This window comes from Protopterus annectens, chromosome 12.part0 (genome assembly GCF_019279795.1).
Source record: "Protopterus annectens isolate FY-2018-M chromosome 12.part0, PAN1.0, whole genome shotgun sequence".
Classification (NCBI taxonomy): Eukaryota; Metazoa; Chordata; order Ceratodontiformes; family Protopteridae; genus Protopterus; species Protopterus annectens.
The window spans coordinates 193,374,896-193,446,984 of record NC_056746.1 but is presented as its reverse complement, the minus strand read 5'-3'; the positions used below and the strand labels follow the sequence as shown (position 1 = coordinate 193,446,984).

The following is a 72,089-nucleotide window of genomic DNA, read 5'->3' as shown; positions in this document are numbered from 1 at the left end:
ACAATGTCTAGTACAGGAGAATATCTAAAGGCCTACGCTGAGGTAGGAGTAAGCAATACCAAAGCCTCTTTTTTGAATCAGAAAAATCCTGGCTTTCCCAGTGGGAATGCTCCCTTAGAGTATGCAAGGTTTCCCCAAAAGAAAAATCCTCTGGAGGGGAAGCAGAGGGAATAGAGTCCTCTGCATCAGAAGCCTCCTAAGTAGATAAGGGCAAATGCAAATCAGAAAAAAAACAGAATCATGGTCAGAAGATTCATAAACCACTTCAGCCCTAGGCCTCTTAAAGGGGGGGGGGGGTTGGCTACCTCTGATTAGAGTTATTAGATATTCAACCATTCTTATTTGTTTTTTGGGCATAGAGGCCTGAGCATGTGGCCCTGGCGTCGGATTTTTAGACATGGTTCGGGATTTAGGCCTAAGAGAAGGATGCGTTGGTTTAATAAGCAAGTCCGTAGGCCTGAATACACCCTTAGAAGCTGGTGCCTGCACAGCGGCTTTGGACCCATCCAAGGTAGAGACATCCGTGGGTTCCATAGTTGAAGTATCTCGCGGCATACCGGACTCCGAATGGGTCTCAGTAGAGGCCTGTGAATCAGAAGTATCGTGCATCAGGGCTGCAAAAGCACCAGAGTACCGACGAACTGGCTTAGGAGAAGCGTCGTCGGCAGTTTTGGACCTCGGCGGCCTGTCCCTGTCTATCTTTGCGGTTTTTTTTCGGAATCCCGGTAGTCGGATGGCTGACAACATTCCTGGATAATTAAACAGAGAACCGAAATCTTTAGAGGCGAAAATGTACCGATGAATAAAGCAGAAGACTGACAGCAAAATACGTCGTGGTCAGGGCCTAGGCAAGGAATACAGTACGAATGAAAATCTTTGAGGTATTTGCTTTCCACAAGTAATGCAATTATTAACTTTTACTGACATCGGTAAGGAGCAAGAAAAAGTTTCCCCAATGGGGTACTTAGCTTTTAGTTGAAGACTTCGGTTTTGAAACTCGAAAACGAAAATTTCAGGAGTCGGCCGTCCGACATTTGTGAACTGCTTCTACTTCGGGCACCGCACGGCAAGAAAGACTGATGTAATGGCGTTGGCTGCATGCTTTATACCCCTGACGACCTGACTTCATGGAAGAAGGGACAGTAACCGACGCAGGACCCAAGGGCTTTGTTAATCAGGTCGACTGTAGGCTATCTGCAAGCAGATAACCCAAATGTAATGACTGCAACAGTGAAACACAAAGAACATCCCCGTCTCATTTGGGAAGGGGGGCTGAATGATTACTTGGTTCAACAGGGACCCTAGAACCTCCAGTAAATGACGAAGTTGCTCTGGGGGGGGGGGGGGGGTTGAGGAATCTTAGAAAAAGGAAGAAATTTCCATACCATGAGGTAACCCGATGGATGTCAGCAAGAACCCAAGAAGTCTGAAATGATGAGACGCCCAAGATGGAAGATAAAGGGAGAGATGAAGGGACAAAGGAACCTAGTCTAAAGGTGGGGGGGGGGGGACTGTCAAAGAGAAGCAGACTTATCAGACAAAGGAGGCTTCTGGGCCACACAAATCTGAGAAGCCTTAGTAGAGGGGCCTGCCTCCCACCCTTCCTGCCTTTAGAGGCCTGGCGGGGTTACCTGAAAAAAGCAGCAGGAGATGAAGCCAAGAATAATGCCTTGATGGACCCAAAAGCCACAGCCCTAGAAGAGGCGTCAGCAGCATCATAACTAAAGAGTGGTGAGCCACCTGAGAAGCAGAACCTACAAAATACACAGCAGATAATTTGTCATCAGAATCAGGGAGGGCAAAGATAACCTGACAAGCCTGAGTAATCAATGCCACAGCATACCTGGTCATGTGGGTCTGATAATTAACAGCCCTAAAGGCCAAAGTACAGGCAGTGTAAACTTTCTCCATTGGCCTACTATGCTCATCAGAAGGCAAAAGTTTGAGACGGAGCAAAAATGTTAAAAGGTTTGTCAAAGAGACACCACAGCAAAATCAGCAGAAGGACATTTAAATAAAAATGGACTATCCTCAGGAACTATACAGAACCTATCAGGTTTGTTAGGAGCAGGAGGCTGAGAATCAGAGGACTTGGAAGCAGCAATAAAAGTATCTAACAAAGCAGCCAACATAGGAGAACTACCAATAGTTTTGGGAGTATTCACCTGAAGTAACTCGTAACATCTTCTCTGAATCTCTAACAGTTAAGAATCCCACTTAAAGAATTCCATTATCCTAGTAACTGTGCCCCCAAAGAAGAATTCCTCAAAAAGAAGACTCATGGTTATCATCAGAACCATAAGCCAAAGGCAACTGTGAAGAATAGGACCAAGAACCCTCACCAGACAGGGAATTCTCATCCGAGGAATCTGGCTCTCTAAATTATTTAGAAGGGGTAGAAGTCCAAGGAGAAGCAGGTACTGAAACCCACAAGAGGCGGCTTTAGGGCCATTAAGGCACAGAACAAGCCCCGAGTAAATTCCGGCCATTCCCTTTGAGGATCCATTGGACAGACGGAAACATGTTTCAGTTTTTGTCTTATATTACAAGGGACATCAGTTCTAAAACAGAAGACTTGTCAGGGAAAGAAGGCTTCTTGAGAAGGTTTGCCCAGGAAAAAAAAAAAAAAAAAATCCTAGAAGCCATCCTGCCCCTAGCCATGTATGCCGCCGACAGACAAAAGGCAGCTTAGATGGACAATTTCTCTGAAATGTAAGAACAGGAAGAGACAAAGATTTGTTTTAGATTCTGCATAGCTTTACCATTACCCTGAAGGGTCTTAGACAATTCAGCAGCAGCAGTGCATGAAATTCTGGTTGTCTAAGGGGGACTCGAATAATAATTTGGCCTTCATGTCTTCAGGCAGAACCTGGAAAGCACAACCAAGAAACATGCAGGAGCCCTAAAGGCAGCATCATAATTGCATTTAATGAATGATGAACCACCTGAGAAGCAGAGCCCAAAAGGGGAAATGGCAGAAGACTTGCACTCTGAATCAGACTCATCAGCCAGAATGTCCACATGGTTTGAAGAGAAGAACTAGGACATACCTAATCATTTAAGTCTGGTGATTAACTGCCCCAAAAGCTAAAGGTAGCATAATTATATACTTATACCTGTTCATGGCACATCTCTCCTCGTCAGAGGAAGGAAGCACAGAAGAGGACAGCAACTTGGATGCTTTATCAGTGGCCACAGAAACAGGACCAGACAAACTGCTTTTATACAGGTTCTGTGCTTCACAGAACCTGTCCAGCTTCTTAGGGGCAGGAGGCTGAGAAAAGTACAGTTTTGTACCTACCATAAATGTAGATGTTAGAGGATCTACATTGCTGCAGTCATAACCTGTGGGTAGTCCGCTGTCCTCGGTCGGCCCGAATACCAAAGAGCTAGGCTGGCGTCGGTCATTGTCGCCCAGAGCTGACGTCAGTACGTAGTGGTACTTAAGCGCATGACCGATGCCATATCCTCAGTCTTTCTTGCCCCAGATGTCAGAAGGCCTACAAAAGAAAGGCCAGAGCCAAAAAAGTAAACACCCAACAACCACCAGTGTGGAAATAAAGAGTATCCCAAAAAGAAACACAGCAACCACCACTATAGAGGGGGAAGGAGGGAGGGATAATAGGACTGCAGCAATGTAGATCCTCGAACATCTACATTTATGGTAGGTACAAAACTGTACTATGTTCTTCGTCTCACATTGCTGCAGTCATAACCTGTGGGTAGAATCCCAAAGCAAAGGAAAAGGGAGGCTGGCAAACTAAATAGCATTAGGAGCTGCTAACATGCCCTGTAAAACTGCAGTGGCAAACCCAGCCCTGGACTTGGAATAAAGCGGGAGATGGTAATGCTTAGTAAAAGTGTGTACTGAACTCCAAGTAGCTGCCTCCAAAATATCCTTAGTAGCTACACCCCTCAAAAAAGCAGTAGAAGTGGCAGTAGCCTTAGTAGAATGAGGTCTGATCCCAGCAGGAACATCCTTCCCATGATGAGAATAACAGAAAGCAATACAATGACCAATCCACTTTGAAATAGACTGCTTTGAAACAGCTTTCCCTTGTGAACTCAAAGCAAAAGAAACAACTGTTGAGTCTGTCTGAACTCCTTAGTTCTGCTCAAATAGTAACGTAACTGCCTGTGGATATCCAAAGAATGCAAGACTTTTTCCCCTTTATTTTGGGGATCAGCATAAAAAGTAGGCAAATGAATAGACTGGTTCAAGGCCACATTAGAAATCACTTTAGGCATAAAGGTAGGATTAGTTCGCAAAGAAACTCTATCCTTATGAAATATCAAAAAGGGTTCAACTGCCATGAGTGCCTGCAATTCAGATACCCTCCTAGCAGAAGTAACGGCCAACAAAAAAGCAGTCTTCCAAGACAAAAACTTCAGTTCAGACGTAGCTGCAGGTTCAAAAGGAGGTAAAGTAAGTTTCTCCAAAACAAAATTGAGATCCCAGGAAGGAGTAGGAGCTCTACGTGGGGGTCTTATATTCTTTGCCCCTCTAAGAAATTGTTTGAACAAAGGATGAGAAAATAAAGGAGGGTCACAATCATAGTGAGCAGAAATGGCTGCAGCATGAACCTTCACAGAAGAGAATGACAAACCCTTGTCCAGTAATTCAGTAAGATACTGTAGTGCAAAACTCAAATTAGGCACTGAAACATCAAAAACCCTTTGCAGTGCTCCAAAGAAAAAATCTCTTCCATTTATCAGCATAAACTTTTCTAGTGCTAGGCCGCCTGGCTTCCAAAATGACATCTAAAACCTGTTGAGGAAGCTGAGACCCCACCGGCTCCATCACAGAATACGCCAGGCTGTCAGATGGAGGGACTGCACCTGAACATTGAGAAAATGATTGTTTGACTGGGACAACAAATGAGGAACCTGAGGCAGAAGCCAAGGAGGCTCCTGGATTAAACTCCTCAGCAGAGGATACCAATGCTGACGTGGCCAATCTGGTGCTATTAGAATCATGCAAGGCTTGTCCCGCCTGACTTTCAAGAGTACCTTGGGGAGAAGGGGCAGAGGAGGAAAAGCATAAACGTGAAGGTTGTTCCAACTGAAAGATAGAGCATCCACTTTCCAAGCATCTGGGTGGAATATCTTTGTGCAAAATTTTGGTAGCTGAAAGTTCAGTGGAGAAGCGAACAGATCTATGTCTGGAGTTCCCCAAGCCACAGTCAATTGTTTGAAAACCTGAGGATCCAGTTTCCACTCGTGGGGATCCACAATTTGTCTGCTCAATACATCTGCTAGGGAGTTCTGTGCTCCTGGCAGAAACCGTGCTTGAAGATTGATTTGCAAACTCAGAGCAGTCTCCCACAAAATCATTGCTTGCCTGCAAAGAGGGTAGGAATGGGTTCCCCCCTGCTTGTTGATGTACCACATGACTGTTGTGTCTGTTTGAATCAACACCTGTCCCGGCTGAAGTAGGTCCTTGAAGGCCATCAAAGCAAATTGGACTGCTAACATCTCCTTCATGTTGATATGTAAATGTAGTAGTTTGGGAGGCCACACGTTCTGTATCCATTTCCCATTGAAGTGTGCTCCCCCAAGCCATGTCTGAGGCATCCGTCATTAGAATCTAACTCGCCTCTGGTCTGGTCACAGAGAGTCCCCTGTTTAGGTGACATTCCTGAGCCCACCACAAGAATTCCTTCTGGATGCAAGGTAAAATCCGAATGACTGTGTCCAAATCGTGGCAGTGTTGAGTCCACACACTTTTGAGATACCATTGTAGCTTCCTCATATGCAGTTTGGCATTGGGAAGTACTAGAATGCAAGATGCCATGAACCCCAAGGCTTGAAGGACTGTCCTTGCAGTCAGCCTGGACATTACGGATAACTGCTGGAAGTATAGATGGAGTTCTTTGTTTGTCCGGGGTCAGAAATGCCATCTGAGAAGCTGTATTCAGTCACACCCAGAAAGCACATGTCCTGAGAGGGCACTAGACTGGACTTTATCTCGTTCACAGAATACCCTAGGCATCTTAAAACTGCCATCACATACTGGAGATGTTGTAGTAACTTGTCTTTGTTTTGAGCAAGAATCAGGCAATCGTCCAGATAAGGATAAATTTGAATTCCTCTCTGTCTGAAGAAAGCAATTACAGGAGCCAGAACTTTTGTGAATACCCTGGGCGCAGTAGATAAACCAAAGGGCAAAGCAGAGAACTGATAATGAGAAGTACCAGTCCGAAATCTCAGGAATCTCCTGCAGCTGGGCCTGATAGGAATGTGAAGATAGGCCTCTGAGATCCAGGGTTACCATCCAGTGATCCTTGCCTAGCATGGGCAGAAGTTGTTGTAATGTTAACATCTTGAACTCTGGAATGTCTAGGTAGGTATTGAGAATGGACAAATCCAGAATTGGTCTCCAAGTGTTTCCTTTCTTTGGCACTAGGAATAGACGGGAATAAAATCCTAGGCCTACTTCTGACGGAGGGACCACCTGAATTGCTCTCATCTGCAAAAGTAAAGAAATTTGCTCCTGAGCCTCCAGCTTTTGCTGAGGAGGCACCTCCGGCATGCCTTTGAAAGGAGGAAAAGTGTGAAAATAAAACTTGTAACCTCGATTTATTATATCCAACACCCATTTGTCCTGTGTGACCAAATGCCAGTTTTGCTTGAAAAGTCCCAACTTTCCTCCTAGAGGAGCTGCCAGTAAAGAAGGGTCTGGCAGCGGAAGATACAGGCCATTGGGTCTGTTTACGAAAGGACTGACCCCTGCCCTCACCAGAAGACTGTGCAGGAGAACTCCAAGTCCTAGGTCTGAAAGAACCCTGAGCGTGAGCCCTGTCTCTACCACGCCTAGACCTGCCCTTAGACTGATAATCCGAAGAAGGATAAGACCATCCTCTAGTAGGCCAATTCCTGCTAAACTTAGGGGGCTGCACCTGCATAAAATCCTTGACCGCCTGCATAGACTTAGCCTTATCTTCCATCTTTTTCAAAACTGATTCCACAGGAGGACCAAAAAGAACTTCAGATTGTAGAGGAGCATCCAATATCAGAGCCTTAACATGCTCTGACAAATTTTGATCCTTAAGCCAGGCATGTCTACGAATAACTGAACTTGTAGCAGCCACCCTGGATGAAGCCTGAAGAGCATCGAAACCACACTGCAAAGAATGTTTGCCAACCTGATCTGATGCATGAACCAACTCCTGGAGCTCCTTACACTCTATACTCTCAGATAAAGCATCCACCTTAGATTTCAATTGGTCTAACAAAAAGTTCTGATACTTCAGCATATGAAATTGGCAATTCAAAGCCCTCATAGCTAACGTAGAGGTGGTGTAAACTTTTTTCCACCACCTATCCAACGCTCTAGAATCTTTATCCAAAGGAACTGGATTCTTAGCCACAGAAGCCCTAACACCCTTCGGACCTTGAATAATAGTTTCCGGATCAGCTCTGGGACTCTTGTACAAATACTTATGTGCTTCTGGAACTCTGTATTACCTGTCTGGCTTAACAGGGGCAGGAGGTAAAGAATCAGAAAAAACATCCTGAACAACATCTAAGACAGGAGGAATAGCCAAGGGCCTATGTTGTGGCAGAAACAAAAATTCCCTAAGCCTTTTCCGAGAGTCTGAAAAATCCTGACCGTCCCACTTGAAATGTTCCCTCGTGGAATGTAAAGTCTCAGAAAAAGAAAAATCCTCTGGAGGAGAAGCAGAAGGACAGGAGTCCTCTGCCTCCGAATCTGAATAGGAAGGGAAATCCTGAATTTCTTCAGCTGAGGATCAGAGTAGTCTGAAGAATGATCCATTCCCTCCAAATCTGGCTCCACCCTAGGCCTCTTCTCTGGGGGGGGGGGGCATAGAACCCCTGATCAAAGTAATCAAGTCCTCTGCCATTTTCAACATATGCTTTTTAGGAACAGGGGCTGGAGAACTAGAGCTATGACCAGGGCCCACAAGACAAGCTTTGGCCTTAGCATGGCCTTTAGCCACTGAAGTAGAAGGCCTAATCACCTTTTGTAAAGATGGAACTACAGATACCAGAGAAGCACCCTCAGCTGGGCCTAACTCCTGAGAGGCCAAACCCTGCAAAAGTAAAGGTTCCCCCTGGGATTCAGCCGAACCCTCGGCAGGATCCACAGATTCAACCGGAGGCTCCGAAGAACCGGCATCCGCAACGGACGACTCATCCGGTTTAGACCTCAAAGATTTATCTTTGCGCTTTTTAGCAGTAGCGGGCGGAGGATCCGACGGCATGATATAATTACACAGTTTACCGAAAACAATCCTGGCACAGTCTAATCTACGTTTAATGGTGCGCTTATTAAATCTAGCACAAAAGCGACAAGACCACGTCGTGCTCAGGCCCCAAGCAAGGAATACAGAAAGAATGATAATCCCTATGAGGTATCCGTTTCCCACAAGAAATGCAATTCTTGACTTTTTCTGACATCCGGATAACTGAGGCAAGAAAAGACAAAAATTTCCCCAACGGGGTACTTAGCTCAACTTGGTCTTCGGTTTGAAACTCGGTAAATGAAAATTTCAGAACGCCGAACGGCACTTGCAAACGCTGCTTCTGCTTCGGACCACGCGGCAAGAACATATGGCGTCGGTCATGCGCTTAAGTACCACTACGTACTGACGTCAGCTCTGGGTGACAATGACAGACGCCAGCCTAGCTCTTTGGTATTCGGGCCGACCGAGGACAGCGGACTACCCACAGGTTATGACTGCAGCAATGTGAGACTAAGAACATCCAGGGGCGTGTAAGCTGCAGTGAAGGTATCCAAAAGGACATCCAGGACTGCAGAAGGCAGAGGAAACTACTTGCAAGAGTTCACAACAGCTTTTTTTGAAGGTCAGAAACCTGGGAAAGTCCTACATAAATGTTCCATCATATAAACTACCATATCCCCTAAAAAAGGACAGTTCTTCCATAAGGGAGTCCTGAGAAAGTGAATCCTCCTCTTCAGACTTCAGGGCAAGAGGAGAGTGGCTCTGAGATGAGTAAGCCAATGACTTCTCAGAGGATGACTCTAGATGAATCAGAGTCGCTTGGACGTTTGAAAGGCATAGAAGACCAGGAACAGATAATCCTGAGGAGGTTTTAGAGCCACAAGACCCTTGAAAAGCACCCCTCCCAAGTAAAAGCCTGACATTTTAGCAAGGATCCTTGACTACAGGGGCCATTATGCCCAGCCTTCGGCTTAATTTTTTTAAGCTTAGCATCAGCTTTAGCTCATTCCAGCCAATGGAGCTCAGGAAGTTTGCGCTGTAACTTATAGCTGGCGGAGCCTAATAGCTTTTTGATGGAATCAAATTATCTTCACAATTCAAACAAATGTTCATATCTCTGGAACTGTAGAGTTTAAAAGTATAAATGGCAAACTCTCCAGAACAAGCTATTTTTACAAAATTATCATTCTTTAGGTTCTAAGTCTTAAACTGAATTTTATAAATAATGGTAAACATGGTAACTATTAAGATTGTAATATTTTGTAAACAATTAAAATATATCTCAGCAACACCCATATTGACAGCAGGGTGGTGTTTATCCAGCTGAGAGCTTCCATATGAGGCTAAGCAGTTTTATCTGCGTTACTTCATGAGATATTTAGAAACATGAAATTCATAAATACTGTATAAACATTTACTCTCTTTACCTGCACTAGAGAGGTCAAACTATCAATACAGTTGAGTTTGCCATTGTGTAAGCTTTAAGATGAAATATTAATACTTTGTATGTAAAATGTTTTGGAATTATTTTTTTATTTTCATTTGATTTTAATTTTACATTTATATATAAAGTCGTTGAAAGTGTGGAGTAAACGCTCCTCCAAACATACACACAAGTTAATCGAAAGGCAAAACGGTCAGGAGGAAAGCGAAACAAAGCAGGAGCTGTATATATCAGCAATACTGTTCAAAAGTTCAAAATGCACGTTAAAATCCAATAGCTAGAATAAATCACGATCCACAGAGGTATCAGACAGAATAGTTTATTTCACATTGAGTAAGCGCTTTCACCTAAATGGCTTCTTCACTCACAACTCTAGTTAATTGACTTAAATAGCATATTAGGCGGGAAATCTATCAATTAAAACACTTATCATATTAACATAATAAAAAACTCAACTGTGCAGTAATATGCTTAAAAATATATAAAAACATAACACATTTAATATGGTACTATAATAAACAATAAGTATGAAAAAATATATATAAAAATATCAACTAGCGTTGCCACCCCTCCGTTTTTTTTCCGGAGTGCCCGGAAATCAGTAGGGCACTCCGGTTCTTGCTGTCGGAGTCCGGAAATAGCGACGTCAGGCTCGTCAGCGCGTATTAAAAAAAAAAAAATTCCCGTCTTGGACTCTCGTTGATTGGCTGCTTGCTGCAGACGAGGCTCGTGCAGCAAGCAGCCAATCAACACGTAGAGTTACTAGTCAAAGCCCTGCAAAGCCCGCGAAAATTTATGCATAAAAAGCGGCGCTTCAGCTTCAGTTTTTACCTTTTACTTCTGTACTGTAAAAGGGTGCTTTAAGATCTGAAATTCTTGCTTGGACGTCTTCAGTGGATTGCCTGCTGCCTGGAAGGATTGCCTAGCCTTGCTGCCTGGAAGCACTGCTGCCTGGAAGGATTGCCTTAGCCCTGCTGCTTGCCTTGCTTGCTGGAGTCTTGCCCTGGCTGGAGGAGAAGTGCTGTGGACTGGGTGGTGGTGTGTTCCCCTGCTTGCTGGCCCTTTAGCTGCCTGTTCTCTTCTGCTGCTGAGAGCTTGTTTTAGTAGCCTTGCTGCTGATTTTTCTGGAGGTAAGTGGAATTTTTTTAATGGATTAATTCTTTGGAATTACGGTAGATTTTCAAAGATTAGTGTGACAAGGGGAATGAAATATTGCCAGCACAGCTACTAGTGAATTTTTAAATATTAAATTTATATTAATTCACTAGCTGTGATGGCACTATCTCATTCATTGATGGTGACAAGGTGTGTAACTATCTAGATGTTCAACATGTGGTGATTATTAACTAAAACAGTTTCTAATCTGGTTTTGGACTTGGTTGCAGTGAATATATAATGACTTCATGATTTGTATAAGATGCTTAGACTGTAGATCTGTCTTTCTAGTCTGTCATCACCGTGATGTTTACCTTGACCTGTTTTTCTTCCTAGGGTGTCTTTCTGGGGTGTACAGTCTTCGTAGTATAGTGAGGCTTAAATGTAGCTTTTTTGTCTAGTTTGTCATCACAACTGTTTACCTTTTATCTGTGTTTTCTAGGGTATACCGTCTATACCAAACCTTAGCTCATTTTTGATGTTGCAGTGAATATATGATTACATGATTTGTATAGGATGCTTGGACTGTAGAACTGTCTTTTCTAGTCTATCATCACCGTGATGTTTACCTTGACCAGTGTTTCTTCCTAGGTGTCTTGGGTATATAGCAAGGCTTAATGTAGTTGCTTTTCTTTGGGACTGTCAATGTGAAATATCTCATGTGGTTTTGAGCTTGTTACAGTGAATATACACAGGATATTTTCTAATGTTTTGTTGTGTAGATATTTAAGTTTTGAGACGACTTAAATATTTATTTAGTGACACTGGGCCACTACCTTGGCATTGGTCAAACTAGCAATGTTTATTACTATTGCACAGTAAGACTGAACACACTTTGTTAGGGCCTTAAAGTTGCTTATAAGGAGTAGCTGGCTGATTATGTTGTAGTCTGGGGAAAAGGGGGGCATAGTTAGTAAACTTGTGCCAGCCTTTCCCTTGTGTATATAAATTAGATCTCAAGTGTGTCTCAACTGCTTTAGCAGGGGCCCAAAGCACTGTTTGATAAATAAGGTGCTCGAGGTCTTCACTTGGCCACTATGCTCAACTCTAACTGTGCCAGTGGGAGGAGGTGGTGGTGAGGATCTGGAGTGGAAAAGGGGGAGAAACCAGCCCCAAGTTGACTGGTCTCTGTGCTTTGCACTTAATATGGGGTGTTGCATCTGGAATTGTGGGGCTACGGAATTCATCTTTGTCCGCCCATACGGTCTCTTATCATTATGCAAGTTATTACTGTTGCAGCCAGAGGGTATTATGATTGCAGAGTTGCATATTTCATGTTTATCATTGTGTCGGCCCACACTATGTCCTGTTTGTCTTTATGCAAGTTATTACAATTGTAGCCAGAGGGTATGATTGCTGAGCTGCCATGTATTTCATCTTTATCTTGTCAGTCCACAGTATGCCTGAACTTTCTTGCTGTGTTCAGACTCAGCTGGATAACGTTTGCACTGGGTTCTACATAAAAGTAGAGGGTCTTAATTTGGTGCATTGCTGTAGTGTCTGACCCATGTGTTTTACACACAGTTGAATGCCTTCTGTGCATATTCTGCTGTCACACCAGGTTCATGTGTAACAGCTGCAAGTCCCTCAGACAGGAGTTGCTTCTGCCTTTCATTGTTTTACCTTCACTGTAATTTTTCATGAGGAGTCTCATTTTTTTTTCCCTATACCAACTTGGTATTACTAGGGTGTGAAAGTCTGGAGATTCACATGTGAATGTGAACTCTGGCTAGTGGCTACTGACTGACACAGGCCCCACCAGGCACTGGTGTTGGTCACAAGTGTTTTGGTTTTCTATTAATAGCTGTTTTGGTTTATTGTAGTGTTTAGCAAGGATCCTACAGGAATCATGTTCAGGAAAAGGTCAATGGATCATCAAGAAGAGGCTGAAAGCGCGTCTCCTAAGAGATATTTCTGCAGTTATAATAAGGTGTGGGAGCAAAGCTACTCATGGGTGCGACCTGTTCCAAATGCATATGCCATGGCAAAGTGCACATCCTGTGGAACAACTTTCACTGTAAAATGGGATGGGGAAAAGGCATTGAAAAGCCATCAGAAGTCAGACAAACATCATCAAAGCCTTCAGCTCCAACGGCAGAACCTCGTAATGACCAAGTTTATTCAGCCACGTAGTGTAACCAGTGAAGCTTCCAAAGTCACTGCAGCTGAAGTGACAGCAGTCTATCATGGAGTGAAACATGGTCACTCATATGTATCCATAGATTGTGGAGGTAAGCTGGCACCGACAGTCTTCCCTGATTCTACTTTGGCTTCGAAATTCACCTGTGGGAAGACAAAATCTGAGAGTATTGTCATGAATGTTCGTGCACCTCATTCAGAGGAGCTCCTTCTGCAGGAACTTGGCAATTCCTATTTCTCAGTGGGATCAGATGCATCCAATAAAGGGAACAGAAAAATGTTCCCTTTAGTTATTCAGTACTTTACTCACACCCATGGCACACAACAGAAACTCCTTGATTTCTATGAGGATCATAACGAAAGTTCTGAATGTATCTTTTACTAGAATAAAGGACATCCTTGTGCATAAAGGACTCAAAGAACAAAACATTGCTAGCTATGCTGCAGACAATGCCTCAGTCAATTATGGAAAGCACAGGTCTGTTTTTAAAAGTTTGAAATCTGAGGTGCCTCACATCATTGCAGCAAACTGTTTATGCCATGTAATACATAACTGTGCCAAGCATGCAAGCAAGGCCCTTGCAAAGTTTGATGTGGAGACTCTGGTTTTGAAAGTACATAGTGAGTTTTCAGCATCTGCTAAAAAAAATGGCACTGTTGAAAGGCTTCTATTCTTTCCTAGACCAGGACTTTAAGGAAATAATGCAACATGTTGTAACAAGGTGGCTGTCTTTGTTCCCAGCTGTGGCAAGGCTGGTAAAATGTTGGCCTGCTATTAAAAGTTATTTTATTAGTCAAGGGCCTGAGGACTGTCACCCACTTATCTGGAAATTTGTGGAGGCCGATGAGGAGGGCATCAGTGGGGATGTGTCTGAGGCAGAGTGCTACATACATTTAATGTACTACATCCTGCAGGTATTCCACAAGTCTATAGCAAAACTTGAAAGTAACACTCTCTCTGCTCCAGAGTTGTACACCGTGATGAAAAATCTAAAAGACGAGTTGCAGAGAAGGCTACATGACCAGTTCTTTGGTACTAAAGTTTCATCTGCCTTACAGCACTTTACTCCAGCTGTCGCACAGCAGGTCTGTAGGACCTTCTGTGATTTTTACAGTAAAGCACTTTGTTACCTACAGAAGTGGTTTGACTATGATAATAGTCCCTTTAAAGCTATGCAGGTCCTCAGCCTCCAACATCCTGTAACTTGGCCAGAACTGCGTACAGTTGCAGACCTCTTCAAATTGGATGTGGACATTGAAGCACTTTACTCAGACTACTGTACTTTAACTGCTGCATTGCCAGCCCTGTTACAGATGACAGAGGCATCTGTAAGTGATCGCTGGGTGACTTTTTAGTAAAGCTCCAGACTGCAAGCCACTTTACAGACTGGTGCAGTTTGCTCTTTCAACCCCCCCCCCAGCAACAGCTTTGTGGAAAGGGTTTTTTCACTTATGGGGAATGTGTGGACTGATGTAAGAAATAGAATGCTTGTGTCACTTGTGAAGGCAGAGTTGCAGGTCAAGCTAAGCTTTAACATGAGTTGTTCGCAATTTTATTCATTTGTGAGAAATAACCAGCCATTACTTGAGGCTGCTAGATCAAATGCCAAATATAGCTTCAAGTATAAGCAATGATTTCTAGCAAAACTGAAGATACTTTAAACAGTTGCTTTTCTTTTACTATTGTGTGTGGTGAACCCTTAATGTACTGCTTTGAATGAACTGGTGTTTTTAATATTTAATTGTATTTCCATTTTAGTACTACCTGTGATATGAGACTTGGGCTTAGTTTTCCCATGCTTGTGTGTGATGTACTGTTGTATGTAGTGAACCTTTTGAAGTATTGCTAAATAAAGTTTTTTTTATTTACTTTTGACTCGTTGCACATTTTTCTACTTATTGGTAACTGTATGTGATATTAAAGACTTATGCTGAAGGGTGCTAGAGTAAAGGGGTGTGGCTATTAAAAGGAATGGGTGTGGCTTGATTGTGCATGGGGCGGGGCTTGTCAGGAAATGGCACAGTAGAAAGGTGGCAACCCTAATATCAGTTAAAATACACACACACACATATATATATATATATATATATACCACTCAAAATTCATCATATAAAATTCAACTTATGCTTAAAATTAAATACATAATGACATATATATATATATATATATATATATATATATATATATATATATATGTGTGTGTGTATTTTTTACTCAATGTGAAATAAACTATTCTGTCTGATACCTCTGTGGATCGTGATTTATGCTAGCTATTGGATTTTAACGTGCATTTTGAACTTTTGTTGAACAGTAGTGCTGATATATACAGCTCCTGCTTTGTTTCGCTTTTCTCCTGACCGTTTTGCCTTTCGATTAACTTGTGTGTATGTTTGGAGGAGAGTTTACTCCACACTTTCAACGACTTTATTTTCCCAGTTTCTAGTGGAGACATGGCAGAAGGAGCGTCTGATCAAATTGAATTGCCTTATACTATTAAGAATTCAACGGATAGCTCTGTGACAACTAAACCTATCACAGAGCGTTTTGCTGACTGCTTGCGTGAGCGCGTTAATCCGCTAGCACTCTACGAGGACAGTGGTGATGCTACGGATCATTCTGAGTCTATTTTCAACAGAGAAGAACTACGCACCTCTTTGGACAAAATCAAAATGGATTTACTGAAACTGAAACGCTTGCAGTCTCAGCGACTGCATTTCGACGTCTGTATACAAAGAAGAATAATTCCTAGAGGGTTACGCGTTTTGAAAATGCCGACAACTGGCACAACATATCCGGAGCTGCTGTACCAATGGCAGCAGCTAAACATCGAGGTTAGTCAAGTATATGGAATTGTTAAACAGCTTTTTTCTACCTGTTGAAGAATCACTAAGATCGCATGTTGTAGAGCAACAGAAGTTACTCTACGAGCGATTTCCTGAGAAACTTTTAGATGACAGTCTTGGTAACATTTTAGATAACATCAACCAATATGAGAGAAAGCTTCTCTCACAGAAGAAACACAAGCTACAAAGAGATATTTCAGATTTTAGATTGGGCCATATCTTTACTTGGCCGAGAGTTACAAGAACAGTCACTGGTTTCAATAGCTTGAATGTGACTAGTGATGTTGCACTAAAAACTGATGACATACTGCATTCTAAAACTCAGCCTATAGACAGTGCGCACTGCAAAGTGAACTGCAACCAGCGACCTGCTATAGCACTAGAAACCGAGTCTAATAAGGATGCAGTAACCGATTCATCTAAAAGTACTGTTAATAGCATTTTAAATGTTACACCTGCTTCTACTAACAGTAGTATTGATTGCACATCAGATGTTATAATAGTTTCACATGGTTCTAACAAGTCTATTGAGGTAAATCCTACTCCTGAACCTATTGTAAGGAGTAAAATTAATGCATCTTTGAGACAAATGCCTAATAGCAGTGTTAGTACGTCTAAGACGATTGATATTCCTGTATTTAATCTTTCACATCCTTTTCCCATCAGGGAAGATCACAGGGAAGGGCGGGGCAGATCATTGAGCAAGGGAAGACAGAAGCGAAAGCTGTCAATAGAACAACCTCTGAACAAGAATATAAAGAAGATGTGGGAAGGCAAAGGGAGGGGAAAAAAGAGTGTTTAATCTCTCCTCTCATATTCTGACATCAGATGAGATAACAGTGTTATCTAAAGGTCTATCTTTTATACCTACTACAGGTAGTGTCTTTGAAGAAACAATAAGAGATTTTAAACTATATGTACGCAATCTATCTAAGGTTATATTTTGGAGACTACGGATATCCTGCACCTAGTACACATTTCCAACGCCCCAGTGTTTTCACACCACAACTACACCCACTGTTGTCAGCATTTAGCAAACTTGTTGAGGATGATCTGTACAAGATAAGAGATAGCAACAGTAATCGGGCATGAAAGAAATATAACCTAACATTTAAAGAGAATAATGCTCTCAAGAATTTATGTAATGATACTACGTTATCAATTAGACCAGCAGATAAGGGTGGTGGTATAGTAGTAATGGATACTGATTATGTTGACAGGATGTTATCCATGCTTGGGAATAATCAGTTCTATACACCATTAGCAATTGATATGGTAGTGTTTTATTCTCATAAAGTACATTCATTTTTGCTGGGATTATTGAACAGCAACATGATTGATAGTAAACTTTTTTTGTTTCTAGATGTGCCTTCACCATTGATTCCTTTAATAAATGGACGTCCTAAAATACATAAAGATCTGCAAAATCCACCTCTAAGACCAATTGTAGCTGGAAGGGGGTGGATTAGAGAGCCAGCTTCGATATTTATAGAAAATAATTTGAGACCAATAGTAGATAATAATATGTATATCTTAAAGGATACTAGACAATTTTTGATAGATCTCTATGATTGTCTTAAAGATGTAATAGATACAACAGGATTGATTTTTGTGACTATGGATGTGCAGTCCCTTTTTACTGTTATTCCTAATCAGGTAGGCTTAGAAATGCTTGCCAGACACCTGAAGCGTGTCTCCATGTCAGAATTGCAAAATTAGTTTATTGACTTCCCTTTTGCAGTTAGTTTTAAATAATAATATTTTCTATTTTGAAGGGAAATGTTTTTTGCACAAAGATGGCGTAGCTATGGGCACACCATGTGCTAATAGCTACGCTAATCTATTTATGGCTGAATGGGAACATGAGTTTAGGAGTCAGTTACCAGCTTTTATAGAACATGTTTTATTCTATAGACGTTTTGTAGATGACCTTTTCTTGATATGGAAAGGCTCCACCATCGAGTTGTATGAATTTATTGGACAAATCAATTCTTCTACTAACTATTTAAAGTTTAGTCATGAGACATCAACCACAAAGATATCATTTTTAGATGTATTTGTAGAGAAATTACCCAGTGGATTAATTAACACTGGTGTGTTTAGGAAGCCTTGTCATATTAATACGATCTTACACCGCCATAGTACGCACCCACAATATATTTTTATTTAATATTATCAAGGGACAGGCGATGAGGATTTCGAGATATAATCAGAGTTCAACTGGGTTTGATTGTGACCTTGCAGAACTCAAAGGCTTTTGCAGAGAGGAAATGAGAAAGATGATATTTCTAAAGGTATTGATGGTTTTTGTGACATGCGGTTAGTTTGGCGGCACCCTATTTTTCAGATAAAAGAATAGTCACTAATTTAACAGATACAACTAGCTATAGTAGAACTCTCTCTAATAAAGAGGCGTTCTCAATTTTTTATACCCATCATGTTTGGATCATCAAAGATGTGGTTAAGGCACATTGGAATATTTTAATGGTGGACCCACATGTTAGAGAGAGGCTAGGTGATGTTCCACATTTCAGATACAAGAATAAGAAGAACCTTAAAAGATTATTATGTGACAAGCGGCCTAGGAATTATACTGTTTTTTCTCAATCTTTTAGTACTTCTAGTTGTGGCAGTTGTAATTTTTGTTCACATATTGATTCTAATGCAGTATTTATACATCCTGTTAGTAATCACAGATATTTTTTTAAAGTAAATGGGGACTGTACATCCACTATCTTGCTACTTGCCTTGCCTGCACATCATTCTATATAGGAAAAACAAATAGATGCTTGAAAGATCGTATACGTGAACATCTCTATAGTATTAGGATGATGCATAAAAGCAATGCATTAGCTAGGCATGTGCTTGAATTTGGTCCGAATCACATCTTTAACTTTAGAATAGTAGAGAAAATGGATGTTAGTATTAGAGGTGGAGACATAAGGACGCATACTGAAAGCAGAGAGAATATATGGATTATGAAGTTTAGATCTGATGTGTTTCCAGGGCTTAATGTTAAATTATCAGTCAAACCATTTTTAAAAATGAGAAGGTTGAAAGCCCATAAATAAATATTAACACTAAGAGATAGGTCCTTTTCTCTCTCTACATTTTTTATAGTATGTATGTGTATGTCATTATGTATTTCATTTTAAGCATAAGTGGAATTTTATATGATGAATTTTGAGTGGTATATATGTGTATTTTTTAATAATAAAGTTTTATAACTGCTGATATTTTTATATATATTTTTTCATATTGTTTATTATAGTACCATATTAAATGTTGATCTGTTTTTATATATTTTTAAGCATATTACTGCACAGTTGAGATTTTTATTATGTTAATATGATAACAAGTGTTTTAATTGATAGGTTTCCCTCCCGCCTAATGTGTGTGTCTTTCGGCTTTTCCCGGTTAGGGGTCGCCACAGCGGAACTCCGGTCCGCTAATGATTGGCAGTAGAGTTTTATATGCTGGCTTGCCGGGCCTAACGCACAACCTTCAACGAAGGAACGCCCATTCACGCATGTCGTCATACAGTAGACGCTTTAACTGAGAATCGAACGGGCAACGTCTAACTGTGAGGCGACAACGCTACCGCAGCACCAAATCAATTAAGAGTTGTGAGTTGTACGAGTCCGAAGAAGCCATTTAGGTGAAAGCGCTTACTCAATGTGAAATAAACTATTCTGTCTGATACCTCTGTGGATCGTGATTTATGCTAGCTATTGGATTTTAACGTGCATTTTGAACTTTTGTTGAACAGTATTGCTGATATTTACAGCTCCTGCTTTGTTTCTCTTTCCTCCTGACCGTTTTGCCTAATCGAAAGTCCGACTTGATACATATGCATTTTCAGCAGAGGCCCGGGGAGAAAAGCTCCACTTTACAAAAATTTAGTAACACTTAAAATGCAGGTTAGAGAAATCTAGAAAATTAACAATAAAACAGTGACAAATTCAAATTAAGGTTACATTTAGATAGGAAATAAAAAAACATCGTTTGTGATGGAATAAATATACAGGGAAAACAATGACATAAGAGAAGTGTCAAAGAAAAAGGATTTTCAGTTAGAAAGTAAGGATGATTAAGAGAAGGTAGGTTAGGTAAGGAGGGGTTTATTTAGTATGGGCAGAATAAGTTATTTTCCTGATATTGGAAATTAGAGAGAATAGAAGAGAGTAAAAAAATGTATAGTATGAAGGTGTGGGAAGAAAAAAAAAAAATCAGGGTAATCACATTTGCGAGCCAAGTTTGGTTTAATTGTGTCTTGGTATATTTTGGGTTAGTCAGGGTGGTTAGTCAGGGTTTAGATATGAGCATGACTTATTTTTTGTCTTACCTCAGTCTGATTATTGTATGGGTTTAGACATGGACATAGCCAGTCACTGTGCATGTGTGTCTTTAGAGATATTTTGAATTGAGGCAAGGAGCACTTAGCGGTTAGTTCAGTAGGAAGGGAGTTCCATTTTTTTCCAGCAGAGTTGGAGAATAAGGAATCTCCGGCTGAGTTGTTGACTTTCGTCATTTGTACTAGCATTCTGCTGGATGAGCGGAGGGATGCTAGGTTGCTATAGGGGGTAATATTAGTCAGAATAGGGGTACTGGTAGGTTGATAGAGGATTTTATGAATAACTACAAGTTGGTTATAGTATATTTGATTGGGTAGTTCTAGCCAGCCTAACTTGTGAAGATTATGACAGTGGTGGGTTCTGTATGCTGAGCCTGTGGCAAAACTTGCTATTTTGTTATAGCAGCTGGTGATTTTGTTGAGGTTTGATTTAGATAGATTTGTGAGGATGGGTGAGGCATAGGGAAGGGATGACAGAAGATGTGTGCGAGCTATGGCGGTTCTGGTATTTGGGGTTAGGAATTTCTTTAATCCTGTAAATGGATTATATTTTTTGTTTACTGTTTTTATGGTTTTGTCTACATGGGCATCGTAATTCAGATTATCAATGATTATACCTAGTAGTTTAGTGCAAGGTTTAGGAGCAATTATGGTGCCATTGTTAGAAGAGACTAATTATTGGTGGTGTTAGCTTACGGGTGGGGGAGAAAAGTAGTAGTTTGGTTTTGTTTGGGTTCAATAAGACACTATTATTAAGCCAGTTCTCTGCTTTGTTGAAAGTGGATAGGGATTGTAATTCTATGGGAGTGTAGGCAGAGCATATTAGCGTAGAGTTATCTGCGTACTGTATACAAGTTGCCTGTGGGATACCTTTGGGCAGGTCATTGATTAATATAGAGAAAAGGGGGGGGCCCAGAATACATGCAGACAAGGTTAATGTAGGCCACTGAACAAATATACTAAAATAGAACTAGGGTTTGAAACAAAGAAAAACTAAAAGACATGCAGAGCAGACAACTAGCTGAATTAGTATATTTTAACAACTGTTACAGAGTACCACTATGATGAAAACTTTAAAGTTACAAACTTTAGAAGGTAGTCTAGGCAACTTACGAGTCCATAATGCATGACTGATTAAGAGTAAATCTGTTTAAATGCAATTAAGAAACATTAAAAAGGAACAAATCTCATCATGTTCAAAAATACTGGGGAGTAAAGCTGTTTAACATGCACACACCATCCTACTGTGTTCACATATGGTTTTCCTTAAATGATCATGCTATGTTACAGCAGCTTGACAGCAGACAACTCCCACTAGATTTAAGCTTGCTATTTGTTCCTAAAATGCTGTCAATCCTGTACAAGTGTGATAATAAACCAGATCTGAAGATATTACTGAATCTAACAGCATGCATTTTTAAGTCAAGTGCATTAATTTAAGTGGTGGGTACAAAGACTGAAACATCCGGGAAGAAACACGTTGCCACAAGTATACCAGTCCAGGTGAGAAAATGGAAATTTAATTTGTAATGAAACAAAAAAGTGGTGAATGTTAACTATGACAAAATTATTTTCAAAAACCACAGTCGACATATGAAAGTCTACATTAACTGTAGCATGTGAAAAACATTACAGTTTGGAAAGTTGCACAAAATAGGTTAACATATAAATTTAACAGTCTCTTCTGTACAGATATCTCAGGACATTCAAGTGAGATGCAGTATTGCACAGTTTACTTGCACATCATTTAGAAGCTACTTTACAATACATGCATTCACAAAAACTGTCCACTTCTGCATTTCCTAATTTAAGCAGTTCAAGAAGAATATGCTGTACTAAGAGACATGCTTTCCAGTTTCACCAGAGGAAAGCACACCAATTCTTCGCTATTCTGCAAAAGCAGTTGACAAGAGGGTGTGGAATGCAACTCAAGTGACAAAACTAAGTACACAATGCAGCATAATAAATGCTGACCAGTGATGAGTCAGTACAAAAACATGTGCAACATTTACAGCACACTATCAGATAAATGTTGCTTGTCAATTATTTCAATTTCTAAATAAGCAAAAGGTTGTCACACACACAGATTAAGGACACAAACAATAGGGGGAAAGTATGTTAAACACCCACACAATTTACATTAAAACTGAGGGAAAAACAGAATGCTAAAAAGAAAATGCTACGGAGGAAGTCTAATAGACAAGTGCCTTCTTACCAAATTAACAGTCATATATTACTGCACATATTTAGCAGTACCAAAGCCATACTTAGTTTTAATTTTCCTTTTTACGTGACAGACTGGTAATCATCTCAATTGTATGACAAAAAGTTGGAACTTCCATGTTAAACCAGTGTCTTCATTTACTTGCATTTAACGGGAGAGTGCTTTTCACTTTTTCTATAATGAAGATTTGGGTAGTAAAATACAACTGCTTTACACTATTAAAACTTATTTATTGAGGTCGAACATTTTTACAACTTAAATACAATGGCCCCACTAAAATGGGCCAAATGATGGAGCAGACAGTCACAGTATAAACACGTGCTCAGACATCGATAGCTTTCACCCTGCCCGCTTCTGCCTGATCTTCAGCTACTGCAGGATAAAACAGAAATTCCTGTGCAAGTGGGGAAAAAAAAAACATTTACTTTAGTAATTGGGTCCATTTACATTACACATGCAGCATAAACAACTCCATAAAAACACCTGACTGTAATAAACAGCAGTGCAAAAAATGATGAAGAGGCACTCAAGTTAATGAGAAAGCTTATTCACACTGAGCTGCTGATTGCTTATTTTTACTACTTACTGCACTTTAGTCTGCTGCCTACTTTTTACTTTATTGCTATAAACTAATCTGCACTGTTGTACTGCAATTGTCTGCCTTACTGGGCCTGTTAAATCACTTTTGTTAACTTTCCCACCCTCGTTGCCTATTATTGCCTTGTTCTTAAACTTGATGGCTTTGCAGTTGCCCATACCTACCGTAAATTTGATCCGGGACATTCCTCCCAGTCCAGTCTCATTAGCTCATTCTACCTAATAGAGAGAGAACATTTAGGAAGGCCAACCCCCTTATTTTCTTGTTTCTTAACCTTGAATTTTCTTCCATTCCTCCCTTCTCTCTTTCCACAAAAATTTACTCAGCTGCTTTTTATAGTATTTGCATTTCCTCCTCCTAATCTTATTACTTCATCTTGTTTTTCTGATACTGGTTCTCTAAAGTGTTCAATTGCATCTTTTCTGCTGCATTTATTACTACTTGTTTTAGCCTGTTTAAACTGTGTTATTCCAAGCCTCCTAGTTTTGGTTTATGCACTTGGGCTTTAGACATACCCCCCTCCCTTAGATTGACAAATATGGATGGATGAACAAGTTCCTACAGTTTCTCCTGCCAACCTGGTTAATATGGGCATTCTAAGACAGTGCAGCAATTTAGCAACCGCCTCATGTACACAGACAACTACTACCACCACCTAGGAACACAATTTGAGAAAGATGCAATTACATTGAGAACCTAGAGTCTATGCTCTCTCCATCACAAGCCAGTATATCTGGCACTGAGAAGGGTTGTCAACGCAATCACTACATCTCAACCACCACCCACAACTTCACAACACACACCCACATATACGGAAGTTCAACAAAAAAAAAAAAAAAAAACAAAGGAGCCCTCAGAGGCAAAAACACATGCAAAATCCATAGCCCACCACACCACATACCACACACAGTCGCTACACCGGTGTCTTGCAACCACTAGGGCTCATTAATCCAACATATTAGTCACAGGAGACTATTATGAAACACACAAATGTGCCCCTCACCAGGCTTAATAAGGAGAAAGCCATGGTTAGTAGTTTGTCAGGTGCCAGAATCCACCATATCTCACACGCATTAAAGTCTCTCAACAACAGGTACCGATATCACTCTGGCATACTCTAGGTTGGCATGAACAACTTGAGATGTACCTCCCTGGAGTATATGAAGACAGAAATGATTCTCTAGGTTGGCATGAACTCGAGATGTACCTCCCTGGAGTATATGAAGACAGAAATGATTGAGCTCGCTGAGTACGTCTCCCAGGCAGGTATGTGCCTAGCCTTAAAGTAGCATTCTACCATCACCCAGAATGATGCCTCAGTACAAACAGAAAATGATCGACTAACGATTGGCTTAGTTTCTGGTGTCATTCCAGGGGGATCCAGTACCTGACAGCCTGGGAAGATATGATCAACAGACCATGATGCTTTGCTAGAGATGGCCTGCATCTGTCTCGCTTGAGCTTCAGGCTTCTGGCAAAGGCTTTTCCTCCCCATAGTGCCTTTCCCTTAAAAAGTTATAAGGTCAATACTACCAACATAAAAATTTCAACAAAACGCAAATTAAAGGTCATGCTGCTAAACGCTAGCAGTATAAACGTGAAACTGCACTCATTGCAAACATTCTTAAGCCTGGAAGATGTGGACACTTGTGCAGTCACAGAAACCTGGTTCAAAGCTGCAGAGAGCATCCCAGCCTTACCTGGTTACTCATCCTATTATATATTCAGACCCCAAACTGTGGGCAGCAAAGCCAAAGTAAGTGGAGTTTCAACACATTAAAGACAACACACCTCCAGGCTGGTCAAACAGTATGACACACAGAAGACACTCCAGGTGCATTTACCCATTGACAAGACCCCCTATTCAAATCATAGATAGCTATGGACTCCCAAATTTGACTCAAGATGCCCACCCCACCTATCCGGACATCTTGGAATCTATCACGATTCAACCCTTTACCCTGATCCTGGGTGACTAACCACCCAACCATAGAATGGAAAAACTACTCATGCCAACACAAATCCCCAGAGATTCCTTGATTTTATCGATGCATATGCCTTGGAACTGCTAGTTGAAACCCCCAAGAGGTCATAATATCTTGGACCTGGTATTAACCAACATAAGTAACCACTGCAGCACCCCTACAGCATCATCCTTCCTGGTAAGATCAGATCATAAAGCGATACCTTTCGAAGGTTACCATCTCCCCTGACCCCCCCCCCCCAAGCTAGGGTCAAACAAAAGAAACTTCTCCAAAGCCGATTATACCATCCCTCTGGAGGTTGTAAACAGCTTCACAGCCCCCTCCCCCTCTGTAGGAACTGGCACCAATGTCCAACTCTACACCAACGTACTATACAAGCATTTACATAGATGCATGGAATCAGGAATACTTGGTAGGATAAAATCATCCTCCGCAAGGAAGAGTAAACCTGTCTGGTGGGCATCTGCAATAAACTATATAACAAAAGGAAGAGACTGCGGTCCAGGACCAAGGAAGAGGAGGTGCCCAATTGGAAGCAATCTTTCCTTAGCCTGAACAAGCAAATAAGAGCACTAGTGAAATCCTCTAAAGCCAACTTCAAGTCCAAATGGGCCACATCTACTAGAGACAATCATAAGGCCTTCTTCACATATTTTCCCACCACCTAAACTAGCCTGATCTGCAAGGCAATGGAATAGAACATGGACCTCTAACAGGGACATTGACAACCTCCAAACTCTCAACCCCACACAGTTTGGCTTTGTCAAGGGGAGGTCATGTCCATTAAATCTGGTCGACTTCTTTGAGACAGTCAAAGCCATGGACGAGGGGAAGATGGGGAACACCACCTAACCTGACCTGGCCAAAGCCTTCAACACTATTCCCCACTCTGGCATAGTAGATAAACTCTCTCAACTAGGCATCAATCCATATGTTACCAGATGGGTAACAATCTGGCTCACTGATAGAGCCCACCTAATCAAAATAGGGGAAGCCACCTCAAGCAGTAGACCTGTAATGAGCAGCATACCCCAGGGATCGGTCTTGGGGCCTCTATTATTCAGGATATACTTCCGAGGTGCAGGCCAAAACCAGCGGGCTATGGCTGACCAAGTCTGCAACTCACTGCAAGCTGGGTGCAGTCATCAATTCCCCAAGTGATGTGGACATCCACCAAGTGGGTCTCACCCAAACAAATGACTGGTGACAGAAACATGGCCTCAAGCAGAATGTCAAAAATGCATCATCCCTTTGGGGACAGACACGTTCCCACATATTAATTACATTAATAACGTCCCAAGCATGCAATTAGTCATGAGGGATCAGGGCACTCAGGTTGATGGCAACCTGACGACCACCATGCTGCTTCCGTTGTATGGAAAGTTTTCTACAAGTCCCACCTCATAAGTAAGAGTATCTCATCCAGGGACAAGGAGGTCATAACATCCCTTACAAGGCCAGTTACTGAGTACAACGCCCCCTTCGTCATGTACCTCTCAAAGCACATGCAGCAGCTGGAGAGACCACAGAGGTTCCTCACTAGAAGAATGCAAGGCCTCAACATCTAACCTACGCAGACAAGCTAAAAGCCCTGTCCCTCTACTCAGTTTCAATCAGATTCCTCAGAGGTGAACTCTGTCTGGCATACAAAACAATTTCACACCCCACCTTGATGGGAAAGCTGGATATCCACAAGTCAAGCTCCACTCCAGTTACCTGCACGCGCAACATCAACCGGGTCTGTGACATCAATAGGACTTGTTGGCAGGACATATTTGTGTCGCAGAAACTCCCCTATTTGTGGAATAGATTCCCTCTCCACGCCAAGCAGAGGACCTCATTATCCATTTTTAAGCACAACCTGGATAACTGGATGGGAAACAGAAAATACACCCCTGGGATTCCACCTGTCTCTCTGCTGGACAGAGGCTTTGGGGTGCTAACTTGGCTAAACTCATGGCTAGGTTTATAAGGGCATCTGGGCCAAAAGCCTAGTAACTTCCGATGAAAGCTGAAAGATATAAAGCAAGACAACAAATCGGTATAAACATCAGGCTATGCAAAATAAAATCACAGCTTAGGAGACCAGAAAAGCAATGTTTTTAAAAGAAAACAGCAAACGAGGGCATACTAATAGCCCCAAAGTTAAACGTGCCAAGTTATCGTTGCATTAAGTTCCTAGATGTTGTGACAACTGTGCCCTGGCTCAGCAAATCAAGGAGCCTCAATACTCACCGCTAACACCAGTCTCATATACGAGGAAAGGATAACAAGGATAACTGTTATAGATCGCCCATGTCCCAAGATGCTCACTCTGCATTCCTTGAGACATTGGAAAATATAAAGGTCCTACCCAACACCATAATCTTGGGCGATTTCAACTACCCTGGTATAGACTGGGCGAACTACCCTGGTATAGACTGGGCGAACAACCAATGTTCCAACTCCTATGCTCAGCAATTTATAGAATTTATAAATTCAAATGCCCTTGAACGACTAGTATGTTCCCCCACTAGAGGGGACAACATATTGGATTTAATCATCACAAATATGGGCGCTCATTGTACCACACCAGTTATCACCCCCTCCTTGGTCAGATCCGACCACAAACTGATAACCCTGGACACCCTCACTCCACAAACTGAACCCTGGACATCCTCACTCCTCCACCTCCCCCAATCAAAGAAACCATAGTCAAAAACCTTTCCAAAGCAAACTTCAAACAACTTGCATTCGAAGTGGAAAGCTTCACTATTCCCTTGCAGAAGGGTAATGATATCTAGGATGCGGAATCCTACACCAAGGCACTCTATATGCATCTTCAGGATTGCATGGACCGTGCTATCCCAAATAAAACCAAGACTCCTTCCTCAAGCAAGAAGAAACCAGCAGATAGCCCAGTACCAACCTATGAACCTAAATACACACAGTAAAGTGCAATTTCCCTTAAGAGCACACAGAGATCAGAGTCAGTCCGGGGCTGGTCGCTCCCAAAGTCCCCAATAAGACTCCCCCACTGGCACAGCTATAGGGTCCACATCTCAGCCTAGCTGGGCAAGCTAAAATCTCCAGCATCCTCTGTCCAACCAGTGCTTTGTGTCCCTGCCCAAGTAGCTGAGACACACTGAAAAGTTTATACAACCACACAGACACTCCTGGGGAAGGCTGGCACAGGTTCTCCAGTTGTGCCCCTTTTACCCAGACTATATGGTAGCAATTACTGCCACCATCCAGCTAATATCAGCTACCCCAAAGGCCCTTAAAAGGGTGTCCCATTATTACTGTGCAATATTATCATCCAATTGGTGTGACTAATCAGTCAAGGCTTAATGGAGTAGCTTCGTACAATAAACTCTATAAATATGCAAGGTACTCTAGAGCTTAACTTATCTCTACACAATAAGCCACAGTTAAAAGGTTTTAAAATATTTAATAAATTAAAACCACAAGACAGTACTTTATACTACACAGTCAGTGCTAGTCAAGAGAGTTCAGAGATCACACAGAACTACTTATAAATCAGTAGTACAGTTCTGACATCACAGAAAAAAAACAGTCTAATATTTATAATTCCAGGCTACTTCTAGGAGAAAACACAGTTCTAAAGTACTACTTGCATAAAAAGAGAGCATAAGGCAGTGCTGAGTTGGATATCAAGACAAAAATGCTCAATCTCTGGTTCTCACTGTTTAAATTGCTATTGCAGTTCTGATAAACATTACATCATCTTTTACACTTTCCTGGTATTCCCAGGCTGAGAGAGAAATAAAGGACATTCCACAGGTATATTTGGGTCATTAACTTTAGCCTTAAAACAATAGGCAGGAAGCCTTCATCAAGCCGGACTGGAGCAGACTTGTAAACATGAAAGGCAGTGAAGAAATAATTTTAAAAGGACCAACAAGAAATCCTTGACTTAGCTTTATTTACAGCAGATGGCAATGCTGCCACAAATTCAACATTTCACATTTACAAATGATCTGCACAATTCTATCTGGCTAGGCTGGCAGCCTTCACCCATCCCTACCAGTCTTTACAGATGTATACTAGCCCAATGACCACAGGGCCTTTTTAAGTCTAACCATGCATCCCAAACCTGACGGGACCTTAAGACTATTCCAAGTGGTATACGTAGGCTAGGGCTTGTGTGGTCAAGCATTTATAGCTGCCTTTGTCCATTAGGGACAGGTACCAGAACAGGGATGAATTTCTGTTTCCCAATCCACTAAGCCAAACTACACTTTAGTTTAGGGAATAACTCTGCCTCACATGGATGGGAAGCCTGTTCCAGAGATTGGGTATTCTCAGAGACATATACTGATCCCATCAACATGAACCTTGTCCGCAACATAAACAGGACAAGTCCTTGAAGGTCCATCATTACACGATCCAAGGATGCCTTGCCCACCAGACACAGATCACCGCTCAGTCTGTAGAAGACAAAGAACAGGGATGGGGCTTTGAGTTGATCCACATAAACATGTCCTATGTCCTGCATCCTTTTTGTGAAGAACGTCTGTGGACATTCCAGTTGTTACAGAGTACAGTGCCCCCTTCAGTATGTATCCGACTAGGCACATGTGACTGAATACACTGAATAGTGACTTCCTTGGACCTAGATGCCTTAACCTTGCTTATAAGGTTGTGCAACACTGAATGACTACCACAGCCAGGTTACAGCCTGTGCACACCCCAATTCCTGACAACTGGACCTTCTCTTCTACTCTTGATTGGGGGGGGGGGGGGATCAAGGGTGGCTAACTTCCCAAAAGGTACTATTATGCATTTCTTGGCACTGAATTTCAGAATGTGGCCTGGCAACCAGTCAGCCAGCCCTTTTTATGGGATATTTGTACCCCTGGGGCAGTTATATGACTGATCTAGGTTGCAATCAGCTTGGTCAGCCAGACACTTTGGATGTTGGATCTCAACTTCAAAAGGAGAAGATGCCAAAAAGGTGTGACCACAGAACACAGCCCTAAGGATCTTTGCTAGTCACTTGCCCACTGCTTTGGTGACCTTCTCGAATAGGTCCACCAAGGCCAGCAGGTATGACCTGCCCTTGATGAAACCAAACTGGGTTGGACAATGTCTGAAGATTCCCTGTCATAGTTAATCATTTCTACGATAATTCTTTCCATAGCTTTGCATGAGGGAGACTACTCAGTCTTATGGGTCTGTAGATTCTGTGGCCTGTAGATAGCCCACCTTTGTATAGAGGGGATTACCACTGCAGTTTCTCAAATCGCATGGCATGGAGCCTGTCTGGAGACCATGATTAAATAGAGATTCTAGTGGTCATGATTTGTTTGCTTCAAGCCATTTAAGAAATACCCTGGAATATTATCAGGGCCCACGGATGTATTTTTGGCCTTAGACAGTGTTTGGAGATCTGTTCTCTAGTGATAGTTTTAGGAGGTTATGTTTGATTCCATTTCAGAAGGATGGTTGGGGGGGGGGGGGGGGCTAAAACTGGAGCTGAATGACTGTCAATACACTTACTATATCCTTTGGCTCAATGTAGGTGCCTACATTTTACAAGTAGTTTTGCACATTGCAAATGTACCCGCCTTTGAGGTTTCAGATAAAAAAATCCTCGTGGTTGTTCTTGGGGGTTTATTTTTACCTCAAATTTGGGCATGTCAGACTTTGTCCTCAGAGTTGTTTAGATTGAGAGAGTTTTTTTTTATCCCTTTGGCCACTACACGTCCTTACTGCAAAGACTTTCTTCCTTTTGCTTTACAACCTATTCATACTGGAATTCCATCCAGGTTTGTTCTTGGTAGGCACAGCTGCTTCTACACATCTATGGACATAATTGTACATGGTTTCTGAACAATTCTGCACAGGCAGCAGTGCTCTCAGGATTTTTTTTTGGGGGGGGGGGGCTGAAATTTTGGCAGGTTACCACTCAATAGTAGGAAGCTGGCCTTATAATAATTCCTAAATTTTCTAGGGTTAGCAGGGGTCCCTAGTTTTAATTATTTCAAAAACAGCTTTATGGTTCAACCTTACCAGAGTAGACATTACACTAGGCATAGTTTCCAATTTGTCCCATGTTAGCAAGAACCAAATCCAGTACGGTTTCACTTAGGTCAGTATACAAACTACCTGGTTCAGGGTGCTTCCACTGACAACTTTCAGGAATCTCTGGGCCTATACATTTAGGGTTATGTATTATTCCCAGTTTATAGTGGGGTAAGTCAGCCATGAATATGGGACTGGGTTGAATGGCAAGTGATTCTAAGTTTCTGTAAGTTGTATGGGTTTCCTGGGTCATACAGGGGGACCTGTAGCTTGCAATGATGTGACTCGAGACTTTGCCTATGGTAACTTGGCTGTGAATAAGCTCAAGCACATCATCCTGTTTTGACTTGCCTCGAGGTGCAATTGTTTGAAATGTAACATTGAGACACCACCCTTAGTCCCTGCCTGGGTGGTAACTGGTCTAAATTAGTGTAAGACATTGCAGCCCTGTACTACCAGGGTGCATTCCATGGCTTTAAACCATGTCTCAGTAACTGCAAGAATGCTTGCATTCTTTAAGGTGAATAGAGCTTGGAGGGAGTGGAGTTTATTGTTTAGATGTCCGGCACTGATCAGCAACACCTTCAGATTTCTTAGGGCTGGTTTTGCATTGTTAGTTTGGCATTGCCTTAAAAGGCACAAAGGGAGAGGACAAAGTTTTAGCCAACGTTCAAAAGTCTAAAGGGAAGAGGTGCAGACCATCCCTGGCAAAGAAGTGTGATCTGTTGACCATGTCCTCCCATGCTGACAAATGCTGTACCCACATAGAGGGACACCAAAAATTAAAGTAATTATTAAAGCCAATCTTCTATTCATGTTATGGCATCAAAGGCAGAATACTGCTCAATGCTAAACTCATACCAACCCGAGACAAACCTGACCGCTCCACCTTGTCTCTCTTCATACAGTCCCAGAATGTACATCTCAGTTCGTCATCTGCACCCACACAGACTGACAGTCACACTGGTACTTGCGATCCAATGACGTGAGTGGAACTTTGACAGGCAAATCCTGGCCCTTGAGAGTCAACTAACCAGGACTCTCTCCTTAGCCTGGTGAGTGGGACATCTGTGTCTCTCGCTCACAATGGAGCCTCCTATGACTAAAACAGCAAGTTGTGTGGTGGTATGCTCTATTGGCTTACAAGATTAAGACAGTGGGATCTGGCAATATGTGCCTTGTTTCATGTTTTTTAATCAGTGTTCCAGAGGTTGCTTAGGGCAATTTAAAAAAATTGCCTTGTCTAGAAGGTGTTTGTGGTTTCAGAAGATTACATTTAAGAGCTACTGTGTGGGAAACTGCTCCATTTCAGACCCAAAGTATTTTTGTAATTCTGCAGTTGACAGAATACACATAGGACACGCAAGATGGTCAAAGTACATAAATACAGAATTCATGCCATTTCACAGGCACTGATGGTGGCTGGCATAATGGCGGAGGTGTTTACCTTACAGACACAAGGTGCATGGTTTGATTCTCAGATGGGATAATTGGTTAGGCTTAAAATGGCCCACAAGGGCAACAAGGCTATTAACCTAGGAACTTATTTAGTATAGGTATGGGTAGAGTTTGACATAATGGTTTTGGTCTTTGCGTCATGGGTACAAGATACAGGGTTTTATTCTGATCAAAGGTTATTGGCGAGGGTTAAAAATCGCCCTTCAGGGCAGTTAGCCTAGTACTTATCTATGAACTTCTGAAAAGCTGACAATATTCACGGAACAGTGTTGTTAATATTTAAAAAATGGCACAATTAAAAAAAAAAAAAAAAAAATGATTTTCAGCAAGTTTTCACTCCAACATGTCTATCAACTATCCCCACCTGCAGTAGAAGTACTAACTGAAGCTCTGTTTTTAAGCCATTTTCACTGGAAAAAAAATACGTACTGCCAAACGGACAAGCAGCCTCCATGGAAGAAAAGTGGTTGTTTGGAGCCCCTTATAAAATAAACCCCGCTGAACCGGTAGTCCACTACAACCCCTCACCAAAGCAGTACAGGCACACATTTGCTTTGGGAAAACTACACCAGCTTAATATCTCATGTTCAACTGAGGGGGGATATCAAATTACAGACCACAGAATTTTCTGCTTGTATCACATTAAACAGATCTGCAGACAACACATTCATTGCCAAAATGCAACTCTGTGCTATGCCTTTACTGCCAACACTTGTCCATGAAATGGTATAGAAGGCATGTTACCCTTTGACTGCATTTTATTACATATCCAGCATACTTCATCATATGTCTAATACATAGCTCCATACATGTCACCATTTCAGATGTGTTACTATTACATCGCCCACCCTTAAAACTTTACATGGACTCTGCCTGCACTGTGCTCACAATCATGAAATCTGCATTAGCTAGTCAAGCTGCAGATGGGTTCACAAGGACTTCAAATGTATTCCATGTTCAGGCAGCAAGTGTTATAAACCCTTGTCTCCTTTTAAAACTTCTACATTCCTTCCAATTTTTGGGCTACAACTCTCGCGCAACAGGGCTGCACAACTTTTAAAACAAAAGTTAACTAAAGATAACAATAGAAATGGCATTAAATAACTTGTATAAAGTATCGTTACCATAAGGACCTTCAACATTCCTATAACCAAAGCCCTCATACCACACAATCACTCTTTGCTTCCTGGTTTTCTGCCAGATTAATCCAAGGTTTACCAGGCTACCTTAGTATACTACCATAACTGACAAGATCTTGTCCATCTGGCTAAAATACATACGTGTGTGCCAACACAACAAAAAGGAAAAATTTACATTCATAACTAATCATACTTGAGCATGAGAGAGACTTGCAGTAACGGGTCCAATCCATTACAAGAACTACAGACACTACAGTCCAATTCTAAAGTGTTCAGACTGACTAAAGACAGACAGTAAATGGGTGCACAGCACATTTAACAGCATGCTGAAAAAGAATGTAGTTATGCAGAAAGTCTGTGGTGTACTATAAGCAAAGGTCTAATGTGAATGCAAAAATTGTACCAAGGCAACTGGTGCAGAGTTAAACTGATACAGAAAAGCAAGGAAAACATAACCGGCATAAAAACGGTGGCAACATCTCAAAGTATAAAATCTGATCATTATTCTACAGTGAATAGAATAAACAGCCAGTATAATGATACACACCGACGGGGTCTATATTATATTAGCGCATGCTTACAAAAGCGAACTATAATTACTCACCCCATGTAAGCAAAAGCTTACAATGTCGAAACCTCAGAATTTTTTTTCCAAGGGGGGAAAAAAAATTTAAACCATTACATAACGTGGGAGGCTGTGCACCCCTACACCCCCCTACTTAAATATGCCAACTCTGAGATCGCAGTACAGTGCCGAAAATGGCAAAGTAACAGAAGCAGCCAGAAAGAATTTGCTTAAAAGTCACTTCGCTATTTTGTCTTTGTTCTATTACATTCAAGAGGGACCCATTCAACAAAATGCGTTTGCGATCACATAATAGGAACCAGGGGAAACGGGCATGCAGGTGCATAAGGAAGAGCTGCACACACACACACACACACACACACACACACACACACACACACACACACACCCTTCACTACATCTTTTAAATCTTCTTTCAGCTGCTCCTGTTAGGGGTTGCCACAGAGGATCATCCATTTCTTCCTGTCCTCTGCATCTTGCTCTGTCACACCAACCACTTGCATGTCCTCTCTCACCACACCCATAAACCTTATCTTAAGGCCTTCCTCTTTTCCTGTTACCTGCCAGCTTCATCCTTAGCATCTTTTTCCCCAATATACTCTGCATTCCTCCTCAGCACATGTCCAAACCAACATAATCTTGCCTCTCTGTCTCCAAACCTTCCAACCTGGGCTGACCCTCTAACATACTTACTCCTAATCCCGTCCCCCCTCGTCACACCCAGTGCAAATCTTAACATCTTTAACTCTGCCACGTCCAACTCTGACTCCTGCCTTTTTGTCAATGCCACGGTCGCCAACCCATATAACATAGCTGGTCTCACTACCCTCTTCCAAGTCAGTGCAAGCCACACGCTATTTATTGTTGTGGTGAGCTAAACCTCACCACAACAATAAATAGAACATGCTGAAGGGATAGATTCCGGTCACAGACTCCCCATGCTTTGGAACAAAATTCCAAATTACATCAGGCAGAGCCCCTCACTAACACTCTTCAAGAGAAACCTTGACGAGTGGATGGGTAACAGAAAATACACCCCTGGGATCACTTCATTGGCTCTGCTTGACAGAGATCAATCAATGGGGCGGTGAAAGCAGACACTCTGGCTAGGCTTATAAATGCCCTCGGGCAGATAGCCTAGTACCTACCTATGAACCTAGGCTGTGACTGATCAATTTAATCCCCCTGTAGTTACTACAGCTCTGCACATCACCCTTATTCTTAAAAATCAGTATCAAAACACTATGTCCATTCCTCAGGCATCCTCTCACTTCCCAAGATTTCATTAAACAATCTAGTTAAAAACTCCACTGTCATTTCACCTAAACACCTCCATGCTTCCACAGGTGTGTCATCTGGGCCAACAGCCTGTCCATTCTTCATCCTCTTCACAGCTATCCTTACTTCCTCCTTGCTAATTCACTGCACTTTACATCTTTTAAATGCAGTATCAAAAAGCAACTCTGTAGAATCAAGAGCACTCTGTAAAACCAAACTTCAACCAGACCAGTCCAGAGTATGTTACCTCCAACCAAGGGAATTGGTACAAGAAAAAAAAAAAAAACTATGACCGACAGTCTCCATATGATTTAAAATGAACTGCAGCTTCAACTTACCCAACAAAAGGTTTACTCATATACATCTTTCTTGTCTGCAATATAATCTACAATCTCCTGAGGAGTCATTAGCTTCTCTGCTTCTGCATCTGGAATTTCAAAACCTGTCAGAATAAGGAAATGCATCAGGTTAAATGTCAATGCTATCCTGCAGCTTCTGTTAATACAGACACACACCAGGCGTACACAAGAATGTGGCCTATACTACAAATCAGCTATACTACTGCCTGTCAATTTTTATAAGGATACAGGACTACAATGCATAAACTAATTTAACATTTAAAAAAAACATACAAGTCACTGTGAAAGTTATTAGCAGCATTTATATTTGCAAAAAAATAAATAAAAAAAACAAAACAGACACACAACACAGAAGTTACTTGCAAAAATGTCTGCCAGCTAGATTTTTTTTTCTGAAGAACTTAGCCTCTGCAAATAAATACTTTCAAAACCTATACCAGAGTGTCTACACATTAACGTGGCAATTAGTTTAGTTAAAAATGTATAGATCCTCCTAAATCCCAGTCAAAACACACCCCCTCAAAAAAAAAAATCCATGCTTTCAGCCTTTCAGGATACTGTTCTCATCCTAAACAGCCAATCCCTATTCCAAACCTTCACTCTTTAAAGTTGGCAGCACCTACAGGTAAATACAACTCCAGTCATAGTGAAAGCAAACAAATACTGATGTTTTACCCAATTTGAAGGGGTATTTTAGAGCAACACAGTTAAAGCTCTTATACACAGCACAAGCAGAAAGCTATAATTCAATGTGAAAAGGAGTAAGGATGATACTGGGGGAAGCTCAAGAAATCAGGAGTGATTGGTATTTTGGATGGAGACTCAACAAAAACATCCATCCAGAGTATTATATTTATAAAATAGCAGGGAGAATTCTAAGAACTAAACCAGCATGAGAATGGAGAAAAATTCTGCTGATAGGGATGACTGATTAGGGATACAGATAATAGGCAAGAGGGGCTGAAATTTATTGGAGAATACTGGCAAAGGAACCAAGGTATTGGGAGCAAATAACCAGAAAGGGAAAGGTAATAGTTTGGGAAGAAGCCAAGAATTTACTTGGACTGACAGATTGCCTCCCCTATGAAGGGCTGATAGGGGGCTGTTAAAAGACCAGCACTGGTACAGTTTTTAATAGAATCTAGAACAGAAGCCGCTGTTAAAATAGGAATATTTAGTATAGCATACAAAATATTACATAACTAAGAACCAGAGGAGCTTAGAAAGGATTGGGAACGATGGGGGTATACATGTGCATCTCCCAAATATGCAAGATCTTTGCCTGAAGTGTTTACAAGTATTTTTATACTTCAAGTAGACAAGATTTTCCTGAGGTGGATAGCAATGTTGGAGGTGTGATGGGCAGGAAAGAGGTGGTTGGGAACATATTTTTAGGAGTGTAGTGAACTGGTAGACTTTAGGGATTTCCTGCGGATTGCTGTGTTGGAGATGCTGGGTGAGCAGATTGGATTGACTGGTGAGATGATGTTTTTCCATCTATGACAGCATCGGAACTGCCTAGACATAATAAAGCCTTGTTGAGTCTAATTAAGATGGCTGCCAAAAAAGCAATTACTAGAAAATGGGAAATCAAAGTCTTGACCAAATTTACTAGTGAATATAGTAACAGAGAAAAACAATTGGAATTGGGATCTTTAGAAAAGGGAGGGAGCAAACTACACAAGAAAAATGGGAATTGTGGGAACAATATATGATGGAGGTCATTATATACATACATATGCATATATCTTTAGACTAATGAAACTATTACTGTAAGATATCTCTTTTCACTAATTGTGACTGCTGTGTTATGAATATATTACTATTAAGGCTCACTGCATTTTGTATCTAAATATACTTTGTAAACGTTGTAGTTTTTTTGTTATGTTATTCATGTGCTTGGAGCTCTTCTCCCTGGGCTTCCACTGAAAATGGACTTGTCCAGTGGACTATCCTGGTTAACAAATGTAAAATAAATAAAAATAAATATATGCAGAGCAAAGAGGCAGGATTTGAATGAGCCATATGATGCTTAACTGACTGACTGGATAGATAAGTAATATATAAAATGTTTGCAACTACAATTGTTTCAAAGGTGTCCGATGTATGTTTGCAACTAAAGTTGTATCAACGTTTGATTTTCATTTATATAAATGTAAGTTTATCTATAGCATACATGATAATTTAATAAAGATGTTTATTGGGAAAAAAGTTAACTAGGTTCTACTTTACATTCAGGAAGAAGCTTTTTTTGCTTTCCTCCTTCCTCAAGGTCTGCAAGGCACACCTTCACACTGGGTCTCCAATTTCATAATTCTATTCCATTTACTGTTACAGTAGATCATCTTTCCTCCTCCTAAACATGCCACCTTTGTTAAAAATTGTGCTCCTGTCCTAAAAGACCTTTCAATGGCCATTACCTCCATCAAAATAACTTCTGGGCTGCGGGCTCTATTGTGTTAAATTTCTTGCTCCAGAACGTCAGGTTGGCACTTAAATGGCTACAGATTCAAACTTCCATTACAGTGCTGTAGAAGAAAGTAGACAGTTTCAGGGATCATTATCTCCACTGTATACATGACCAAAGTCAGAGATTCTGGGTGGGAAATACCAAGTCTTTTGTACAGATGCTCAACCATCACTTCCTTTGTGGTCTAAATATGCACAGATGGTTTTGCAAACTCAACCTTTCAGGGCAGTCAGACAACTGTGCAGAATTGTTACCATCTGAAGCACAGAAAGAACTCTCCACCAGTTTCTAGCATTCTATTAGAGCTGTGGTACTACTAGTGTCTCTTCATATAATGCCACTCTGCACATGACTGTTTTCACTTAACACCTTTGCATGCTTTCACTCAACACCTTTGCATGGGAACTAAACTTCGGCTAGAACACCTGGGTCCACGTCTTCAAATAAAGATACTACTGTCTGTGGTTACATTACCATTCCCCAAGAGTAGTTTAACTACAAGTCTGTACTGGTCATTCTTGATGAACCTCTTCCTACAAAGGTTGTATATTTACTATAGTGATGGTCCATCTTCTGTAACATACAGAGAAGACTTTGGGGGGGGGGGGGAGGCAGGAGAAAGTAATCCTTCTTGGTTTTCTACCTTCTCAACACTAAGAAAGTGGGACAATCCAGCATACACACTGCATTTGGAAACTCTGCAGTCACATACAAAAATTAACTAGCAAACATCTCATCTCAATCATCTGCCTGGCTGTGAACTTGACACTCGCATCAACTGCAAAAATAAGATTTGACAACTGCCTTGCTTCATATAACTGCTCAAACTACAAAGCTTTTACGCTATCACATTCTAGTATGCCAATTCTGCTTCTGTTCCTTTCGGAAAGGATATTCTTAACTGGCAAGAATGTTACCTGCACTATGCAGGACTTAAAGACTAAGGTAATTAAACTGGAATTGCCAATACTTTATAACTTTACATCTTCCACACCTACACTCCACTATCCCTCACAACATCTGTACTGGTCTAAACAGAGACCTATGCAGGTAAATTTAGGAGATACCATTGGTTTATGCAATAGGAATTTATACTATTGTAAGAGTGTTACTTCCGTTTGAGCTTCAATGTATGCACTTGGTTCTATTTTATTATAGCCCAAAGAATATTAAATTGTGATGCCAAGCTTGGAATACCTCACAACTTCAAATACTTATCTCAAAATAAATAATGCACATTTTAATTGCTGTAGAATTTTGATCAAAACTGAAATGCAGACAAGGTTTTGTTAGCTCATGAGATCCACTAGTGAACATGTACCGTAAAAAAGATCCAAAAGTATTTTTGCAGTTTGCATAAGCAGTGCTCTCTCACCTCAGATCATACAAGACTGTTGTCTTATGCTAAATGTCAAGAATGTGCAAGAATGAGAGACTGCTTAAAAGGAATGTAGTCAGGGAGGTAGTAGAAAATCTCAGATACTGCATAAAAATGCTCTGGTTTACACCACCACCTCCACCATAAGCACAGACAGAATAAGTTACCTGCTAGAACACTCGGGACCCCCTAACATTAGATTAGAACTAAAACCAAAAGACGATGGTACCAAATGTGCAAATGGCATTTGGTTTTATAACCAGTGAAGCACTCCCTACAACTGATGCAGTTTCAGCACACCCCAATTAAAAGACAAGGTGGTGAATGAACAGTTTTCTTTTAGAGACTCTAGCTGTATGGTCTAAAAAAAACAAACTCAGAAAGGTTATAATGGACACAAATTATTCAGCCAGCTGGTTAACAGAACATGACGTTTACTCAAACACTTGAGGAACGAGATCCTCATTGGTTGTCAGGATTCATTTCTACAGCAATTCACATCTAAAAGCTTTAAATACAAATAAAAATTACCAAACTCATCTTCCATTGCCATGATGATTTCTACTTGGTCCAAACTGTCCAGACCTAGATCTTTCATGAAATGAGAATCTACCGCAAGCTGAAAAAAATTTAAAAAACACTAAGTCGATTTCTATGCAAGACATCATATCAAATCACTTTAGAATAATTAAGCTCCAATAGAAAATGTGTTGACATTTCAAGGGATAAATGCAAAATATCAAAGAAATTAAGAAAGGCATTTTACAAAAAAAAAAAAAAAAAATCACTTAGACCTGTCTGCAGAAATATCTCCATACCTTGCTATAGGCACACTAGTTTGTAAAAACCGAAAGACCTCAACAGTGGAGAGCACAAAAAACTGATGGAAAACCTCCATTATCTTACTTCAAAAGTCAGCTTAGAATACACAAAACAGGTCTACTTCAAACAAATGCCAACAGTCCTGGCATTCCTTGCATTTATTTCTGCACCCCAAAATACATGAATTCCACAGTTGCTATCTTTCCAGTCATCTATCACTGCTGCAAATCAACTATCTTTTTTGTAGTCTGCCAGAACACCAACCAGATATCTAAAGATTCCAGGAGGCAACTTATTTGCTCTGTGTTACGATTCTTAAAGGCAGTCAGCTTCCCCCGAACTTCCTCTATATGAACCTGGTCTGTCCATTGCTATCCCCATTATTCCCTGCCTTATTACCAGCATGGCATCCCTCTTGTTTTCCTTTGGGAAGACTGAAACATTCATCTGTTTTCCCTCGGTCTTTTCTGATCTCCAAACATATTTTTCTGTAGCTTGACTAGTCTGACCATCTTTTCTTTTTCTATTATCCACTTAAAGAAGCCCTTGCTTCTTTTCTGGTTCCCTTCTGCCAATTTCCTTACAGCTTTAGCCTTGCTGCCCTTACTACCCTTGTGGTCTTTTCTGCTAGTCATCTTGCTCAGTACCCCCCAACTCCCTACTACTCTCCTTTTCACCTCTTGTATGCCAGCTGTTTTCCTCTACTGATACTCACACACTGTCAATTCTCTCATTCATATGTAGCTAGTCATACTGCCCCCCATTTTCACTTTCCTCACCCCTCAGTTTACTCCCTCAGTCTGCAGTTTCCCCAACTCATCTTTCATCCTGATGAAGCATAATCCCTCCATGAGTATAACCCTCATTTTCCAATCACACTCCTTTACTGTCTCCTCCAGATTAAGAATTTATCCTCAATTCTTGTGTCTAAGAAGGTTTACCTTCATTTGTGCGTTTTGCACAAGGGCTAACAGCAATTGTCCGAAAGGCCATTTTGCAAAGTTTGCAAATGCCGAATGGAAAAAAGGTTTGAATGCGCAATGAGCGAATGTACACTGACATTTGCTCATTACAGATTCGGCATTTTGGGGCAGATTGCACCATAGTGGGGATCAGAAAATGGTCTCTTTCCCCACTGTAGTGCGATCTCTGAGTTAGAATATTGAAGTACAGGGGTGTGGGGGGCTTGCTCCCCTGCTTTACACTTTATTACATTTGTTTTTTTACATTTATGTTCAAAAATCAGTGAATCTGCTTTGCCATTTGCTAAGTTTTGAACATGTAAAACTCTCGCCGTTTTGATTTTCGTGGTTACGATCGCTCATATGAGCAATCACACCACTGTGATTCGGTGTTGTAAAGGTAAACCGTATAAGGTATCATGCAATGTACTGATCTACCAACTATTTCGGCACCCCTTTCTCTGCCTTAACCACAAGGGGGACTTGATCTTTTCTGAACTTTTATCCAGGCTCTCTCATCCGTGTCATCACTAGCCTACACTTTTGTGATCAGCAGTTGCCACTGCCCCCCATCACTGCCCGTCACCATCCCATCATCTGACCCAGACTCCTTGCACTGCTGAGCAAGACTTAGAGTCACCCCTTTGTACAGCTCTTTTAAATTACAGTAATTACAGGCAAGCTGGTCAGCAAAATAGCAAAGTAATTACTTAGAATGAACTTCAAGTAGCAATCACTTAATTCTGTACTGCACCCAATTTTTATTTACTTAAAACATGAATAATTTAATTTTTGTAAAATCTAAGTAGCAACACATCAGTCCTAAATGGCTTTCCTACCTTATCTGGGTTAATCTTGTCATACAGTTTTAGCACATAAATGACACGTTCTTTAATACTTTCCAGAGTCAATGGCGGCAAGTCTCCATACTGGCGATACAAATGTAGGAAAGTTCCTGGAAACTATAAAGAGAGAGAGAGAGAGAGAGAGAGAGAGATATGTATTAATGCAGACAGACGAGAGCAAAAGGCGTTAAACACAACCCTAAACAGCTCAAAATTATGTTCTCCTCAGGAAAAGGCAAGTACCTCTCTGAGCATCAAAAGCCACTGAAATGTCAAAACAATTACAATCAGCTGTACTTAAATAACTGCCTCTTGCATAATGTGACATTAGGTCACACTGGTTAATATTGGCTTGTTTTTAACTCAATTACATTTCACTGTAACTGTTCGGATACTTATGATCAGCAATTCAATTAAAATGTGTTGAAATACATGGATTATGCACAACTTAGGGAAAAAAACAGGGGTGAAGGGTTTTGCACCTCTGAAAACCAGATCATACATATTGTTGCCATACAAGCAGCACGAAGAAGTGTCCTAGTGATGAGCAAGTAGCTTTAAATGCGGTTAGATAATGGCCATTTTTTGTCTGCTCTTTTTGTTTGAGTGAGATAGAGTGTACTACAGCTTTTAATGCTGTGAAAATATTCTACGCTATTCCACGATGGCTGGTCAGACTTTTGTCTAAGACTATAGCTTATAAGTGCTAAAAAGGCCCTTAAAAAATCACATCAGGGGGTGCTTACCATTGAAATTTGAAAGATGACAATCACAATGCTTCATACACTACAGTGTCACTCTGCTGTCTTGCTGTCAGTGATTTAACCTTCTAAAGTGTACTACTTGTCCTACTTCTATAACTTGTTTACAGTCATGCGTAGTGGGCCTGAGCTGTGCCAGAAAAAAAAAAAAAACATCTGGACTAATTCACTTACTCAGCTGACAAAAATGACAGAAAAGCAAAACAGAAGTATGCCACTGGCAGTAAGGAAAAACAAATATTTCCAATACTTCAGAAGAAAAAAAGTGTAACTAAGTTACTGAGTGCTTGCATGCAAGCAGTGGGATCCAATATGGCAGGATCTCCAAAGGCAAGTAAAGCAGAAACCCCAGTTACCACACTTATTTAAATGACAATCCAATTGGAGGGGGGGGAGGGTGTGGGCTTTCTACCAAAATCAGGTTTTTACTACAGTTATACGACAACACTCAACATTAATAAACTAACACCTGGCCCCAAATTCCGAACAAGAACAGCCAATTAAAAGTTCTATCATTATTACCACACCACAGCAATAAAAAAGATCAAAAGGTAGTCAACTTGCAGCACTTGATCCTCAGTTTGGTTCCAGCTGTGGTACCTTCCGCATGAAGCCCTGCATGTCCTCTTTGTGTTCAACATGTTTTTAGCAAAATTCCTCTACTTCTTCCCACATAAAGATATTCCCCCTAGGCAACTGGTGATCTTCTGGATCAAAAGCAAAAGTAGCTAAAACTGTTTACTTGGAGCAATACAATTAACTTTTTGCACAGAAAAATTCTTCAAACGTTTTACTAATACAGCAGAGAGCAAAAACACTTAAAACACTCTTCCTTTAACATTATGGGCTTAAAAAAGCAAACCATTTAACTCTGGCTTCTTGTACAATAATACGACAAACTCTGGCTTCTTGTACAATAATACGACAAACTCTGGCTTCTTGTACAATAATACGACAAACTCTGGCTTCTTGTACAATAATACGACAAACTCTGGCTTCTTGTACAATAATACGACAAACTCTGGCTTCTTGTACAATAATACGACAAACTCTGGCTTCTTGTACAATAATACGACAAACTCTGGCTTCTTGTACAATAATACGACAAACTCTGGCTTCTTGTACAATAATACGACAAACTCTGGCTTCTTGTACAATAATACGACAAACTCTGGCTTCTTGTACAATAATACGACAAACTCTGGCTTCTTGTACAATAATACGACAAACTCTGGCTTCTTGTACAATAATACGACAAACTCTGGCTTCTTGTACAATAATACGACAAACTCTGGCTTCTTGTACAATAATACGACAAACTCTGGCTTCTTGTACAACAATACGACAAACTGCCTGCATTCTGCAGAATCATCATTATTACTAACATGTTTCCCACTATTACTTGGCAATCATCTTAAGTTTATGGGAATGAGGGACAACACTGACGTGTTTGTAGTACCATTTCCTGTCTATACACCTAAAACTAGGCTATAAGAAGGCTTTAGTCTATAAATGTTCTTTCTAAACAAAACCTGAAGTTAAATTTCTGAATAAACACGAGTTACAGACTGTGCTTTGCCAGTCACTTCATCCCATCAATGCAAAAGTTCTACAATTTTGCAAAAAAATAAACCCAAAAAAAAAACAGATCACTGCAAAGTAGAAATTATTGCCTACTAGCAGCAGCTAGAGCCAACTTCATGCTAAATATTTTAAACTTTAAGCTAATTCATGCCAGGATTTGCCGACTAAAGAACATACTTCAAATAATAAATAGCACTTACTCAGTAATGCATCCAACTCAATGCTCCACAGACCTTTTACTTGAGCCATTGCTGAAGGACCATCTTTCTAAGCAAGTTAGAATAAGCTGCCTGAAAAAACAGAGAATCTCATAGCAATTCGCAAAATACTAAAACAGCACCTGGTGGAAGATAAATACAAATACTGTGATATCCCAGGAGAAGTTGTACTAACTTCAATAAAAAAAAAAAACCTTGGTCGTACAATCAGGAAATGTTATAACTGAACTCTGGTAAATACATATATATTTTGCCACCTGCAAGGCATTGCTCTACACGGACCCTAGTCAGCTCCTAATTTCTCCCAGTTTTATTTATTTATTTATTTTTTTTAACACCTAAAAGTCATTCATCTTGAATGCAGTACAAACTGTATGTTAGCCAGTTTAACCATGACTGCTAACTATTCTGTCAATTACACTGGTCTGTTTAACAGACGTCCTGTTTACAAATACATGAAAAAATAAAGTATTACCATAATAGTGTGTACTAACACGAAATGGGCCCTTGGAAAAGTGCACCAACTCGGTTAACAAATGGTACACGAACTACAGTCAAGACAGCAACACTTTGTCAGTAATTACACCGTTTAAAGGCTGCAGGCTTGTTACATGAGAGTATACAGTCAAAAAACATATTGCAGATGCTCTGTCATTTTGCAGTAGGACTGGCCTTCTGCAACTAGTCTTGACATACTGGAATCATCTATCTTCAGCTATTAGAATAAGCCCCTCCCACTCATCTGTGCGCTCATACTAGTGAGTACTTCAAGTACTAACTAAGCAAGGCTAAAGCTCAAGTTATCAGCTCTTTAAATGAGAAACGCACCCATAGACTGAAAAAAAAAATTTCAATTTAACACCACTTTTGGAGTCTTTATACCAATTTGATTCTGCTGACATCGGTCTGACATCTTGATTTTTAGTCTACCTCTAGGTATCCCACGGTGCAGGGTTTGGCTTTAAAATATTGGATCACAGCCCCAAAGCTCCTGCCAGTGCACTGACTTTACATGTGTTTTCACATATACTGTTTTCATTTAGTCACTCTGGTTACTATTTCTTGCATTTCAATGGACTGCTAAGGATAGAACAAGACAACAGTACATGAACTGCGTCTCCTGCTGTGAGCTATAGTGATTATCCCCATTTGTCTTTTCAGTAGTCACTGAAAAGCAAGAAATGGTAATTAAACCTGACTGATCAAAAGAAAGCAAGGCATACATGAAAACACATGCAAAGTCAATGCATTAACAAGAGCTTAGGGGCTATGATGTAACATTTTAAAGCCAAGCACTGTACTGTGGGATACCTACAGGTAGACAAAGATCAAGATGCCAGTCCCCATGTGGGTAGACACCGGAAGTGCATTTAAAAAATATTAAAAAAGGTATATACTGTCCAAAAGTAGTGTTAAAATGTAGGAAACATCAAGACATGATGATATTTCAGTCTGTGGGTATGGTTCTCCTTTAATATCTTCCTACTTTAGTGCACAGTGCAATACCTACAACTCTCAAGTGTAACTCACTGGGAGGAACGTTCCTCATTTGGGGTCTTAAAAAGTTCATGCTTCTCGAAGTCCCACAATGAAAGCATCTGCCACACATTGTGTTAGGATTTTTTTTTACCCGACTTTCATTATAAAACAGAAATTAATCATATTAATTCATTAGAAAATTTTTTTACAAGTATAAAATAGCACATTTTAACCATTCTATGAGCTTCCTAGTTGAAGTTGTTAGTAAGCTGTTAGTAAGACTTCCACAAGCTGTAAGCATTCCACATTTGCCCATTTGTTCCACAAGCTGTTAGTAAGCGTTCCACATTTTGCCCATTTGTTCCATATTATGAGAGGTCATGTTCATACCTCTCAACTGTACCAAATTCTTTGGAATTTACTGGTTTTGAGGATAAAATAATGGGGTGCCATGAAATCCTGGGGGCCCCTCCAAATCCCAATTTTTTTTTTTTTAAAAATTTTTTAGTTATGGCTGACATCACGCATCATCTGCATATCCTGCAATGTCATGAACGTGTAGGGGCATGCATGATGACATCATCTTCATGAGGCAGTGCCTGCCTGTCAGACTCACTCGGAGACTCACATGAGATAAAAAATAAAACTTAAAACAGCTGCAGTACGCCCACAATGATTTGTAGCACTGCAGCAGCCAACCAAAGAGGATGTCTCTTCAATGAGCCCAGGTCTCGAGGACTACTGTTAGATTCTTCCTGCACTGGCTGGATTGCTTTTGGAACAATGAAGTGCGTTTGGGTGAGCATAATAATCAGTGCAAGAATGTGCTCATGCTGTAATGCTTGTGGTTATATTCATAGTAACAGCAACTGGTGCAGTTAAATGTACTTCAACTTTAAGTATTAAATGCCCGCATACGTTGTGGAGTGTGCGTTTTTTTCTGTGTGCTCTCGCAAATATCTGTAAGATTGTTTTGCACTTTGCAGTTCAGAACATCTCTGCTGCTGACATCCACATCACAGGATAAACAGATTGTAAGTGCACCAGAGATGAATGGAGGCAGTTGTTCCCAGATATTCGCATAACCCAGTTTAGCCAATTAACAGGAGACAAATATGCACTGTAAATGTACTAGATGTAGGTAATGCACTTTATGACAAATATATGTTGGTACTCGATCTAATTCCGGTCATCCAAATCACTAGAAGCCAGCATCTATTCATTTACACTTCTGCTTAAGCAAATTATAATTGTGGAGTATTTTGCCCTCGCAAAACACTCGCACAAATGTTTGAAAGCCTTAAGTATACCTCATTTTCTGGGAAAACGTTGATTTTTCCTCCTAATACTTGTGTCAGTTAAACATGCAAAAAATCAAATGCTTCAAATTATAAGCAACCTTTGTAACGGTTATGTATTTTTGTCATTTATATCCATGGTAAATAGTGAACTGCGGTGGTGGTGGTGCTGCGGCTACCTAAAGTGTCTTCTGTGTGAAGACGTGTGAATGGGCATACCTTCGTTGAAGGTTGTGCGTCAGATCTGGCAACGCAGCACGTAAAAATCTACTGCCAATCATTAGCGGACCGGAGTTCCGCTGTGGCGACCCCTAACCGTGAAAAGCCGAAAGACAACATATCCATCATAAATAGTACTGACTCATTCAAAGACAAAAAACATTTTTGGTGCCTTTGCCAATCAAATTCATGACGCTCCAATTGCTGCAAGCAGTTATGTTTACGTGTAGGTGATTTAATTGTTGGCAGAGTACAACAAAAAGAAAAATGTTTAATTTTCTTGTATTGCAAATGTCTTTGTGCCACCAGATTACAAGCAAGGGCCACCATAGTGACAGAACAGACATATTACTTGGTTTGTTCTGTTTTTATTTTACATTTTAACTCTGATATTGCAGACCACGGATGGCATATCAAGACAATCCAAACATACAGAATTGTGACAAGTTCATATTCTGCTCAATACTCAACTGCAATTTTCTGGCAATACTTTTGAAAACAATGGTTTTGGCATGAGTCGAAATCTAAAGAAGTTATCTTGCTTTTTTGGATCAACATTCAAGTATAATTCAAGTAGGTTTAAAGGCTTTAGAAGTCATGTTTTTGTTTCTTTTATTTAATGAGACAGCTATATCTGAATTTACTCGCTCAGCAATTATATTGAATTTCTATGACTATAATCCAGCACACGTTATTTTTAAATGGCATGTTGTCAGTCAGCTTTTCACTGTAAATCACCTCTTTATGTGGTTATCTACGAATTATGGAAGCTCTGAACTATGTCTGAAAATGCCTAATAAAAGATTTTCTTTTGGGAAACACTGAAATAGACATACTAATGAAATAAATCATTGTGAGGAAGTACCTGGCTTAAACATGAAAATTCAGAAGTTGTGGTTTTCAGAAGCATCTCCATCCCGGCGTTCCCTATTGTTGCGTATTTAATTTGTTACTTCAAATTTATGACTTGTTAGTTTTTTTTTTTTAAAAAAAGTCGCATTGTTATAACATTGAAAAAAGTTTGCTGCACACTTGATACATGTTCCCCAATCCCCATTCATTGCGAGTCCCCCTAGACACTTCCGAAAATTTATTGTGAGCAAGCAAACCATTTAACATGAAGTGTTAAAACAAATGATATTCATTAAATCAGCTTTATTGCCAACATAAGTAATTCTGCAAGATGACTCAGGACAACCCGAACATGCCTCTCAACTTCCTAAAACAAGAAGTCTGGATAAAGCCTTATTTGAGTGGTGTTGGGGGCTGCAGCAAAGACCCCAAAATAGGGACAGACAAATTTTAAATACCGTTCTTATAAACTTAGAATGTTATTAGAATGACAAGTTTTGTGTTAGTTCCATAACTCTCAAGTTCCCAACATAGGATGTCTGGATAAAGTCTTAAATAGTCTAGGTGGGGGTGGGCAAAGAAAACCGAAAAATACTGAGATTTTAAAATGTTGTTCTTATAAACAGAGTGTTGTTAGAATAACAGGTTTTCTGTCAACTATGAGATGACACCAGGCTGTTAGCATAAAACGAACAAACGAATCATCATTCTACTTTTTTGGACTGCTTTACTCTGGTTTATTTAATTTTAGTGAGACGTTTACACAGAACAGGTTGGTCATTTTTTCCTGTTGGTTTTCTGTTAAATATCTTTCAGAAAAAGCAAGCCATTTATTTACTAACATTTGATTACAGGAAAGTCCGACTGGGTAGAAGCCCATTTTCAGTGGAGACCCAGGGAGAACATCTCCAAATTCTTACAAAAAATTTTAATAATAATAATTTTACATTCCTCAAAATAAACACATTTGCAGTTTAAATAATAACAAATTACACATAATATAAAAACACTGGTTAAGAATCAAAACAAGCTGTATAACAATTTAATATTTACAGAAATGTTAACTAGGTTGTAGAGAAATTAAAGGTAAGCTAGTCTAATACAAACAGGAATTGCAATATGAAGTGAGGGAGAAATATGCTTATGTTACATTTAAAGAGAGTCAGGGAAGAGAATTTCAGAGCAGTAAAGAAGGGAGAGTAAGGAGGTATAAGGAATGAAAAGGTACTTGCTCACATTCAGGTATACAGTTTATCCTGGTTTTAGGCAAGAATAAAGCCAGATTTTATGAGTTCTAGGCCTTAGTAACCTTGTATGAGCACAGAAAATACCCAGCAGATTTGCCAGGTTTGTAAACAGAAAAACATTTTTGGTCACTGGATCGCAATGACTGACTGGGAATATAGTCGTGTAGAATTTGCTTTAGTTTTATACAAATTCAAATGTTAATATAGACAAAACAGCATTGTTATGGTTAGATTTTATTTAATACTAGTGTAGCAATTTTATTTTTACAAAACAAAATGCATTTTAGTGTTATAAAAGTTCAAATGTTAATATAAATAAAACTATTGTTCTGGTTATATGTGGAGCTTAATATTTTGTCTGTTCTTCAATCTGCTTGAATTTTGGTATCCCACAATTCCATTGGATCGGACAGGGTTACATAGTTATGTATGCAAATTTTATATTAACAAGCATCCAGATTTTTGGCCAGTTGTACCCATTTTTCATGGGCCTTTGTCTATATTTTTGATGTTCCCAGGCTGATAGGTATGGTCATGTTCCTCATTTTGAAGATGGAAGACTGACAGCTATGCCTAGAAGTAACAAACCCCTTCCCCAATATTACTTTTAAGTTCTGCAACAACTGAATCAAGACTACCTGTCACTGGAAGATCTTCTGTGCATGGTGCCTGTTCTACCATAATTACATCTATTCTCCACTGCATTTACTTCATTTGTCTTAACACCCAAGTACTGGGCAAACAAGTCCACAAACCAAGAAAAAAGTCCACTGGATGGAAAAGACTTCAGAGCAGTGTGTTCCAAAACCATAAAATGTATTGCATAAATAAAAACCAAGATAAAGAGCTTTCGTCCTCTGGTTAACTGCACTTCATCAGAACAATTACCCATGAATCAAGAAGGCTCTTTACACATCTTAATAAACTGAACTAATTAAACAATCCAATCAACAGAATTAGTCCACAAAAAAAAATGCCAGTGTGAACACAGTTATTAATATAACAACTGCTAGTAAAACCACAATACTAAATAAAAAAAACAAAAGATTGTAGCCATAGGCATAGACACTTGCATGACTGCAGCTAAATTTAAAACCATTTTTTCTGTTTTCAGCAACTCAATTTAAAAACTGTATACCTTGTTTGCTGTTTATCAAATGGAAACCTTATGACATGCATTATTACCCAAAATAATATTCAGCCTTCAATTTTAATATACTGGAAATGAAAACGTTGTCCATGCCTAGGGCTAAAATCTTTTGTATTTAGTATGGTGGTTTTACTAGCACAACCTCCAAACAAATGGATTAAAGTGCCAAAAAGCCAATACCACTGTAGAAAGCACTTAGAGGAAATAAAGCTGCAGTTGAAGGTTCGAGAATTTAATAATGCAACACTTAAAACAATATTAACGCCAGAAAAACTCAACAGTACGTTTTCGTTTCAAACACACTTCATCAGACAACAAAGATAGCACCAACACTTGTTCTTAAATATAGTCCTTACTAATTAACAATTATTCAATAAGCAAGGGTTAACTCATTCAAGCCTGTACTCATATGAAACATCATTTGTTAAAAGTTATTTAAACTTATAATAACTCATTAATAAAACCTAATATCGTGTAAGAAGCAAATTATATTGTTCACTACACTCCATATCTTATTAAAACTACAAAACATTTCTAAAAAACATTCAAAATTCATTCCTGATAAAGTGAAAATCTAAGTTTTGAATTCATAATGTTTTAGTGACATCTACTGGCCAAAATGTGACATTTAAAAACCTAGGCTTTCTTTCTGCTGGATCAATAGTTTGAAATGCATAATTTATCTAAATAACATTTTAACATGAACAAACTTGGAAGTGACTCCCTTAAAATTCATTCTTATCATAAAATACTTTACACAACCACAAAGAAAAAAATAAATATTCATATATTTAATACAAAATATATAAATAAACAACTTTATACACTATACAAATTTTATAAAAGTGCAATACAATTAATTTGAACTAGGGTTTCATAAATGTGCTTAAAAATATTTTGAAAATACATTTAAAAATGCTTAAAAAATACATATAGTTTTGATTTTAAATGGATAAACATATGAATAACTCAAATGTTGGGACCTATCGTGTTTTGGTCCATAATAAGCAACTTCTACAATTTTGTTGCTCTCATTTTTAACACAGGGTTTATAGAAATGACATCATTCAGACCTGGTGGTCTGTTTGCTTCCAGTTGTAATTGCCACAATAGTTCTTTATATTCAATTGAGGTTTTCCATTGTCCACCTCTTATGTCCTTTTCTACAACCTCTAAAACAAAGAATTTATAAACAGCCTGTGGACAATCAATTTTATGTCTGTATAGGGCATTCTTAGGATTATTAGTTCTCATTTCATAATAATGCTCATAAATCCTTCTTTTTAATTTTCTTTCGGATTTTCCGACATAAAATGCTTCACATGAATTACATATATAGGACTATATTTAAGAACAAGTGTTGGTGCTATCTTTGTTGTCTGATGAAGTGTGTTTGAAACGAAAACGTACTGTTGAGTTTTTCTGGCGTTAATATTGTTTTAAGTGTTGCATTATTAAATTCTCGAACCTTCAACTGCAGCTTTATTTCCTCTAAGTGCTTTTTACAGTGGTATTGGCTTTTTGGCACTTTAATCCATTTGTTTGGAGGTTGTGTTCTCGTTTGGAAATGGAGGAGAGTGAGCAGAATGAGAAGAGTTCGGTGTGTACGGACATGCAGCAGAACAAACTTGATCAACTGTCCAATCAGCTTACGCAGCTGATTGAATTGCTTACACAGAGGGAATCCCCAACCTTGACGTCGTCGTTCGAGTTCCCCTGCAACCAGGAAATGAGATCGAAGGGAGAGAGCGTCATGGGCCTGCCGAAAAGAAGCAAGGCTCCGCGAGTGCCACCAGAGGAAGGAACAGAACAGCAGGGAAGTAGAACGAGGACTGGCGGAGTATTGGAACACAATAAAAGAAGAGATGAAGCCATTCCCAACGCCGCTTTAGCGGATAACCAGCAAGACTTGGACTATGATTTGCCAGCAGTATTCTTGAATGTTTCGAGTGAGGAACACTCCCCGAGCATGAACCGGAGGGATGTTTCCAACAAGGTGATACCTCCCCAAGCTGCCAGACCGAAACAGAATACGTTTGGAAGAGAAAATGAAGGCCAAGCAATAATGGAAAATAGGCGTGGGGCTGGCAGAGTATGCAAGGAAGCCCAGAGGTACAAAACTGACTTTTACAATGTAATTCATAAACGATTTAATTTTAGTGATAAAAAAACAGCTGTAATGAATGATAATGACATCAATTTATCGTATGAGCTAAACATGAAAAAGCTGGATGAAATGTTATTTAAGTTTAAAAATTTGGAGCTTGAAAATATTTATTTAAAAGAATGCCTTAGGTTGGAAATTGTCCCAAAAGGACTTAGAGTGTGTAAGTTTCCTAATAAGGTGATAGAAGGAAGTGACTTCCATGTGGAATTGCTAAATATTTTTAATGATTGTGGGTTAAATGTTTTAAAAGCAATAATGAAGGAAAATGAGAAGGAGATTGATTCTATAAGTAAGGTTATTGACAAATTGAATGATAAAATTACTAAGGATTTACTTTTTTCCATAGATGAAAATCAAAGATGGTATCAGGATATGTTAAAAAAGGTTGATCGAAGTATTAATAATATCTTCCAAAGGAAAAGTAGAAAGTTGGAGAGGGACATTTTAGAATATAAAAATAAAGTTAGTTATCCTAAACCTAGAAATAATTTTGGAAGCTTTGAGAGGCATAACTCAGCTTGGTTAGAGGATGAAGACTTTAATAATGTTGAAATTAATGAGAATGAAGTGATTGCTGATTTTAATGACCCCTCGGAGTTCCCCCCATTGAGAAGATCTGAAAGAATAAAAAATTACCAGAATAATCACCAGCAAAATTTTCAGAAAGGGGGGAGGGGGGGGAGAATGTATGGCAATTACAACAGGACATATCAGCGGTGGTAATAAATGGACAGGAAGGCAATTCACAACTACGTAGTGAAATATTAGTGGATGGCCCTGTTCATACACTTTCAGGATATAATATTTACAATTATAGTCATACAGATATTCAAGATACTCATTTTTCATTGTTTTCCAAGGGTTTAAAGTTTGTCCCTAATAGAAAGGCAGATATTAGAAAAGTATTAATAGATTTAAAGTTGTTCCTTAGGAAGAAAAATTTTGAAATTCTATTTAATGGACAGCCATCAAATGATTTAGATGGTGAAAGTTTCAGGAGACGTAGTACCTTTAACCCCCCTCTACATACACAATTAAAGAATTTTGAAATATTAATGGAAAAGAGAGTTCGTAATGAATTAAGTAAAAGTTATATAGCATTTAATTTGTCAAAGGAAGAGAATTTGTTGTTGAAAAATCTGAGCAGTGATAAAAATATCAGAATTTCAAAACCTGATAAAGGTGGCGGCACTGTGGTTATGGACCATTTATGGTATAAAGAAAAAATGATGAATATTCTTGAAAATGAAGAAAGGTACGTTAGGGCCTCTCTTAATGAGATCAACATAGGGAATAAGAAAGTTGAATTATCATTAAATGAATTACTACTAGAAGGCTCAATAGACCAATCAACATACCAGTACTTGCATGTAGAACAACCAAGAGTTCCGTCAGTATTTGGTGTGCCTAAGGTACATAAAAATATTATGAGTCCACCAATGCGCCCCATAGTAGCTTCAGAGAATTCAGTTACAGCACCTATAGCTAAATGGCTGGACATTAAGTTAAAGCCAGTTGCTAGTTTAGAGAATGGCATTATAAAAGACTCATGGGAATTATTACAATTACTTACAGAAGAAGTTTTTGATGAGAATATAATTTTCTATACAGTTGATATTGTTGATTTATTCTCTTCTATACCCCAAGAGGATGGTTTGAAATTGTTCGAAGAGGCTTTGGTGAATTATGGAAAATTTGATAATAATGATTTCCGTTTAATTCTTACTTTAATGGAAGTGGTATTGTCCAATAGCTTCATTTACTTTGAAGGTAATTTTTTCAAACAAATTCAGGGGGTAGCAATGGGGGCCAGGTGTGCCCCCACATATGCTAATATTATTCTATCAGCCTGGGAATGTGAATTTATTATCAATTCAAAGTTTAAGACATGCTGGAAGTTGTACAAGCGGTTCTTAGACGATATGTGTTTTCTTTGGACTGGCACGGAGGATGAATTCCAAGCATTTTATAAGCATATATCAGAATCAACCAGTTTTTTGAAATTCACTTATCAATGTGATAAAAATGAATTAAAATTTTTAGATATAAATGTTGGTAAATATGAGGAAGGATTTTTTTCGAAAATTTTTAGAAAGACGACGTATTCTAATTCATATTTGTCCTTTAACAGTGCACATCCCTACCATCAGAAGAAGGGGATAGTGAAAGGACAATATGTGAGGGCAAGTAGGATGACATCTAGGGAATTAGACTTTGAAGAAGAATGTGATACCCTTTACCAAATGTTCACTGAAAGAGGATATCCACCCAAACTTATAAGAAGTATAGAGAAGGAGGTAAGAGATGAGAGAAGAGGTAGGTTTAAGCCCATCCTAGGTAGTCTCAGTATGGGTGAAAAATCCATAAGCGCGCCACAAGATTTGGGAAAAACAAATAATTTAATTATGGATTATTGTGGACAAGCAGCACACATTAAAAGAATGTTTGAAGAAGAATGGCAAAAGTTTGGTGAACTATCAGATTTACGCCCACTTTTTAATGAACCACTGAAATTCACATACCGTAGAGGTAGGAATCTAAAAACTATATTAGAGGGCCAGAAAGGACAGAGTAAGACTAGGAGAACAAAAGTAGGTACCTTTAAATGTGGGAGGTGCGCACAATGCACGTACATATGTACAACTAACAATATACACATTGGAAGTAGGGGCATCACAATTGAGAGTGAGTATTATGCAAATTGTGACACAAATGGCATCATATATTTGGCCATATGTAATTCATGTGAAGCATTTTATGTCGGAAAATCCGAAAGAAAATTAAAAAGAAGGATTTATGAGCATTATTATGAAATGAGAACTAATAATCCTAAGAATGCCCTATACAGACATAAAATTGATTGTCCACAGGCTGTTTATAAATTCTTTGTTTTAGAGGTTGTAGAAAAGGACATAAGAGGTGGACAATGGAAAACCTCAATTGAATATAAAGAACTATTGTGGCAATTACAACTGGAAGCAAACAGACCACCAGGTCTGAATGATGTCATTTCTATAAACCCTGTGTTAAAAATGAGAGCAACAAAATTGTAGAAGTTATTTAATATGGACCAAAAAACGATAGGTCCCAACATCTGTGTTATTCATATGTTTATCCATTCAAAATCAAAACTATATGTATTTTATAAGCATTTTTAAATGTATTTTAAATATTTTTTAAGCATATTTATGAAACCCTAGTTCAAATTAATTGTATTGCACTTTTATAAAATTTGTATAGTGTATAAAGTTGTTTATTTATATATTTTGTATTAAATATATGAATATTTATTTTTTTCTTTGTGGTTGTGTAAAGTATTTTATGATAAGAATGAATTTTAAGGGAGTCACTTCCAAGTTTGTTCATGTTAAAATGTTATTTAGATAAATTATGCATTTCAAACTATTGATCCAGCAGAAAGAAAGCCTAGGTTTTTAAATGTCACATTTTGGCCAGTAGATGTCACTAAAACATTATGAATTCAAAACTTAGATTTTCACTTTATCAGGAATGAATTTTGAATGTTTTTAGAAATGTTTTGTAGTTTTAATAAGATATGGAGTGTAGTGAACAATATAATTTGCTTCTTACACGATATTAGGTTTTATTAATGAGTTATTATAAGTTTAAATAACTTTTAACAAATGATGTTTCATATGAGTACAGGCTTGAATGAGTTAACCCTTGCTTATTGAATAATTGTTAATTAGTAAGGACTATATTTAAGAACAAGTGTTGGTGCTATCTTTGTTGTCTGATGAAGTGTGTTTGAAACGAAAACGTACTGTTGAGTTTTTCTGGCGTTAATATTGTTTTAAGTGTTGCATTATTAAATTCTCGAACCTTCAACTGCAGCTTTATTTCCTCTAAGTGCTTTCTACAGTGGTATTGGTTTTACTAGCAGTTTTTATATTAATATTGTGTGTTCACACTCGCATTTTTTGTGGACTAATTCTGCCAACTGGACTGTTATTCATTTAGTTCAATTTATTAAGATGTATAAACAACCTTCTTGACTCATGGGTAATTGTTCTGATAAAGTCCAGTTACTAGAGGACTAAAGTGCTTAACCTCTTTACCTTGGTTTTAGCACTCGGCTCTGAAGTCCTTTCCATCCAGTGTGACTGTCCCAAGTACTGGACAGTCATAAGAGAGGTATAAATGTACTGGACAGTCATGAGAGAGGTATAAATGTATCTGATTTGGATCACAGGAGATTGCTAAGCTATTGAACCGGAGGTCATTTCAAGCAGAGGCATTTCACCCAGTGAGATACCATACAAATGTTAATATCCAAGACAGCATTTAGTAATGGCTGCCCATGTCCAGGAGGGTTGACACGTCCCTCCTCTGGGCCAGTGATCAAGGAGTCTCGATCCTCATCATGGAAACCAGTGAGGGACTTTCACTTGGAACAAAAATGGATACACAGTATTTCCAGGTGCAGCTCTCTGCACCAATTTCCCTTAAGAGCACACACGGAACACACTCCTGTCCTGGGGCTGTGTTTCTCTCTCTCTCTCATCATTCCCTGGTTACTTACTAAAGCAAGACAAGATGATGTGGGGGAGTGATCCTTCCTTGTCAGGTTTCAAAAACAGACTGCTCTGAGACTTCTGTCTCATCTACTATTAAAACATTGTTTCAGTGCTGACAGAGAACACCACCACACACATCTGGTCATCAGACTTCTCATTCACACAACACACCCTTTATTAGAAACTGAAAGAATTTAGCACATGCATCTCATCATACACACAGAGCTTTGCCAAGATGCATTACAGCATCTAGAAACTATAAAAACATTTCAAAAACGTTCACCCTTCCAGGGTAGCAATTAGTTCACCCCCCAGGATAATACAGTAGGATTTCTAATCCTGGTTTTCACAGACATTTTGTCTCTGGCTGCAACCAAAACTTGAAGATACAATCTTTATGGCCTACAATCTTTACGGCCTAAACCAGGTAATTTAATTTCAGACTATTTTTCAAAGTTAACTAGACTGAGATTAACCTCTTCTCATCCAGTATCCTATGTTATAATACAGTCAGACATACAGATGCATTTCTTTTCTTTCCAGCAGGACCCACTGTTGCTACAAGTAGCTTTACAAATCAGTTTGAAATACAATGACATACAATTCTTTACAAAACTCCAGCTAGCTATGTTGGCATACATTACACATGCACTGCCCTACTTCTCCTGGCATAGCTGGCAATACCTCACATCACATCTCTCTCCCCTTTGAAGTCTCAAGCAAGTTTCTCAAGTGACCCAGGAAAAATGTTGCTCGACAGGAATAAGCCTGGCTGGGAATACATTAACCCATACCCTATCTTGGCAGCCCATCTGCATTGGCATGTCTGACCCCACTATGGTGCTGAACTGCTGTATCATATCTGCAACCTTAGGCTCCACCTTAACCTGGCATTTTGCTGAATGGCTTGATGTAGCCATAGATCCCCCACAAACTCCTCCTGCCACCCATTGCAAATACTCAGCACATGGGCCTCCCTATCATGGTAAGACTTCATCATGTTAACATGTTCGTGCCCCTGCCTCTTGCCTAGCAGTTCTACCATGTAGTTAACATCACTAACCTTCCTTTCCACTTTGAAGTTCCCTCCCAAGCTGCCTGCTTATTGTATCCGACAGGAATTAGAACCATAACCTGATGTCCCACAGCATACTCTTGGGCTTGAGCATTCCAGAAATACCAGACCTTTTTCTGATGTTGGGCTCCTGCCAGGTTCTCCTAGGCTAAGCCCATGAGTTCCCCAAGCCTTGTCCTGACGTTTAGGACATATGCCACAGACTCCTTGTGGGTACCTGGGGTATTGTTGATTTGATAGTGTGAAAGGGAAAATGTTTGTGCCAAAGGGAATGATGATGCATTTCTTTGCATTCAGTTTGAGACCATGGCTAAGACACCCGCTGGCCTGCATAAGACCCTCCTGGAGTATACATTGTTTGGGGATTCAGTAATTGCACCCAGTTTGCAGTCATCTGCAAACCTGGTCAGTCACAACCCCTTAGTTTTGACCTGAACTTCTGAGAAGTATATACCAAACAGTAGGGGGCCCAGCACTTACCCCTGTGGCGCCCCACTAGTAAAAAGTCTGCTGGTTGATGTGCAGTCACCCACTTTGATAGGGTGTTTGATTTGGGAGCCAGTTAGCAATCCATCTTACAACAAAGGGGTTTACATTCAGTTTAAGTTTATAGGAAATATCCAAGTGTGGAATTGTGTCAAAAGCCTTTGCCAAGTCAAGGTATGCACAGATTTGCCTTTCAATGGCCATGGTCACATTTTTGAAAAAAAAATCAAGATTTAACAGGCAGGATCTGCCCTTGATGAAGCAGAACTGGGTAGGATCCAGGGTTTGGAGGTCGCCTACATCTTTATTTAGGAGGTCCATAACAATATGTTCCATGGCCTTACAGATGAGGCTGGTCACACTTATGGGTCTAATTCCCCAGGTCTGTTGCTAGGCCACCTTTGTAAGGGGGAATAACTGATGCCATTTTCCATTCCGCAGGAACAAAGCCTGTAGTTAGACTATGACTGACAAAGGGTACTTAATGGTAATGCTAGTTCATGTATTGGCCTGTTTAGGAGACAGCCTGGAATGACGCCTGGTCCCATAGAGGCTGTATTTTTTGCCTTGGACATGGCTTTGGTAACCTGCTCAGGTGTGTGTGTGTGTGTGTGTGTGTGGGGGGGATTGAGGGGATAAGGGAGTGAATTTTTGCCAAACCTATCCGCTAGCAGGTTTGCTATCTCTGTGAGGTCAGTGTGTGTGATACTGTTGGTCACTAGTTCTGCACATGCTTGGGTCCTAACTTTTAGGCTATGCACATAGTTGTAAAAGGCCTTATCCTTGGCTGTACTTGATAAGTTTTTTTTTTCAAAGAAGCCCTTCGAGAATTTGACAAGTTGTCTTATTTGCCTGTTGAGGCTGAGAAAGGTGCTTTTCCATTGTTGAGGTGTCACCTTTGTTTTCTTGAACAGCAACTTTGTGCATTTATTGTAAAGTTTGTTGATACTTTATGTCCACCATTGCAGCTTTTTTTTTACTTGGGGGTCTGGCTTTGATTCTTTCTTGTACAGCTGAGTCTATAGAGTCTATACACTTAATACAAGTGATTGTACAGGCCTTTAGTGAAGTTACCACTTCCAGCTGGGGGTGAGGGTTGGAATACACTTATGCCTTCACCTAGGAGGGTATAAATTTGCCTTGAAGTTTTTTAGTCTGACTTCACCCCCTTTAGTGAAATTAACACTTGGCTGAGGGTGAGGGTTGGAATGCATTTATGCCTTTACCTAAGACTGTATAATCTGCCTTGGTGAAGGTTTTTAGTCCGATTTCACCCTTTGTGAGTTCTGGTGTTAGTGTCAGCTCAAAGGTGACTAACCTATGGTCAGATTTAACTCATATGGGTCCAAGAGTTGCGAAAGTGCATCTGTTTGAATGTTAGTGAAGACCAAACCTAGTACATTTGTTCTTCTTGTAAGGGGGGGGGGGGGTACGAAAAATTTGTTCCAGGACATTTAAGTTAAGTAAAGGAACTTATGCGCTAGTGTGTTAGGGCAAGCATAGGTTTCCCATTTGATGGCGGGATAATTGAAATCTCCTATAACCAGAGTGTTTGGTACTGTTTGGATTATCTCCAGTTTGGCCAAGAAGGTTTTGTGCACGTCATGACCCATGGAGGAGATTTATAACCGGCTATGACTTGAATGGCAGTCTTACCCACTATAACCTGAACTCAAGAGCAATTCCATGGAGTTGGCCAGTCTAACTAGACGGGAGATGAATTTCTCTCTATATAGACAAACACCATCTCCTTTGGCTCTCTCAACTAAAAATCAGTTCTGTAAAGCTTCATACACCTCCAACACAATTCACTCATGTCAAAACATATGAGGCTGTAACAAAAGTCACTCTGAAAGGCTCCCAGAAATCAGAATAAGTCCCAGCAAAAATCAGGTGACTCAACCACCTCATTCCTACCTACCAGTAAAAGTCACTCGGAGAAAAACAATATCAAGCTGAACCACAGCAACAACAGAAATGTTTTGGTAACAGTTGACTATTACCACACGAAGTCAGAGTTCACAAGGCTGGCTGAAAGACAGGGATGCAGTGAACACTCAAGTTGTCAGGATGCCCGATGTTAAATGGAACCCAAGGACTCAAAACCCCTGACAAATATTAGTACAACATGGTAGTGGTACACGCCAGAGTGAACTATTTGAGATGCAATGAAAAACGACAAGATGCAAAACCCTGACAGACATGCAGAAAAACATGCCAGGACTTCCCAAACAATTCAGAAATGTAGGAGAGACTGGCAGCTAGTTGAATATTTCCTTTGCCTTGAATACCTACATAAAGAGAAAAGTTAACTGGCTTCAATAACTGGTTAAATAGCTGGTGTCATTATAGCGGGATCAGGTATGTGTCAGCACAGGACCAGAAGCTCAACACGTGCTGGCTAATGCTTGCCCTTTTCAAGTACAGTGCAGCTGGTAAATATTCCAACAACATGAATGACACATCAATCCCGAAATTAGACCATATTAAGGTGGCTCCCCTCAACACCAATGAGGCATTCCTGCATTCGTAAAAATATCCATGTGTGCCTAGTTACTGAGACTTAAGAGAGAGCACACTCCCTCTGTATCAGGGTCATGCACTTTATATCTTCAGACCAGATGGCAACTGCAGTGGAGTCCCCATATTTGCCAAGAAATATATTACTTCCAAGCAGATCACTAGGGATCCACAAGCAGAACTCATCTATAGATTACACTAGACAACTATAAACGGATACTTGCCCCTTACTACAAGTAACATCCTTTCTGCACTGATGACAAACTAGATTCTTCAATGTTCCAAATGATCTCCATATTAGCAAAGACTCCATTATTAAGGGTGATTTTGGGTATCCTTCAGTGAACTGGGACACTTACACTTCTAAAGTAAGAGATGCACAAAAATTTCTACACATAAAAACACTCCCTTGATTTGTTAAACAATAGATTTTGACAAATGTCCACCTTGTGCTACTTCTGACCACAAACTGTGACCTTTTCCTTTAAACTTCCAAAAGCCCCTACAGAAAATCCAACTGAATTTAAAGACTACAAACATTCCAAGTTCAACCTACTCTATGATGAAATATCTAATCTCAATTATAACTTCAGTATGCCTTACCCTGATTTTGCAGCATGCTTCACTAAGGAATTCTACACAATGTAGAAAATTTGCATACAGCTAGCAGTTCTTATCACAGGAAATGAAACCACTCAAGATCCACCATCATAAATAAACTCTTGAAACATATGGCATTCTTAAATCCCTCCTCAAGAAAAATATCAAAAGCATAAAAACAACCACACACAACACTATCAGGGCTACTAAAGAAACCCACAAACTTAGGTGGACTTCTGAAGCTAAAAATAGTTACAAATCCTTCAGTTGTGTTAGACAACTATGAACCAACCCACTACATTACTCTGAAGTCATTCATAATGACATCTATTCTGATGCAATAGACACTGCCATTCTTCAAATACATTTTAAATGACAACTTCACTCTACCCCAATTTTAATGACAACTTCACTACACCCCCAAAAAGTGTACCCAAAGCCCTGAAATATCAGAATGCTTTACTGCCCCTATTATAGCTAAAAATGTTTACTGATTTTGGTCTGATACTTCCTCCATGCGATCTAACAATGTACCTAGTTTCTTAATCAATACCATTAAACATGCCCTTGAAAACCCACTTCTACATTGTGATGGTAATACTGACCCAAACTGCTCTATCAGTCTCATCTGCAAAGCCCTGTAGTATACAAATAAAAAATCTCATTGGCTCCCAACAGTTCGTCTTTATGAGGGAAATCTCCTGTCTACCGAATCTGGTAAACTACATCAAATGATTAGAGAGACTATAGACTGGCAATGTTGCACATATAGCTTAGCAAGACCTTGAAAGGGACTTCAATACCAATTCCCCTGCTGGCATCATACACAATCTAAATGCTTGGAAAGCAACAAAACACACAACTGGCCCATATATGGTGAAATGGATAGCAAACTGCCTGAAGGACAGATCCCACAATGTGCAATGTCAAAAAGTACAAAATGACCAGCAGTGTCCCCCAAGACTCAGCACTGGGACCTCTCCTTTTTGGCATTTACTTTGCACCTCTCCAAGCAACAAGTCAAGACCTCTGGCTAACAATTTGCAGATGCAAACTGGAGATTACTGTTGGTGTCAGAAGATGACTTGACAACCCCTACAATGAACTCTCCCTATTAAACTTTGTGTTCCAAGAACTTTCTCAAACTGAATGCTAAAATGTGCAGTACTTTCACCCTCTCCCCTCATTATGCTGTATAAGAAACACACCAGTACAAAAAAGAAAATGTAGTAAGAAACCAAGAAACTTGGCTGATAGAAAATGTGACATTTGCCTGAACAGTGCCGAGTATAACACTCCCTTAGTATCTCAAAACATTCAGAAATACCCAAAAGGTTTCTAAACAAAAGATATCAGGCTTATAAACACTTCTATCTACACCACTAGACACCTGAACAGTGCCGAGTATAACACTCCCTTAGTATCTCAAAACATTCAGAAATACCCAAAAGGTTTCTAAACAAAAGATCTCAGGCTTATAAACACTTCTATCTACACCACTAGACACCTAGTTGTCTTGGAGTCAGCAATATTAGAACCAGTGATCTAAATCTTCACCAACTGATAAAACATGGCAGCCTCCCCAACGTCTGGAATAAACTTCCCCTGCATGTTAAGCAGTGACTCGCTATCTGGGTATCCACAAATTTATCACCCTCTCTTGGAAGGGAGGTATGATCCGAGGGAGGGCATTGAGATGACAGTAGCCTTGGTTTATCTATGAATTTATGAAATCTAATGTCTGACCTCACTGCCATTATATTCAAATTTCAATAGTCACAATACAATACTGGCTGCAGGACTACACAGTATACTTCAAGTCAACAAAATTACAGGCCTTGAATCACTAACGGTTCAACCAACAAGGTGCAGGACTGTACCGGGAAAGACAAAAATGACTTGTAGACACAGTCTAAATCAATCCAGAGGGACATCAGTGTTCATACTACTGTGCGGTTTCACAGCATGGGAATGATATCAAAAACAATGGTGTGGGAATCTGGAAAAGGGGATCAGCAATGAATAAGGACAAAGAAAAACTACGGCAATAGCCCAGAATGCAAAACTCAAGGGCATGTGAAAGAGGTAAGTGACACTGGCAATTAGGGCAAAAAAAAAAAAGAGAACCTAGAAGAGAAGTGGTAGAGGCACAATACAAACAAGCCAGCAGAAAGGTAAATATGGAGTGGTGAAGGGTAGCAGAAACCAAAAGGGAGCCGACAGAAAAGACAGAACTTCACTGCATCCTTGTTTGGTATGTTAAAAAAACTGAAAAGTAGAAATACCAAGTGAACAATTTAGTCTCTAAAGAAAACAGTGGACACTGGGTAGAGGGCAGGAGTGAATGGGTAAACAGCCACCAAGATAAAGACGGAAGGTGGGGGAGAAGGAACTGGCTGCCCTTAACGAGGAAATACCAGATAAGACTACCTCCCAGAGTCAAACACTTTCAAAGATATGGCCAGTGTGCTAGCAAGCGCCTTAAAGAAAATCTTCATGTCCCTGGCTAGTCCAAAAGTGCACAAAGACTAACACAAATTATGTCCGCTGTTATTCTTGTGAAATGATGGGCTTGGCACACACACTCATCTGCTTTTACATAGTAAAGTCCACTTAAACTAAGCATCACTTCCACCTTCAAAAGCCGAAAGTATGAAAGATAAACTGCTCATAAAAAGTAATAAAAAAACAAGGTCATCCTCACATCACTGGAGAAATAACTTATCTACTGCAGAACCTGACCCTGGGTCAGAGCTATGGTGGATGTTAAAATGACCACACCCCTGTACAGGTCTACAGATAAATCTTCATAATGTTAAGCATACCCCCAAATGATATCTTCAAGAACCTATGTGAGAAGGGCTAAAGCCCCCTAAACCCCCACAAACTGAGCATTACAAAAAAAAACACACAATTAAAAAAAAAAAGAAAAAAAAAAGTTGGTCCTAAAAACAAACACAGTTAATACTACATTAGCCAAGACAAACTAAATATTACAACTGCTGTACAGTTGAAAGACTACCAAGCAATCAAACACTATTCCACTTGAGGCTGTCACAGGGATTTATCTAGATATTTTTTCAGGACTTAACACAGGCCTGTCCTGTTGACCCTTGCCAGTCAACAAATTTAAACAAGCATAACTTGCACAGCGTGGCCAAAAAATCAGGTAGCATGGTGCAGCTTTCTTAACCAGAAATGCTGCATCAGAACTACTCAAATCACCCAAGTTTACAATCAAAGGCAATATCAACAGGTCAACTACACAAACTTTTAGGACTGTTACACCTAAAAAAAAATTTGCCAATAAAGCTGGTGAATTTGCTCAAGTTACACTACCAACCAATATGGCCTGCTAGGTCCCAATTTCCACACTACTTTAATATTATAATACAATTTCAACTTTGAATGACTTACTGGACACAATTTACCACAAAGACTTCAGACTGGTGCAACCCAACATTAATACACATCAAAAGCAGAAAAACAAAATCATATTTGATGATGCCTCCTCTTCCAAAAACCTTCCATACATTATTCCAACCATACTTGCTCAAGTATTTAATCTGTAAAGAAGTTACCTCAAAAACTCGCACCTCTTTGAACACTTGCCATAACATGCTCCCTGCCTTGGGGATTTTTTTTTTTTTTAAATGCCACATTAATGCCTGCACCTACTAACCCAGGTGAGATACAGGATGGTTTCTGTGGAAAAAGTATAAGTAAATAAATAAATACATAATAAAAAAAAAAAAAAAATACTAATATGTGACATCAACAAAACCAGCTGGAGAGACAGGTTTGTTTCCCAGAGGCTGCCCAGTCTCTGGAAGAGACTCTCCATACACATCGAAATAACTCGCTGACCCTCTACAAATGCAACACTGATGAGTGGATGGGAAACCACAAATTTGTCCCAGGGGTTCCACCTGTGTCTTTCCATTAACAGGAGTGACAAATGCTGACTAAGGTTTCTTTTTTGGGATAAACTCTTGGCTAAGCTTATAAGGGTCCCGGGGCCATTAGCCTAGTAATCTCCTATGATCCTACTCTGATCCACACTCCAAAAAAACTGGAATACTCAAATACAAAACACTAGCTCAGCAGCAGAGAACACGCTTACAATGCACCTGCGTTACAAGAAGCATTAAAGAAAAATCTCATTACCTAAAAAGATCCACACTTAACTTGCCAGTCTCTTACTAATTTGATATTCTTCTGTTCTGTACAGCCTTACGTTGGTCCTATGCTTCTTCAGAGTCTGAAGACCGAACGCATCATCTGCAGTGATCTAGCAACACAATGTGCAGACCAGAAAATATACTCTGCTCAATGTGGCAGGAGCATCAGGAGCCAGGGTTATGACACATACCACTAAAAATAAAGCACTTTTAAAGTTTTAACTAAGAACTACATAACTACTACCAATTTTTGCAGATACATAATGACAGACACCTATACAACAACTACACGCTCGAGAGACTTGAACCTCCGCACTGAAATAAATAGGACATGCTGGAGGGACAGATTCATAACCCAGAGGCTCCCCTCACTCTGGAATAAAATCCCAGTCCAGGTTAGGCAGAGTCCCTCATTGACCCTCTTCAAGAAGAATCTTGATGAGTGGATGGGAGATGGTAGGTTTACCCCAGGTATCACTTCTGTGTCACTGTTGGACAGAGGCACAGTATACTAACCTCGAAAAAGGGCATAGCAAAATTAATTTAAAATAGGTGGCGAAAGCCAAACACACTCTGGCTAGGCTTATAAATGCCCTAGGGCAGATAGCCTAGTATGAACCTAAAACTTAAAAGGCACGACATCAATGGCAATACTAGAATATCTACCACAAATCCCAGCAATAAAAGCAACATAATACTTAGCACACATTCTTGTTCCTTTAACTGCCATGCAAGTTATAAAACTAGCAGACATCTAACCCAGGCAGTAATACATAAAATCCTTATCTAAGCCACAAGGCTACCGTGTCCATGAAACCCTAGCGGAGGTCATGCCGTCCCCATAAACCACAGCAGCAGCAGCAGGCCTACAGCTCTAACGCTACCTGTGTCCGGGAAACCACTGCTGTCATCCGCCTGCTATTGCACATTTGAACATAATTGCGCTGCGGCAAGGCAGCGACTGATGCAGTTCTCAAAACTGTCTTTAACGAAGGGTGGAAAACTTTGCGAAAACACCCGGCTACAACATAGGACGCATGACTGCTGACCTTTACCCACAATACAACAGAAAAAGGCTGCACACGTAGAAAAGAGCGTCAGATTAGGCTCGATTCGATATTTAGAGGCGGGGATTCATCCTCCTCAGTGTTTGATCTATAGCATATCTCGTCAGCTACAGTGAGATTCATTTTTTTTATATACTTAACGTTATCTTTACAATGAAGCATTTATTAACGTGATTAGGCATTTTTTTATAATAAGAAAATATATGTTGAGGCAGTAAGATTACTTCACACTTCCAAAATGTGTTATCGCTGGGCAAGTGGATTAATAAGAAATGTCATTTCCCGTGAATGTCTGCCAACAAGATTTTTTAGTAATGAGCGTATGACAAACACTTTCAGTGTGCAATAGTGAATTTATAAGATTCAAAACGAGTTGTTCTTTATAGTAACTTACACGAGACGTATGTTGGTTAATATTCAATCCTGGACTGTCATATAGTAAGCAATGCTAATGTGAAGGCATCCACAAGGAATCTGCGGTGTTTCTTTTTAAGTTGCCGCAGCACAGGGTTCCAACACCAATAAGTAAATATTGGTTGCAAGCAATTATTTGTTGGGTCACCTTTTGGATGCCTGGAGCTGCTGCAGAGCTGAATAGTGAAACACAATATACGAAAATCACTCTCTGTCATAGAGACCCCTGATGAACGAGGCGTGATCATTAGCTTGCTCAGACATCACAAAGTGAGATGTTATTAATCATAGGCACTAAACAGCCTATAATTGCAAAGTACTTTGCAAAGGTAAGGGAAAACAGCTCTTAAAGTTTACAAAAAAGCACCTAAACAGGCATGTCCAGGGGTCAGCTTCCTGTGATTTCTCCTGTCCACCTGGTGAATCTGGACATACTGGGGCAATGCGGCAACTGCCTCATGTACACAGACAATCCTGTCCTCCTACCACCCAACACTACAGCTTGCGAGAGATGCACTTACATAGCCAAACTGGAAGCAAAGCTCTCTCCGGACAAGATTGTGCTAGACAGTCAAGAGGAGAAGGTTAACACCTGCATTACACCTCAAGCAACTCATAGCCCTTCAAAACCCACACCATCAACACCCACACATAGCAACACTAAACCCACATATGTGGAGGCCCTTAACATTAACCTGCCCAAGCAACAAGGACTTCCGAAGCTGAAACGCAAACAAACACCAGTCACAACCAAAGTGACACATAGCTCACAACACCAGTGTGCCACCCAACAACAGCCCCTAAGGCAAGACAATGTACCCAACACTTTAGTTATAGGTGACTCTATAGTCAGACACACTGATGTCCCACTCACCAGGCTGAACAAGGAGAAAATTACATCGGGTGCCTGAATCCACCACATAACACATAGCTGGCCTTAGGCATAGGCCAACTAGGCGACCACCTAGGGCGCCGCTCTAGCAGGGGCACTTTTTCAGTGTTTATTTGGTGTAGGTAGACCAGGATGGGGGCACTGGGTGGTGTGGTGGGGGCGTTGTGAAGCCCTTTTGCCTATGGCACCAGTTGACCTAAGGCCGTTCCTGACATAACACATGCACTCAAGTCACTCCACAACAAGTACAAATACGACTCTGTCATTGTCCATGCTGGAGTGAATGACTTGAGACGTACTTCCCTGGAGTACATGAAAAGAGACGTGGAAGAACTCTTGGATCATCTGACCCAGACAGGTATGACCCTAGCCCTGAGTAGCATCCTGCCTTCGCCCAGAATGATACCACAGTATAAGGACAAAATGATTGACTTCAACAATTGGCTAAGCTTCTGATATCATTCAAAGGGGATCCAGTATTTGTCTGCCTGGGAAGACATGATCGACAAACCACGATGCTTTGCCAGAGATGTTCTGCACCTGTCACCCCTGGGATTCAGGTTACTGGCTAAAGCTCTTGCCACCCCTATAGTGCCTTTTTTAGGCAAGGTTCAAAGGATAAAACCTCCACTGTAACAGATGCAAGCATGCAAAATCTGAAGGTAATGCTACTCAATGCTAGAAGTCTAAACCTCAAAATGCACTCTCTCGAGGCACTCCTAAAAATGGAGAACATCGATATCTGTGCAGTAACTGAGACCTGGTTCAAGGCTCCAGAGAGCACCCCTGCAATTCCAGGCTACAATTCTTACCACACTTTTCAGCCACAAAACCAAGACCGAAACACTAAAGGTGGAGGAGTGTCCATATTCACCAAGGATATTCACACCTCCAGGCTAGTTGCCCAACACAAGGCATCTGAACTTCTCCAGGTGCAACTAACACTAGGTAAGACTGCAATCCAAATTGTAGCTTGCTACAGATCCCCCACCATGCCCCTAGATTCTCACTAAACCTTTCTAAACATACTGGAAAATATTAAGATACAACCAAACACCCTAATACTGGGTGATTTCAACTACCCTGCCATTAATTGGGAAAAGTACTCGGGTACCAACTCCTTTTCCCAACGGTTCTTGGAATTCATAAATTCCAACGCCCTGGATCAACTAATCCATTGTCCCACCAGGGGCTCCAATATCCTAGACCTGGTCATTACCAACATGGAAGATAGATGCTCCACACCAGTGGTCACCCCCTCATTGGACAGGTCCGACCATAAGCAAATCACCCTTGACATCCACATCCCACCCCCACCCCCCAGTAAGGAAACCTCCTTAAAGACTTCTCCAAAGCCAACTTCATGCTACTGAAGTCAGAAGTGACAAACTTCACAACACCCACGAAGACGGGATCTGGAAGTTCGACTGCAGAATCCTACACTAAGGCACTGTACGAGCACATCCACTCGTGCATGAATCGTGCCATCCCAAATAGAACCAAGATGCTCTTCTTCAAAAAAAGGAAGCCAATCTGGTGGTCCCCTGCTATAAACAAACTATACAACAGAAGGAAGAAACTGTTGCAGAAAAGAGGAAAATCCCAGGATGCAAAAAACTCCCTCACCAGCCTCAGTAAGAAGCTGAGATCCCTCATAAAATCCTCAAAAGCTAGTTACGAAAATAAAATTGCCAAAGATTCCAAAGACAACCACAAGGCATTCTATAGTTATGTCAAGAATCTAAATGGCAATGCTCAGATCTGCTGTGAGCTACAACAGAATGGCATTAAATATACTGATCCCAAGGATATTGCCAATATCCTGGCAGATCGATTTAGTGCCAACTTCACCCCCTCCCCTCTCACCCCCTAAAGGGCCCATCTCAATACCAAAAGATTGCCAAATTCCGATAATCACAGCCACACAGGTAGAAACCGCACTCTCCAAAGCTAAGAGTACAGCATCCATGGGACCAGATGACATCCCAGGCTGTGTACTACATGAACTACAAAATGAACTGGCACCTCATCTAAGTGTCATGTTTAATCATAGCCTTACCTCAGGCTTTGTGCCCACTGAGTGGCGCACAGCTACAGTTATCCCGCTCCACAAGGGAGGATCCGCCTTGGATCCCGGGAACTACCGTCCCATCAGTCTGACAAGCCTGATCTGCAAGGGCATGGAATGCATTATCATGGAACTTATAAACAAAGACATTGGCAACCTTCAAACACTGGACCCCAGCCAGTTTGAGTTTGTGAAGGGCCGATCTTGTCTCCTGAATCTGATTGACTTCTTCGAATCAGTCTCCAGAGCTGTGGACGAGGGTAAGGCGGTCCACACAGCCTATCTGGACCTCGCCAAGGCCTTGGACACCATCCCCCACTCTGGAATCATAGATACACTTACTAAGCTGGGCATAAATCCCTATGTCACTCGATGGATTGCCAGCTGTCATACTGACAGAACCCAGACTGTAAAAGTAGCTGACTCCAAATCCAGATCCAGACAAGTGACAAGTGGAGTACCTCAGGGTTCAGTCCTGGGACCACTCTTGTTTGGCATCTACTTCTCTGAAGTACAGGCTAACACAGAAGGCCAACACTAAGGGACTGTCGCTAACAAAGTTTGCAGATGACTGCAAACTGGGAGCCATTATTGAATCCCCAAATGATGTGGATATTCTACAAAAGGTCCTTACAGAAACAGATGCCTGGTGCCAGAGCCATGGGCTCAAGCTTAATGCCAAGAAATGCATAGTTATCCTCCTTTGGAAAAAAACATGTACCCATGAATTACCACATAGGTGGCATGACATTAACATCAAAAGTGTGATGAGAGACTTAGGGACACAGGTGGACAGTGGTCTGACTTTCGATAACCACATCGCCACAACAGTCAGGAAATCCTTCTATGTGGTACACCTCATCACTAAGGGCTTTTCATCCAGGAAAAAGGAGGTCATTGTCCCACTGTACACATCCCTCATTAGACCCATTATAGAGTATAATGCCCCATTTAGTATGTACCTCACAAGACATCTGCAGCAGCTGGAAAGGCCACAGA

At 40.2% G+C, this 72,089-nt stretch overlaps 1 protein-coding gene across 1 annotated transcript; it reads right to left on the bottom strand.

Annotated features, from left to right (window-relative positions):
• Window positions 1-22,576: 22,576 nt before the first annotated feature.
• On the bottom strand, window positions 22,577-67,729 carry NDUFAB1 (NADH:ubiquinone oxidoreductase subunit AB1). The gene is made up of 5 exons (XM_044089234.1): window positions 67,534-67,729; window positions 42,269-42,391; window positions 40,177-40,264; window positions 35,777-35,880; window positions 22,577-22,761 (listed from the first exon to the last, which is right to left on the bottom strand). Exons 1-4 carry the CDS (start codon window positions 67,576-67,578, stop codon window positions 35,789-35,791), a joined length of 348 nt encoding a protein of 115 aa, XP_043945169.1. The 5' UTR covers window positions 67,579-67,729; the 3' UTR covers window positions 22,577-22,761; window positions 35,777-35,788.
• Between the last annotated feature and the right edge of the window lie 4,360 nt (window positions 67,730-72,089).

What these genes read in the sequence shown, in the direction of transcription:
- NDUFAB1 (XM_044089234.1), bottom strand. Translation starts at nt 67,578, where the DNA reads ATGTGCAATAGCAGGCGGATGACAGCAGTGGTTTCCCGGACACAG. An exon ending in ACAAGATTAACCCAGATAAG is followed by an intron (nt 40,265 to 42,268) that starts GTAGGAAAGCCA and finishes AATTTTTTTCAG; the next exon opens with CTTGCGGTAGATTCTCATTT. An exon ending in GGCAATGGAAGATGAGTTTG is followed by an intron (nt 35,881 to 40,176) that starts GTAATTTTTATT and finishes TTATTCTGACAG; the next exon opens with GTTTTGAAATTCCAGATGCA.